Below are 69,674 nucleotides of genomic sequence, written 5' to 3' on the forward strand. Positions count from 1 at the left end.
GGGATTATTTTCGGGGGAGGGTGTATATTTACGCCCATCCCAAAAATCAGGCTTGGCCTTATTTTCGGGACATGTCCTATTTTCGGGGAAACACGCTAGTGAACTTTCCAAATTATTGAATCACAACTCAGTCATGGTAATGCCTACTTTAAAATACACTTAGACTCACTGAATTTCAAGAAATTATTTTAATATTGATTAAAGCTAACACAAATGTTGAGGACACTGCCTGGTGATTAATCAGCCTTTAATTAATAGCTCCAACATTTACATTGTTTGAAATGTAAGGACTGAGAGGACTGAAAGGACTGAGCTCCTAGGTTACTCATTTAGGAACTTCATTTGTGACTACTGAATAATATTACAATAGTAAAATTTGGCATGACAAAGCCATGCAAAAGCCTACATACCTATGAAATATTTAAGTTCAATCTTATATATCACAGGATGATGATCTTAAAACTGTAATTCCATATGCATTTGCTGAAATACCCATCCCCTTGATTTCATAAGCTTTATGGAGAATTAAGTGGGCAGAGGATTATGGTTTGTGCCTGTCTGCAGAATGGAGAACTCTGACTGTCCCATATGATACAATCAAAAATGTACTCTTGATAATCATTCCTTCTCCTGTGTTGGGCATATGGTAGAAGCCCTTCGGGAAAAAGAGTGAGAGACCAGGTGTTCTGTGAAAAGATCTACCTGTTTGTTATGACAAATGCATATCTAAACAGAAGCATAAAGCTTTCAGACACAAATTTGAGACACAAATATATTACAAGACTTTTTAGTGCAATTTAGCTTCAAACAATACATTAATCTTATCTTCCTGGATTTGAATGTTTAGTTTTCCCCATATTGGAAAAAATGATAATATTTTTTAACCCTTATCAACTGCTCAATTTATATGGAATGCCACGAACCTGGAGAGCCATAGGCTAGGGTTCTTTGTCTTTGGAGGTAGAAAGTAAAATAGTTGCAAAATATCATGTAATTCTAAAGTTAATGTAATCTATGCTTTTACATCTAAAAATAAAATAAACGATTGAACTATCACACATTAGAGTGATTCAACACATTCAATACAGCAAATGATTATTAATTCTGAAAGACATTGACATCATACAAGAGAACAGTATGCATATTTCAGTGATCATAGTTCAGGTGTTTCTTTTAGAACTACAGATTTTTGAGTAGATTTCTATTGGGATGAAAATGAAAACAAAAAATCCCAAAAATATACATACACTCCAGGGGTGGGTTCTACTTACCTTTACTATCAGTTCACAACGGGACCACACACGTGCTTCTGAACATGCGCAGAAACTTCCTGACGACGTCCGGGTCTGTGGGCAGAGCCTCCCGCTGGTTTTACTACCAAATTTTTTTTTTTGCCTTTTTTTACTTTTTTTATTTTTTTATTTTTGTCACAACAGTATACACAAACAAATGTCATAGATAAAACAGCATATATATATACATATATATATAAAATTATGCATCAACTATATTAATTGGATATAACGAAGGGAACAATAGGACAGGAACGGTAGGCATATTTGTGCTCTTATGCACGCCCCTTATAGTCCTCTCAGGAATGGGGTGAGGTCAATAGTAGACAGCTTTTGGTTGAAGATTTTGGGATTTTGAGTAGAGACTATGGAGTCAGGTAATGAGTTCCAAGCATTAACAACTCTGTTACAGAAGTCATATTTTCTGCAATCAAGTTTGAAGCGACTGACATTTAGCTTGAATCTATTTTTTGCTCTTGTAATTCTTGTGAATCGGTCCGAACCAGGGGCAACCCACCACTGATACACTCTTGAGTAGAAAATAGATTTTGTTCTGTAGAATGAAAATAATGAGAAATGAAAAGTCTTCTCAAAACTAAAAGGAATAAGAAAGGGGTGTTGGATCACTCCAATATATGTTTTAAATAGCTGCTTATTTCAGGAGCTCCAAGAGATAACATTAGACACAGTAACAATAACACAATGAATGTAGTTTAATTTACCTTGCTACTTGGTATTCCAAGTACTACAAGTATTACAAGAGATCTTTTCTCTGGACCTAAAGGATCTCACTACTATTATGGCTGACATCTATAAATACTGATTTCTATGAATATATCTAATCCCAGAATCTGTGAAAATAGTCATTAACATATGTGCATTAGGAGCCTTGGTGGTGCAGTGGCTAGAATGGCAGTATCACAGACTAATTCTGATGACTGCCAACTGCCAGCAGTTCGGCAGTTCGAGTCTCACTGGCTTAAGGTTGACTCAGCCTTCCACCCTTCCAAGGTGGGTAAAATTAGGACCCAGATTGTTGGGGGCAATATGCTGACTCTGTAAACCTCTTAGAGAAGGCTGTAAAGGACTGTGAAGTGGTATATAAGTCTAAGTGCTATTGCTATTATTTATGTGAAGATTTTAATCCTGCTATACAGTATCAAAATCAGCAGAAGTATTTAAATAAAAACAGAAAAAATGGTGACTTTAGAATAGGAGCCTTTGTACAATTTTTTAAAAATTGGGCAGAAAAAGTGTGTGCCTATTCTAAAAATATGAAGGAAATTTTATTGATTTATTTTAAAGTGCTGTGGGGATGAGAAATGGATCAATAACAGAAATAATGTACCTCAATAACTAATACAATTATCCCTGCCTTCAGAATAACAACCAGGATACTGTCACCAAAGCAGAAATCAAAGAATGAAAAAAGAAAAACAACTCAAAACCATTTTCTGAAAATTGTAAGAATTATAAACTATATGGGTGTACATAACATACAGAATGGGGCGTGCATAAGAGCACAAACGTGCCTACCATTCCTGTCCTATTGTTTTCTTTCATTATATCCAATTAATATAGTTATTGCATACTTATGCTTATATATATATATGCTTATATGTTATATAGTTACTTTCATGCTTATGCTTATATATACTGTTGTGACAAAATAAATAAATAAAATAAATAAAGAATCTTTATCTGAATTAAGTATCCACAATTTTGCCTTAGCATAGATTGCATTTTCTCTGAATAATCTGTATGAGGTAGCAATGGGGTAGAAAGGAAAAGTCAGTCAGTTCCCTGATAGTTATAATTCCTACACTCTTTCTTTCTGACATTCTCCTCTGTTTTTTTCCTGTCTCTCTCTCCTTTAGAGGTTACCACTCATCTCCATATATTTATATTTCTAAAATTTTATTCGAAGTGTGACATAACCGGGCCGGGATAGCTCAGGCTACAGAGAAGCCTGTTATTAGAACACAGAGCCTGCAATTACTGCAGGTTCGAGCCCGGCCCAAGGTTGACTCAGCCTTCCACCCTTTATAAGGTAGGTAAAATGAGGACCCAGATTGTTGGGGGGGCAATAAGTTGACTTTGTAAAAAAATATATATATACAAATAGAATGAGACTATTGCCTTATACATTGTAAGCCGCCCTGAGTTTTCGGAGAAGGGCGGGGTATAAATGTAAACAAAACAAAAAAAACCAAAAAAAACCATCCTAGCCGAATGTGGAAGAACTACTGCACACCTTTTAAGCTACTAGCATATTCAATGCAGTGGTGTCATATAACTTTGCACCGTGTTCCAGACAAAGTTCTGTGTGATTACTCTTCCTTTTTCACACTGCAATTTGGGCCATCCTATATTTTAAAACATTTGAAGAAACTGTAGCTAATGAAAGAAGGACAAAAGTGTCATCAGGCCAATCACACACACTTTAGATTCATTCTGGACCTAACAGGCATCACGGCATTCGCTTGAATCAAGTGTTTTTATAGCTTTGCCCTGGATCATCTGACGCCTGATCAAGGTTTCATATCTTAGGCCCAAACAAACCCTTGGTCTTACCTCAGTCTAAGTATATTAGGAAAAAGAAAAAGTAGGCTATAGATAGAAAATTCTAGTGAGTTTTACTACTGGTGAATTTTGGATATACCTGGCAGTTATAATACAGTGGGTACTATTTGAATTCTAGGAAAAAAAGACTTCTTAAGAGCAGTTTGACAGTTCAACCAATTTTCAAAGAACTGGTGAGCAAATCTTCCCTGGATGTGTTCAAATAGAAGCTGAACATTCCTCTGTTGTGGATGCTTCAATTTTGTCAGAGCTGCAATTTGAATCAGTGAGCTACATGACCCCTTCAAGCTCTATAATTCTATGTAACAAAACCATACTGTTTCATTTCTGGACAGATGCTATAAATAGCTGCTTCCCTGAGGAATGATAGATGCAGTGCAGTGATGCTGTAAGAGAAGTATTTAAATCTACCCTTAAGCTGTGTCATGCTTGCTAGCCACTGAGGAGACTGCTAAACTGTAGAAAGAAAATCAGTGAGGGTTTTTAGCCGATCATTTAGATGAAGGGCTAATTACATAACCTTTTAGCTAAAAGGAATTGCTCTGTTTCCATGGTTCATAAATTACCAGTGTGAAAGGAAAGGATTATTGGTCACAATAGATGTTGGGCTCCTCTTTCTACATTCATTACAGTTTTAGTAAAGAAATAGGCAAGCTGCATTTTCAATTTATGTGAAATCACTTCAGTTTCCCGAATATTTCTGATTGTAATTGCGTTAGGCTCAGAGGTTTGGCTAAAGATTTTTTCTCCTTGATAGTTCTAAATTGAGTGTGGATCCCTAGGAATAATGTTAAATTTTTAATTCTTAGTTAACATATTTTTAAAATACATAGAGCAAGCAGCTTAACAGAAAGAGTACATCAAGGGAAGACTTTGGAGCAGAACTTGGAGATTCCAAGTTAGTAGAATAAGTAGCTGGCTTTTGAATAATTAGAGCAATATACATAGCCATTAGATGTCCTTCTGAAGAACACATCTAAAATTCTCATTATATTTGCAGAATTAGAACTCTGTCTATCATGGAAATATGTTTATATTATATTTATCCTTCATCTCATTTACAGTTTCATGATTTCTGTAGGTTACCTGACCTAGCTGCTATACACTGCAGAAATGAACAATCTTCTTTTATCACAGCCAGATTCCTTCAGAAGTGGATGAGGACCATATGATAACTGGTGATAAACCAAGCAGGGAGTTTATCAAAAAATTATTATATTTTTTCCTTCCTGTTTGCTTTCTGACAACTTCTTCTGCCTTTTTCAAGCATAAGACTTGGGATGAAACAAATTGTACTTGCTATACTCTAAACTAATTTCTTGTACACAGGTTTTATGGAAAGCGTTTCAATTTAAATCAAAGGCGGCTTGAAAATAAACCAAAGGCCACATGCCTCCCTGGGCTGCAAGATATTTAGTTCGTGTTAAAGTGTATCCCATGTACATTTACATATGAACTAGCCTCAAAGAGTCTTATATCCAGTGAAGTATGTAGGTTTTTCATGTTACTCCTGGTTTTTAATGTTCTTTCTTATTTCTTTTAATATAAGGAGCGATTATGTGCCATCAGGTTGTTGTCAACTCCTAGTGACTACATGAATAGATGTTTAAAAAATATAAATAATTAAAACAGTCATTTAGAAAAGTAAAACTAGGCAACTTAATTTGGAGCCCTGTGGTGCTTGACAATGCTTTTCTGAATGTTCACTGCAACAGAAGGATAGAGGTGGATGAAATTACCAATGGAAATTCTTGAATGTAAATTGATGCCTTGCTTGTGAATCCACATGGATACTGTTAGCAGACTTTTCTTCAAGTACAGTTTCTACCAACTTTTCCTGTGGTGCTTTGAGTAAATTTTCTGTAACTGTCAATTTCATATCTTTTAATGGATGATCAAAGAAGTGACAGATCTATAAACCCTGAAGACGAATTAAGCGTAAGTAAGCAAACATAGTGTGCACTGTAATGTTAAGACTGGGTTATATTTGTTTGTCATGTTCTAACTTACCGAAGATCTTTATTGGATTGTATAGCCATTGTAAATGCAGTGGATGTACTGTCTTTAACTGTAAACAATATTTTCATGTCTCTGTGTTTCCAGAACGATGGAACATAATATGATGGGATAATTGTTTAGAAAATCAGAAATGTATAAAGAGATTGAATATTTTTTAAAAAAAAGTAATTCCATCCCTATGCGGTGAAAAAAAAGAAAAAGAAAAAGCCAAGCAGTGTATCTAAATATAGTCAGCTTTAAACTAGTTGGCATAGTAACCGTTATCCTGAAGAACTAGCATGTGGTAAAAAAGGATAGAACAATTTAAATAATTAATTGTGCAGTGATACTTAAATTACTTCACTGATGGGGGATGAATTTTATAATGCTTAACTATCACTAGTGTAAGAAAAATACATACATTGTTCTCATGCACATCTAACAGTAACTATAGATATCATTGTTTCTTGAGATGGTGAGAAAGAAAATGTATGGTTTTGCTCATCGTATAGATAGAATCAAGCATTTTATACATTATGTTGAAGTCTAAAAAACTTAAGGAAAGAAAGGTTTGATCAGAAATAAGTAAAATTCCAGACTGATATAAATAGCTATCTATATTATCATATAACATGGTACAATACAATAATCTAGTTAGATTTTTCTAAAATGAATACTAGTAAGAAGCTAATCAGAAAAATGGTATTAATAACTTTGTTGTTGCTAACTACTTAGAATTGACAATTATCTGTTCAGCAAAAAAAAAAAAAAACATAGCAGAAGTTATATCAATTGCATGAGAAGTGTTAAAAAAGTAAATAGCAGTTCAACCTCCATCCCAATATTGAACGCTATCTATCTATTGTATTGTTCTTGGAACTTGGTGCCCAGATCACATATGATTATTTATGGTTTGTTTGTTTGTTTTTGAGAGAGAGAGATGAATCATGAAATTTGACTTTACACCTTCTTATCAGGCTTGGTGTTATCTAAAATCAAGATGAAATGTCTTCTTTTCAGGAAAGTGAGATCATTCTCTCCTCATCATGCTTTCAAATCTTAACAGAAAAAACACTAAATCCTTTCAATTTTAATGCTTTATTATAAAGCTACATATTTTCCTGTAAAGCTTGTAAAACAACTCAATTCTACCTTTCTTGTTAGTAGCATCTAAAAATACTTGTATTATGGATCATGTTTGTAAAACAATGGAAAAAGTCTTCATTTAATGTAATGAAACAAGGAAACGGTACCCTTATTTAATAGCCTTAAAACTGAAATGGGAGTTTCTCACCTTCTAATTGGTCTTGAATTCTTCAGGCCTTCAACTCAGTCATGATGTTTGGTGAATGGACATGGAATGCAACGGAATACCCCAAGAGTTCCCCAAGAGTTCTCATCTCTTTCTTTCTAATGAAAGCCCTGAACACATCTTCAGGAGAAAAGGCAACTTTGAAATAAAAAAAAACCAGTCTTTACCTTCTTGAAACTCTTTTGTTTTCTATTTTAAGGTATCAAATATATCAGTTCAAAGATCAGATTCTGAAGAAAAGTGGGAAAGACTCACAAAAAAACTCAACAAGACGTCAAAATCCAAAAGGAAAGCTAAAAGGGACAAGTCTGCCTGGAATTTTCAAAACAAAATAATTTTGTTTACAGTAGTTCTCTTCATTATCGGGGTAATAAGTTGGACATTATTGTGGCTTTTTATTGGTAAGTTCTTCCTACATCGCTCATCTAAGCTTTGTATTCCTTGATGTGTGCTAAACTGCTTGAGGAAAGCCTTTACAGGGAGTGGGGTCTCCTTAATGGCAGATCAGATCTGTAGGCTGTATTGGAGTATAGAAAAATTATCCTGAGAAACCAGTTCTGAACTGTTTCTGTGAAAATTATAGTGATGTTTCCATGGAGGAGAAAACAAACTGAATTCAAAGGAGACTTTACTTTTTTACAATGGTAAACTAAAAAGCTAAGGCAGTGGGCACATAAGCTAGGGAACTTCCTTACAAGGGGAATGAAATAAAGCTTTTCCATGTTCTGCTTTAGATGAACAGCAAGTCACAAGTATAGTCTACAAGAGAGATGCTTTCCAGAGAAGTTAGGAAACTGGGTTCTTTATGCATGTGGGACAATTTTGTTGTGAATGTTATTAAGAAGGTCATGATGGACTTAGTGCTTTTCCAGTTCATAGAAATCTTTCACGGTCAACTTTTATTTCCATATGGAAAGCAAAAGAAAAATAGCATATACCGGTATTCATGTTACCCATTCTGTTTTACAGTTGAGGCAGAAAACAAAGATGCTTTGTATTTTGTTGGACTATTTCGTGTTGCCAACATTGAATTTCTTCCAGAATATCGGCAGAAAGAATCTAGGGAGTTCCTTTCAGTAGCAAAGAATGTGCAACAAGTGGTAAGGAAACCCATACACAATGGCATACCTTTTTTATCAGTAAATTTGACAAAATAATTAGCTGGATGCATGCGTTAATCAGTTTTGTGTGTTCCAACGAGACAATGAGTAAAGGCCCAGGCTACAATATGTCTTTCTCAGGTTGCTTTGCTGGAGGTTATATAAATGAGTTTTTCCCCCCAAAGAAGGGGGAAGCCTGTTTGAAATGAATACTTTTGTTGACAGGACAATACCTGCTGCCATTTATCAGTTTTTCTCCAGTCAAGAGAATTTGGAATAGCACAAAGAAAAACGAGAAAGGACTCCTGATCTTCAATAGTGAATGAATTATAGTAGATCCCATGGCACAATCTGTCCTGTTCCTAAAATAGATATATCATTTATTTGTTTTCAATGTAGCCTCCTTTTCTCTTTTTTTAACCTGCCTGTGTTATCCTATATAAAATATGCACCTGAAAGTCATGGCTAATATAACCTACATTTGGACCTGTGCTCATTGCCTGGTATTATTTTCTCATTTGCAATCCCTGGATTTTTTACAATGTACTTAGTATCATGCTTCTTAATTGCCCCGTTTTGGGTATTTCCCAATGTAATTTGGGAATTCCTGTCCATCATGGCAGTCACGGATCTCATCCAGATTACTGAAGGCCTATTTTACAGTAGAGGTCACAGTCCAGATCTGCTTTTTGTTTGCGGGAAAGGGATAACATTTTATTTATTTTTATTTATTTTTCACATCTTTATACTGCCCTTCTCAGGACTCAGCATAGATAAAACATAAATACCAAAAAAAATTAAAATACAATATTCATTAAAAATCTAATTTGATAAGCTTAGTATTTAAAATAAGTGTGTAAAATTATAAAAATAAATTAAACCCCTTAAAAACCCCACTAACAAACCCTCGATTAAAAATTTATTGTTAGGCCAGCCCTGCTTGGTGAAAGAAGAAAGTTTTGAGCTCGCGCTTAAAGGTCCAAAGATCAGGGAGAAGATGTAGCCCCACAGGTAGTTCATTCCACAGGGCTGGAGCCCCCACAGAGAATGCTCTTCCCCTGGGGGCCGCCAGCCGACATTGTTTGGCTGACGGCACCCCAAGGAGGCCCTCCCTGTGAGAGCGCACCGGTCGATGGGAGGCTACTGGCGGCAGCAGGCGGTCCCGTAAATATCCCGGTCCCATGCATGATACGGAGAGTTGAGGATAGTTACTATCAACTCCTTTTATTATTATTTATTTATTTATTTTATTTATTTGATTTTTATACCGCCCTTCTCCCGAAGGACTCAGGGCGGTGTACAGGCAAGATAAAACCAGCAATACAATATACAGGTTAAAATACAATTTAAAAAACTTATTTAAATTAGCCTGAGGATTAAAATTTACCATACACTAAAAAAACCCCGTTTAAAAATTAATAAATTTAACATTAAAATTCCAATTTAAGCCAGCCCCGCGCGGATAAAGAGATGTGTTTTCAGTTCGCGACGGAATGTCCGAAGGTCAGGTATTTGGCGTAAACCCGGGGGAAGCTCGTTCCAGAGTGTGGGAGCCCACACAGAGAAGGCCCTTCCCCTGGGGGCCGCCAGCCGGCATTGTTTGGCGGACGGCACCCTGAAAAGTCCCTCTCTATGGGAGCGTACGGGTTGGTGGGAGGCGTGTGGTAACAGCAGGCGGTCCCGTAAGTACCCAGGTCCTAAGCCATGGAGCGCTTTAAAGGTCATAACCAACACCTTAAAGTGCACTTGGAAGGCCACAGGCAGCCAGTGCAGTCTGCGCAGGAGCGGTGTTACATGGGAGCTACGCGTAGCTCCCTCTATCACCCGCGCAGCTGCATTCTGGACTAACTGCAGCCTCCGAGTGCACTTCAAGGGGAGCCCCATGTAGAGAGCATTACAGTAATCCAAGCGAGAGGTAACGAGCGCATGAGTGACCGTGCATAAGGCATCCCGATCAAGGAAGGGGCGCAACTGCCGAATCAGGCGAACCTGGTGGAAGGCCCTCCTGGAGACGGCCGTCAAATGGTCTTCAAACGACAGCCGATCATCCAGGAGGACACCTAAGTTGCGCACCCTATCCTTTGGGGCCAGTAACTCGCCTCCGACAGCCAGCTGCGGCTGCAGCTGACTGAATCAGGATGCCGGCATCCACAGCCACTCCGTCTTGGAGGGATTAAGCTTGAGCCTGTTTCTCCCCATCCAGACCCGTACGGCTTCCAAACACCGGGACAGCACTTCAACCACTTCATTGGGGTGGCCCGGGGTGGAAAAGTACAGCTGGGTGTCGTCAGCGTACTGCTGGTATCTCACCCCGAAACCACTGATGATCTCACCCAACGGCTTCATGTAGATGTTGAACAGCAGGGGCGAGAGAATCGACCCCTGTGGGACCCCACAAGTGAGGCCCCTCACGGTCGATCTCTGCCCCCTGTCAACACCGTCTGCGACCGGTCGGAGAGATAGGAGGAGAACCACCGATATACGGTGCTTCCCACTCCAAATCCCCCCAACCGGCGCAGCAGGATACCATGGTCGATGGTATCGAACGCCGCTGAGAGATCTAATAGGACCAGGGCAGAGGAATAACCCCTGTCCCTGGCTCTCCAGAGATCATCCACCAATGCGACCAAAGCTGTCTCCGTGCTGTATCCGGGTCGGAAGCCGGACTGGAACGGGTCTAGATAGACATCTTCATCCAGGTATTGCGGTAGCTGTCGCGCCACAGCACTCTCTACAACCTTCGCAACAAAGCGAAGGTTGGAGACTGGACGATAATTACCCAAAATAGCTGGGTCCAGGGAGGGCTTCTTAAGGAGGGGTCTCACCACCGCCTCTTTCAAGGCAGCAGGGAAAACCCCTTCCAACAAAGAAGCATTGATAATCCTCTGGAGCCAGCCTCGTGTCAACGCCTGAGTGGCCAGTACCAGCCAGGAAGGGCACGGGTCCAGTAAACATGTCGTGCTGTGAAGCCTCCCCAACAACCTGTCCACGTCCTCGGGAGCCACAGGGTCAAACTCATCCCAAATGGGCTCAACAAGACGTGCCTCCTCTCCCTCACTTGGATCATCCCAAATTCGGTCCAGACCGTCCCTCAGCTGAGTGATTTTATCATATAGATAACCGCTAAACTCCTCGGCTCGTCCCTGCAAAGGGTCATCCCGCACCTCCTGATGTAGGAGAGAGCGGGTCACCCGAAACAGGGCGGCCGGGCGGTTATCTGCTGACACAATGAGGGTGGAGGCGTAGGAACGCCTCGCTTCCCTCATTGCCACTAGGTAGGTCCTAGAATAGGACCTAACTAGTGTCCGATCAGCTTCGGAGCGACTGGACCTCCAGGTGCTCTCTAGGCGTCTTCTCCGGCGTTTCATCTCCCTCAGCCCCTCGGAGAACCAAGGGGCCGGACGAGATCTACGCCAGGTCAGAGGCCGCAAAGGCGCAACACGGTCCAAGGCCCCGGCCGCGGCCTGTTCCCAGGCCACGACCAGTTCCTCAGTCGTGCCGTGGGCCAGATCCTCAGGGAATGGCCCAAGCTCCGTCAGGAACCTCTCAGGGTCCATCAGGCGCCTGGGATGGAACCACCGTATAGGTTCCGTCTCCCTGCGATGGTGAATGGCGGTTCGGAAGTCTAGGCGAAGGAGAAAATGATCCGACCATGACATTGGTTCTGTTACTAAATCATCTAACACCAGATCATTTAACCACTGTCCAGAGATATAAATCAGATCCAGCGTGCCTCCCCCCGTGTGCGTAGGGCCATCATTTACTCGAATCAGGTCCAAGGCCGTCATGGAAGCCTGGAACTCCCGAGCTGCCGTCGATGACAAGCCAACTGATGGCAGGTTGAAATCCCCCATGACTATAAGTCTGGGGGTCTCGACCGGCACAGCAGCAAGTACCTCCAACAGTTCAGGCAGGGCTGTGGTCACGCAGCAAGGAGCCAGGTACGCGATCACCAAGCCCAATTGATTCCTATAGCCCCACCGCACATAGAGGGATTCACAGCCGGCAATCTGAGGAACAGTGATCTCTCTCGGCTCTAGATCTTCCTTAATAACAACCGCCACCCCCCCACCCCTACCTTGGACCCTCGGCTGATGAAATGCTCGGAAACCTGGAGGGCACATCTCAACAAGGGGGACCCCCCCCTCTGGGCCCAACCAGGTCTCCGTAATGCCCATGAGGTCCGCGGACTCCCCCTGAATAAGATCACAGATCAGGGGAGCCTTATTAACCACAGACCGGGCATTACATAACATCAGCCGAAGATCCAAGCTCTGAGGATCATGGCCACCCGAGGAACGGGTAGGGACTGAGGGGCCGGAGCACGTGATCGCTCTCAGACATCGAACACGTGCTCCCACAACTCGGTACGGCTCCTCCCCCGCCATATCTGCCTCTCCCACTTACCGTACAATGGTCAAATCACTCCCTGTTAGCCCTGGAGTTGTCTGGGGCTACCCTCTCCATTCAAATGAAGGATCTATTTGATCATTCTGTCTCAGGCACTTGATTGCCTTTGTTGGGTTTCATAAACAACTTGGAGTTGTACTTGAAACTCTATAGTATAGTTTAACTGAGGCCTTAGTTGCTGCTTGGAATGAGAAGGCAACAGCAGCCTTGGATTGGATTGGATTGTGGATTGGATTGTGCCTGTGCAGACTCTGCAGCCTATGTATATTGATCCTGGAGGGGGCCTAGTTTTCAAAGGAAGTTTGGGTGATAAAATGGCAAGAGCACTACTGGAGGAAAACAAAGAGAAAATCCAACTAAATACAGGCAAGAACCCTTTACTATTAAGGAATACCCTGTGTCAAGAAGAGTGACAAAACCTAAGTATTTTTCCACTCTGATTTACCTTCACAGATAAGTTTCTTATGGCTCTAGTTAAGGTGACTTGTCTCCTAGGAAAGGAAGAGCCAAGGAAATTGTTATAGGAGTCTCTTTGAGGACTATGTAAGTCCCATGGAATTGACTGAGAAATAGTTCTGTTTTGTTATCTGTGAAGAATCTGAGGTTACTAGAATGCAGTCCTTGGGTTTTGAGTTCTGACATTTATATTTTAGATCAATGTCCCTTCTGGTTAATCAAGGCTCGGAGACAACATATGGTTGGATACATGTGGTGATAAGTGCTTGCTTGAGGGAGGGGATTGTTTTATCACTTTTGAAGAAATGGTGATCTACCCTTTTCTCAAGAAGCTACTGCTGGAGCCAACAGAGTTGGATAATTTCCACCCAGTCTCAAAATTTCTCCTTTGTGGGAAAATTACTGCAAAACTAGTAAAGTTACAACTCTAGAGGACCCCTGGAGGAAGCAAATTATTTGGATACCTTTTCATTGTGTACTAGATCAGGTTGAGAAAATATCAGTTGCACTTGTCAATGATCTTTTATGGTGTCAGGATATTTGTGATATAACCAACCTGGCCCACCTGGATTTCTTTTGATATGATTAATCATTGTATCATTCTGAACCAGGATAGGGGGTTGGGAATGGAAGGAAGGCATGATTGTAAGATGTTCTCCTACTTCCATTGAAAAGAGTTCCAGTTGGTATCAGGAAGATGAAGTTATAGACTCCATGGTATTTCAGAGAGTACTCTACTTTCCCTACTCCTATTTAACATCTACATGAAACCAATGGGCAAGTGTAGGCCATGGAGTATGGCTTTGAAGGACAATTGAAAGAGTCACTAACACAGCAATAATTGTAATTATTATTGCTTATTAAAACATGTAATTTCTGGATACTACTTTAGAATTAAACAGTTTGCTGGACTTCTGTGAACTAGACCAAGGACACTTGTGGTTTTTCTATAAAAAAAGAAAAAATGGGCATGGAAGAAGAAATGGACAGTTGTAAAACACCTACATCTCTCTCTGAATAACTCTTGATAAGCTTTCATTTTTAACTAGTGAAAAATAATGGAAAACATCTTTATTGTAACTTCATTCTTGGGTTAACTTATTATCATTCTTTTTTTTCTAAAGTAGTTTTTTTTAAATTGTAGAGTATCCTGAGTATTTCTGGAAACTCTTAAGTTGCAACTGGCTGAGGATGCTATCTGTCTGAAGAAACTACTCTTGGACTAAAATTTAATTAATAATGGATATCCCACTTTGTTTCCATTAAATCATTAACTTCTATTTTATTTTAGGCTGGTACAACTTCATTTGGTTTTCCAAATACAGATTTAAGTCACATCTAATTAAAAGTTGGCAGAGGAAGGTGGGAACTTTTATAACCAGGCAAACAAAAGCTGTGATAAGTGTTGTTCTTTATTTTCATAAATGAATACAGTAGTTATTATAAAAATCTTTAATCATTCTCAGAAATATTCACTAATTCTTGTTAAGAATCCACAATTTAGACTGTTCTCAGTAAAATTAAATTGACTTCATGTAGAACACTCAAACAAGTCTGTTAATGTTCTCTTTCAGATGAATCTGGTGTATACCAAATCTGCTTTCTCAAAATTTTACAAGCAATCCATTGTCTCTGATGTCAGGTGGGACATAATTTATAGTTTGTTTTTATCATTTAATGATAAATATCTTCTCATCTTGTTGCAAGTCAATTATCTTGTAAGTCAAGCACAACTTTATAAAATGATTGAGTACCAGGCATAAACAACATTTTCCTTCCATGTTGATACATTGTATATTTCAAACCTATTAGCATTTACTTTGAATGATAATAGGAGTTTAAATTTTTAATCTTGTCAGTTTTTTATGTAAGTCAATAAGGTTCTGGGTGGATATCACATATAAAGTCCTAAATAGCTTGGCACTCAAATAGATACAGTAGTAGCCAAAATTGTAGAAACCTTTTGGGAAAAGTGTATTTTTGAAGTTTGATGCCTGATAACAGTTTTTCGGGAGTTTCAACATAATCATATTCCACTGCTGGAATGGCCTGGGAATAGCCCAGACTTAACCCATGGAGCTGACTAAAGAAACTTGTTAGGCAGAAGCAACCCAGCTATAAAACCCAGTTAATAGAAGCAGTCATTCAATCCTGGTTTCACCAGTGGTGGGTTGCCCCCGATTCGGTCTGTTCTTGTGAACCGGTAGTAATGGCGGTGGGAGGCTCCACCCACCTGCCCCAACATCATCACTGACAATCTGTGCATGCGCAGATGCACGCCATGCGCAAACCAAGCAAGTGTGCACATGCGTGCCTGTTGCAAACCGGTAGTAAAGGTAAGTGGAACCCACCCCTGGCTTTCACATTATAATAGCTGCAGAACTAAAAGACTTGGTTCATTCCATGGGAAGACATTGTAAGGCTGTAATTCATGCTAAAGGTTACTCAATTAAGTATTAACTGACATGATAATTTTTGTATATCTCATTTTTTCTACGTATTTTACTTTTCTTCTTTATACTGTAACTGCTATTCTAATAGCAAATCCTTCGTAAAAGTTATTGCATTACATTCTTGATTAAATTATATTTCCATTGATATATAATTTTATGGTACTACTCAAAAAAAAGTTATTAGCTGGTTTTAGAAAATGCACTTTTCCCAAAAGATTTCCACAATTTTGGCCACTACTATATAGTGGGACATTTCTCCTGTCCAGATTTAGCCCGGTACATGCATGCATCCTGAACATATCTAGCCAATTCCCAATTTCTATGAAATGATAAGAGAGCGGCCTCAAAGTTATATTTACAAATGGCAATTCACATAGCATGGAATATCTTGCCCATTGAGGTTTGTTGGGGCCTCATTTCGCTCCACATTCACAAGTTTTTTAAAACTATATTGTCCTGAGGATCATTCAGTCCAGAAGATGGACCAGGGCTGTGTTGGTGGATAATCTTTGTTAATTTAGTCAGTTAGTTTTAGTCCTTATTTTCTTTGTTTGGAAATTGCCCCAAGCCTTTAAAAATAGAACTATAAAAGCAACTGTATAACTCAAATAAATACAATTTGTTTTGTACTGATTTCAGCAATAACAACAATGGGGGACTTCTTGTCCATTTCTGGATTGTGTTTGTGGTACCACAGGCAAAAGGCCAAATATTTTGTGAAGACTGTGTTGCAGCTATTTTAAGAAATTCAATTCACACAAGCATCACCAATCGAACCTCAGTAGGGAGTCTTCAAGGCCTTGCAGTGGATATGGATTCCATTGTGCTCAGTGGTTGGTATTTCTAAATCAAGAATTCATATGTATTATTCATTGTATCTGAAGGCTTCCTTTTTCTGAGTGCACAACATTGTTATTCAAGGATTGATGGGAACACAAATTTGCATGGAAATCATAAATTCAGGAGAATAAAAATTTTAGCCTGCTTCTTAAGTTAAAATGATTATGAACGTTTATGGCTGTTATTCAAAACCGATCTGTTAAGTCTCCTAGATACTTAAACATGCGTAATTGAAGGCTCACTTTTGTTTCAAAAATATAGTAACGCTGAAAAATTCACTGCCAAATATTAGCTGCCAAATTTGAGAGCTTTTGAAGGTTGCAGACATGTAGCTGGTTTTGTATGTGCTGCCCATTTTTGTTCTGATGGAAAGAATTGCCCATTTTCCAGAGATGATAAATGAACAATTTTCGTATGCAAGAACAACTATTCTTCACAGTTATACAAGAATGCCCTTGCTGCAATATATATTCTTTATATTCAGCAACTTTTAAAAAACAATGTGTGTATTTTTCCTGTTTCCTGGGAATTTTAAAAATTACTAAGAAATATTTTCCAACTGTTATCTTAAAACTTATAAATGAGAAAAGAAAGACAAATGTATTTCAGAACAGAAATACAATAATTAATTATAGATTTCTTCAACATCAGTATTTCGAAAGATTTTAAAATAGATATTAAAGTTTCTAAGCAAATTGAAAATCATGTAGTAACTATCATAAATGAGCTTTCTTTGTCAACAATACATCAGTTCTTGAGAGAATAACTTTCTTAGTTGGTTCTGGGAACGGTATGTATGGACTATATCTTGATTTCAAGAAAACATTTTAAAATGTACTGTAACATTCTGATTATCAAACTAGTTAACTAGAAATCCTATCTCAGTGGGCCAGTGGAGAAATATCACAACATTGGTTCTGAGCCCTGTGATCTTTAATAATTAGCAAAACCAGGTTGCTTAATAAAATTAGGTACAGATAGTACCATAAACGTGGAAATAATTATGATTGCCTATAGAAATGGGCTAAAAACAAACAAATAGAATTTAACAAAGATAAATGCAAAGTGCTTCACTTTTGAAGAAGAAAGAAAGCAAAGACATTTTTAGAATGCACCAATACCATGGAGTATCAAGGGTAATGGTGGAATGGGTTAGCCATAGGTGAACGCAATGGGGGTGCCAAAAATGACAAAGAAGCTATTGGAAGTTGAGTTGTTGCTCTCTACATACCAATTAGTTCTTTGACAGTTAGTGGCATAGTGTGGCAACACAAAACGACAAGAGTTGGAATGGACCTTGCAGGTCCAACCCTCTGCTCAGGCAGAAAACATCTATACAATTTCAGAGAAATGATTGCCCAATCTCTTCTTAAAAACCTCCAGTATTGAGGCATCCACAACTTCTGGAAGCAAGTCGTTCCACTGGTTAATTGCTCTATCAGGAAATTTCCCCTTAGTTTTAGGTTGGTTCTCTCCTTGATTGTTTTCCATCCATTGCTTCTTGTCCTGACTTCAGGTGATTTGGAGAATAGTTTGACCCTTTCTTGTTTGTGGCAGCTCCTTCGATATTGGAATACTGCTCTCATGTCACCCCTAGTTCTTTTCATTAAACTAGACATACCCAGTTCCTGCAACTGTTCTTCATATCAGGGGTCTCCAACCTTGGCAACTTTAAGACTTGTGGACTTCAACTCCCAGAATTTCTTAGCCAGCTTTGCTGGCTGAGGAATTCTGGGAGTTGAAGTCCACAAGTCTTAAAGTTGCCAAGGTTGGAGACCTCTGCTTCATATGTTTTAGCCTCCAGAACTGGGATATGAAACAGTAATATGCTTTTGGTTTTAAATATGTTAGAAATGCTTTAGAAACTAAGTCCTACCAAGTTAGAACAATTAATCAGTGGAACAACTTGCCTGCAGAACAGGGATGAAATGCTCCCAGTTCGGACCGGATTGCGCGATCTGGTAGCAATAGGAGCAGGTAGTTCGGAGAACCAGTAGCAAAAATCCCTGCCCCCCCCCATTGCCCACGCCTCGCTGTTCCTCTTCTCTGTCCCTGAAGCGCTCGGTGGTGATATAGATGCAAACGGCCTTAAATGACTGATACAGCACTTCAAAGGGCCGCACTACAGCTGATCGGCGCTGTAGTCAGCTAGTAGACCGGTGCCTCTATTTTTAAAGAAGGTAGACCGGTGCCTGCCAAAAAAAGGCACTTGGTCGACCGGTGCCTCTCAGTAAAAGGCAATTGGTAGAGCGGGGCCTCTATTTTTAAAGAAGGTAGACCGGTACCTCCCAAGTTTTGTATACTTTATTATTTTTATTATTTATTATTATTGAGCATGCCCATACAGTCATCTGACCACCAAGCCACACCCACCAATTAAGCCACGCCCACTGAACCGGTAGGGAAAATTTTTAGATTTCACCCCTGCTACAGAAGTTGTAAATGCTCCAACACTGGAAATTTTTAAGAAAATGTTGGATAACCATTTGTCTGAAATGGTGTAGGGTTTCCTGCCTGGGCAGGGGGTTGGACTAGAAGACCTCCAACTCTGTTATACTACTACTACTACTACTACTACTACTACTACTACTACTACTATTATTATTATTATTATTATTATTATTATTATTATTATTATTATTATTATTATTATTATTATTATTGAAATTAAAGGAATGAAACACTGCTATGAAACTATCACAGAAAATAAGGCCAGGACCTGTTTTCCTTTGGTGCAAAATGCAGAATATGCTTTAGTGAGTATAAAAAACTGGAAATAAAATTCCAAATTAATTTGGAAAGAATAATCCTAATCCTAATATAAATTTGACAGTGAAATCAAACACAGAATTTATGGGCTTCTCTTTACTGAGTGAGTTCAAATGGCATCATACATTCTTATGTAATAGTACAAAATACATTTTCTTGGCTTCTCGGGTTCCAAATCTATAATATTATATACATAAAGTATGTATTGTCTACTGACTATTTATTGCCAACTTTGCTTAAATATAAGCATATTTATTAGGTTTTTTTCCCCAATGTAGTTGGGCTTCGATCGGATTACTCTTCAACAACAGGAACAGGTACAACAACAACAGAATAAGTATTGTTCTCAACCTCATTTTAACTGAAGAGTGTATATTACAATTACAATTGAAGTGATTTATTTACAAAAGCAATATTTTTTTTATGGCTTCTTTATTAACCTTTATATTTCTGTAATGCTTTTAATTGTTCAAAGTACTTTAAAAAGCACAATCCTTATAAAGATGCTGGAGATAAATGAGAATTAGGAAATGGTTCCATTTCCCAAGAGTAATTTTTTTTAAAAAAAAGATGTTTCTGTTTGATTTTTAAAAAAATAGTTTAGTTTATATCAGTGGTTCCCAACCAGTGTGCCGCGGCACTAAGGGGTGCCGTGAGATCTTTTGAGGGTGCCGGGAACTTTTGAGCTACGGAGATTTTAAATATCTATTTCCTTATAAGGGTGCCGGGAACTTTTGAAAGGCTTTCCAAGGGTGCCTCAAACAAGAAAAGGTTGTGCCTCAAACAAGAAAAGGTTGGGAACCACTGGTTTATATGTTAAACCAGGTTATATATAAGGAGACAATCAACAGAAACAGCAGTCTGAACAAGATATCAGTTCTCCACAGTATATCATTAAAGGTGTTCAATAATATAGAATATTTCTGTTTCCACCATTCTTGTTCTCCAAGATGCTTTTTCAACAGGCAGCTTGACTTTCTTGTTTTTCTTTGAAGATGTTTCACTTCTCAGCCAAGAAGCTTCTTCAGCTCTGATTGGATGGTGAGGAATGGAAGAATTTATATTTCTTGCAAACAGCTAGTCATTTGCATTATTTTAGAGCAGGGGTGTCAAACTGGCGGCCCGTGGGCCAGATGCGTCACATGCAGGCCATTCCCACCCCACCTTCGCGAAGGGAAAAAAATGTTGCGATACATCATGTGATGGCAACATGGAGCCCCGATTTGGACACCCACCCGTGTTTTAGAGAGTCATTGAAGCACTCTTTGCACGACTGAGGACACAGATAACCGTCCAAGTGGTCTCAACCAGTGGTGGGTTGTTACCAGTTTGGATCGGTTTGAGAACCGTTGGCAAAAATCTGGCCAAGTTTGGTAACGATGCCCAGCTGGCTACGCCCCCGAACCGGTTTCCTTGGCCAAAGAAGTTGTAAAAAAAAAAGATTTTAAAAGGCTCCTCTGGCGATCCCAGCTGAATTGCCTAATTACCAGAACCTTTAAAAAACATGTTTTCTATAAGCTCTTCAGCCAAAGAGCTTGTAGAAAAAATCCTTTTAAGAGGTTCTGGATTGCGATGAGGCAACTTCAGCTGGGATCATCAGCGGAGCCTTTTAAAATCTTTTTTTCCTCTGGGAATCCCAAATGAATTTTCTGATCATCACAGGCTTTTAAAATCACTTTTTTACAACCTCTTACAACAGTCCCCACCCCTGCCCACCCAATCATCCACTTCCCCACTTACCTAATTACTGCTCCTTTCGGGTTCATAAAGCCATGGCTTCTGCAGTCAGTTGCATCAGCTAGCAACTGAATCTGCCTGCCTGCAATCCATCTCCTCAGTGAGCAACTGAATCTGCCTGCCCCAATTGGGTAAGTAAACTATTACAAAATAGTTAATTGGTTTTTTTTAAAGGAGTTGGGTTTTTAGACAGCAATTAAAAGTTAAGGAAGTTTTAAATTTAGCTGCTTTTATCTAAAACAGGGGTCTCCAACCTTAGTACGTTTAAGGCTTGTGGACTTCAATTCCCAGAGTTCCTCAGCCAGCTTACCTGGAGACCCTGATCTAAAAAATACAAATAAAATAAAATAATAAAATAAAATATTTGTGCAGCTTTCTGAGATTTGGTGTGTTTCTGTAGTGCTTCACTCTAACTACACAAACAGACAAAATTTCACAAAGCTTTATATGGCATTTTGTGTGTGTGTGAGTCAGTTGTATTGTGTTGTGTTTTGTGTGTGTGTAAAGTGTGAAAGTTGGTTTTTGAGCTTTTTGTGGCTTTGTGAAGTTCCTGCTTGTTGCAGGGGCCATTTGGGTGAGGTGCAACTGCTTTTACATTGTGTGTGTCAGTTGTGTTGTGTTGTGGTGTGTGTGTGTGTAAAGTGTGAAAGTTAGTTTTTGAGCTTTTTGTAGCTGTGTGAGGTTCCTGCTTGTTGCAGGGGCCATTTTGGGTGAAGTGCAGCTGCTTTTACATTGTGTGAGAGTCAGTTGTGTTGTGTTGTGTTGGCGTAAAGTGTGAAAGTTGGTTTTTGGTACTTCTTATTGTTTTGTATACTTTGTTTATTATTTTTATTATTTATTGTTATTGGCCATGCCCACCCAGTCACATGACTGCCAAGCCACGCCCACAAAATAAGCCACACCCATAGAACCAGTAGTAAAAAATTTTAGAACCCACCCCTGATCTCAATAAATCTCTAAAAGAATGAAAATGACCAGCTGTCTACAAGGAACATAAATCCTTCCATTCCCCACCATCCAGTCAGAACTGAAGAAGCTTCTTGGTTGAGAAGCCAAATGTCTTCAAAGAAAAACAAGAAAGTCCAGTTGCCTCTTGAAAAAGCACCTTTAGGACAACCATGATCTGGATGACTGAGAATCTGCACAGAAACCCATTCCTGCTATTTAATCTACATGGAACTCACAGCTACAAGACTGCATGAGGCCAGAATACAGTTTATTTATTTAAATCAAGTGTCTTGATTTCCTTTTATGAGCCACGGTGGCGCAGTGGTTAGAGTGCAATAGTGCAGGCTACTTCTGCTGACTGCTGGTTGACCGCAATTTGGCAGTTCAAATCTCACCAGGCTCAAGGTTGACTCAGCCTTCCATCCTTCCGAGGTGGGTAAAATGAGGACCCAGATTGTTGGGGGCAATATGCTTAGAGACGGCTATAAAGCACTGTAAAGCGGTATATAAGTCTAAGTGCTATTGCTATTGCTATTATACTGAGGCAGAATATGCATGACAACTAGATGCTGAGCTTATCAATTGAAAGGTCAGCAGTTCAGTGGCTCGAATCCCTAGTGCCACGTAATGGGGTGAGCTCCCTTTACTTGTCCCAGCTTCTGCCAACCTAGCAGTTTGAAAGCACATAAAAATGCAAGTAGAAAAATAGGGACCACCTTCGGTGGGAAGGTAATAGTGTTCCGTGTGCCTTTGGCATTTAGTCATGCCGGCCACATGACCATGGAAACGTCTTCGGACAGCGCTGGCTCTTCAGCTTTGAAACGGAGATGAGCACTGCCCCCTAGAGTCGGGAATGACTAGCACATATGGGCAAGGGGAACCTTTACTACCACTGAAAAAGAATTCCATTGCTAAGCAAGGCAGTTATTAAGTGAGTCACATTTCATTTTATAACCTTTTTTTTTTACTATGGTTGTTAAGCGAATCACTGCAGTTGTTAAATTAATCATGCACTTAATAAGTGAATCCTGCTTCCTCCATTGACTTTGCTTGTGGAAAACTAAATGGAAAGATTGCAAATAACAAACATGTGACCTCAGAATACTTGTAATACAATATTCTGCCATCTTGATAATGTTGGCTATGTCGCACATTGACACTCATTCATATGAATATATTCTAATTATGTGTACCCCTTTCCTTTTCTTTCCGTTCCATTCTGCTCCTCTCTTCCTCCCCTTCCTCTTCTCAAAATCAAAATTGTAAATATCAAAAATGCTTCAATTATTTTTGCAATCAATCTGATCTTGTGATCAGCCGAACTTTTTTAAAGAAATGAAATTGTTACAAAACTGTTGTTTTTATCAGTGACATAAGAAATGCTATGTAAAATGTAGATCGTGCATAGTGTTTGTAGAGGAGCAATTGGTAAATGAAATGAGCTTGCACTATTTCTGCAGGTGGAAACTGCATCTATGATCTGCATGCAGATGGCTTGCATCGACATTTTCCATTGGACCTTTTGGAAACATCAGGAAGGATGATCTGTTATATTAAACTGATTGCATTGGTTGGCTACTTAATTCGCCTATCTATAGCATCCATTCGGATTGAAGCAGACAACTGTATTAGTGATTCATTAACCATTTATGACTCCCTAATGCCAATAAAGAGTAAGATATTATATCGGTAAGTAAGCTTTTCTAATAAGGATTTTTAAAAATATTGCTAAGATTTAAAAAAAATTCTAAAGATTTTAAATTAAATTTCACAATTTCTTCACTTTCATATGCTGTATTAATAAATAACTGCCTCCATTGCAATTAGGCTAAATGTTTTAAAATTCACAATGTATTGAAACAATAGTTGGCTCCATACAATACACCCAGATAACATACACACACACACAGTGTGTGTGTATGTGTGTGTGTGTGTATAAAAAAATAAACATACAATTTAAACAAACTGCAAGTTATCTAGGTTCATATATCATATCAGATGTAAGCCATGATTAAATAGCTAGGTTTATATAACACAATAAACCCATCAAACAAATCATATTATGGATAAATGACAAATAGAAATCATATATTTATATACTATTTTGAAGCATTCATTTTAAAAAGTTGGCAATCAGAAATATCCCAATATGAATTGTATAAAATATTTTTATGCATTATGTATTATGTTCTTGTTGTATGAGTGAAATTATTTATTTAATATATTTATTAGATTTTTTTACCCTGCCTTTATTACTCTGTAAGTAACTCAAGGCAGGGCACATACTTCCTTTCCTTCCTTGCCTGTAACAACAACCTTGTGAGGTGAATTGGGCTGAGAGAGTGATTTAGAAGCTCTTAAGTCACTGTCAAGTCAAGCATATCTATTATACAATATGTAATATTTTTTCCAACATATGTTGTTCAGAACTATAAGGATTTTATATTTGTTTTTATAAAAAATGTATTTTTTATCAATTAGCTCAATTAATTAACCAATTTATTAACCAACAAAGCAGGAGGTAGAATTCTAGGATAGGCATAAAAGATATCTAGTAATTTCTATAACATCTATATGCTTATAACAAATTGTTTTATTTCAGAATATGTGAACCTTCTAATTCATTGATATCTTTTGTTTCTACAAATAATATGATGTTAGTTATGCTGAAGTCCACACAAGTTAGGCAAATGAAGGAATTTCATGGCTACTTTGAGATGATTCCACAAGAAAGTGCGTATTTTGTCTTCTTTTAAAACAATAAATGTGAAAGTATGGTTAAATTATGTTCTATCTTTGAAAGTAGTGCATTATTCATGACAATTTATTTTATAATCTCTGGTGTATATTTGGTTTCTCTCAACCTTTTTCATGTGTTCGTTTCCTTCTTTTACTTTCAATAAATTTTTCTGCTTAAAACTTCAAGGTCTAACCCAGCTGTACGTTAACACCTATAACTCATCAGTGTTATGCTACATTATACCACTAGATGGAGGAGTTGTCATATATACCCAGCACCAGAGTAATTTATCTATTGACATCACTGAAAGCTGACCCATATCAGTTCAGATCAGATCTGGTTAGCATTTTAAAACAACATTACTAGAAAAAGCATGACTCGATAGAGAATACTGCGAACTGAACATAGAAATACTGAAACAGATCAAGTAAACTAACCGTGTCATAATAGAGAAAGAGTTTGAATGAAGAGTGTCTTGATCTTTAAACACTCTTTATTCAATTGCTTATTGGTAGCTTAATATCAATAAACTAATCCTACCATACTATCTTTAGCAATGGTGATTATCCAACTTAGCACAGGAAGTCAGATAACTTTGAGTATATTTTTTCTATTATACCATATTAGTCAATGACTCCTCCATAAGTCTTTTAATTTCTTTATTTTCCTTATTAACGATCACTTACCTTTTAAAAAAAATCTGTAGTAGGTATTTAGCAGCTTAAGTGATCTTTTTATTGTGCTTACAAAACTATGTCTTTTATATGCTTTTTCATCATTCAGGTAAAGGAAGTTCTTAGTTTTCAAGAGCATTTGTTTAAGATACCACATTGTATTCGGTCTCTCTTTATCCTTTTGGAACAACTAAGTGTTGTTTGTTGCTATGTTAATTCTCCTACTAGACTTTTTCCTGCTTTTATTATTTCCATCTTTGTCATGCTGAAATCTATGTGAAACAGTAGAGAATGTCTCTTCCTTTTTTGGCTGATTCTTGGTTTTCCAACTGTATATAAACAGGACCAACCACCCTTTTTTTTATTATTAGAATGTGGAAATACTGTATTGGCATTAGGAAGTTCCGGATTTGAAGGGCAAATCATAAGTCCCTATTATCCCAGCTATTACCCTCCAAAATGTATTTGCATGTGGACTTTTCAGGTAATTTTTAAATACCATCTTTAGAGGGCTTTCCCAACTACACTTCCTCATGTTTGGTGTCTGTTGGAAACAGGTCTCTCTGTCTTTTTAGCGAGATGAAATTGCAAGAGTCTGATCTCTTTGATCTCTGCACAAAGCTTTAATGTCTCTCCCACTCTGGGATTTTTTGGGGTCAAATAGCTGTAATGGGAGATGAAAGGTTTCCTTGTGAATGGTGGAAAGCTGCACCTGTTTTTTAATTCTGCCAGCCTAACTTCTCTCTTTAAGCGCTCAGAACTGGCAGATTAAATTAAGGCAACAAGTTTCTGCCTTAGTCTATTCTTAGGTTTAAAGTGTGTGTGCATATCGTGTTGGCTGAAAATCCGCCTGAACTTTTCAGCTATTCCTTCAATATATGGAATGACAAAGTTGCTTCATTTGTTGCTCTCTTCTTTGTCTGTTTTGGAGGGGCTCCTGTTGGCCCTTTTACTGATGAAGGCCCAGTGGGTATAGCCACAAGTTCTGAGGACTTTCTTAATGTTTTTTAGTTCATTTTCTTTTCTCTCTTTGCTGGTAGGTAAACATTCAGCCCACTCAGTGATGGGATTCAAATAATTTAACAACCGGTTCTCTGCCCTAATGATTTCTTCCAATAACCAGTTTGCCAAACTACTCAGAAAGTTAACAACCGGTTCTCCCGAAGTGGTGCGAACTGGCTGAATCCCACCACTGAGGCCACTCAAGGACACTGCTGTGCAGGGGTGGGCTTCAAAAATTTTAGCAAGGGGTTCTCTGCCCGGTTGCTGGGTGGGTGTGGCCATGGTGGGTGTGGCCTAGTCAGCCTCCTGTACCATGGTGGGAGAGGCATTTTTGCCCTCCCCAGGCTCTGGAGGCTTTCTTTGAGCCTCTGGGAGGGCGAAAATGGCCTCCCTAGGCTCCAGAGGCCCTCTGGAGGCTGGAAACAGGCCCTTTCTAGCTTTCCTGAACTTCCGGTAGACCTGTTTTTTGCCCTTCTCGAGCCTCTGTACTTATCTGTATCCAAAACAGGCCGCGTGGGGACTCCTGGGAGGGGCAGGGCGAGGCCAGCCAGGAATGGGATTTGGGGGTTCGCCGAACTGCACAGAATCTTAGCTAGAGGTTCTCCCAAACCCCTGCAAACTCCCAGGAACCCACCCCTGCTGTATGGATGAGACTCTGAAGAGAAATATCACCCAGCAGTCATACAAAAAAAGATTGTCGATTTCCTGCAACATCTACTGAAGGACAATGCCATTGACAAGCCACAATACTTGCAACATTGCAACACTGTCATTACGTATGTTGCAGGAATCTCTGAAAAGTTCAGGAGGATTTTCAACCAACACAACATACACACGCACTTTAAACCCCAAAATAAAATTCTCAGACACAAACTGTGCAATGTGGTTTATGCAGTACAATGCAGTGAGATATGTGCAGATCTCTACATTGGTGAAATAAAACAACCATTTCACAAACACAATATAAGAGAACGAACCCATTGGGCCTCTGGTGGCTCAGACTGCTAAGACAGTCTGTTATTAACTGCAGCTGCTTGCAATTACTGCAGGTTCAAGTCCCACCAGGCCCAAGGTTGACTCAGCCTTCTATCCTTTATAAGGTAGGTAAAATGAGGACCCAGATTGTTGGGGGCAATAAGTTGACTTTGTATATAATATACAAATGGATGAAGACTATTGCTTGACATAGTGTAAGCCGCCCTGAGTCTTCGGGGAAGGGCGAGATATAAATGCAAATTAAAAAAAAATTAGGACAAGATTTAGCACCTACATTTGAAAGACAATGGTCAATCTTCTGAAGATAGCAAAGTCCATATTCTGGACAGAGAGGACCACTGGTTTAAAAGAGCGATAAAAGAAGCCATTTACATTAAAATTGAACAGCCTTCTTTCAAGAGAGGGGAACCACCTATCTTTTGTTAATGACACAGTCCTTTCAGCAGTTCCAAGGAGATGCTCATTTGTACTCTGACTCTGGTGACCCTGAGGACACAGATAAACCCACTAAGGGGCTTCAATGACTCTCATAGAACTAATGACCCACTTTCAAAGTTTTAACACCCAGATGATTGCAAGGAATATAAATCCTTCCCCAGCATTCAGTGAGAACTGAGACTGTTCCTTGGGTGAGAAGTAAAATGACTTCAAGGGAAAAAAAGTCCAGTTGCCTTTGAAAAAGCAGGGACAACCAGAGTCTGTGGTGAGACCCCTCCTCAAGAAGCCCTCCCTGGATCCAGCTGTTTTATCGAACTATTGTCCGGTCTCCAACCTTCGTTTTGTGGCGAAGGTTGTTGAGAGTGTGGTAGCGCATCAGCTTCCTGAGTACCTGGATGAAACTGTCTATCTGGACCCGTTCCAGTCCGGCTTCCGGCCTAGGTACAGCACTGAAACGGCTTTGGTCGCATTGGTGGATGATCTCTGGAGGGCCTGGGACAGAGGCTGTTCTTCTGTCCTGGTCCTATTAGATCTTTCAGCGGCTTTTGATACCATCGACCATGGTATCTTGCTGTGGCGGCTGGAGGGGCTGGGAGTGGGAGGTACTGTTTTTCGGTGGTTCTCCTCCTTCCTCTCTGACCAGTTGCAGACGGTGTTGGCAGGGGGGCAGAGATCGACCGCGAGGTGCCTCTTATGTGGGGTGCCCCAGGGGTCGGTTCTCTTGCCTCTCCTGTTCAATATCTATATGAAGCCGCTGGGTGAGATCATCCGTGGTTTTGGGGTGCGGTGTCATCTGTACGCTGATGATACGCAGTTGTACATTTCCACCCCTAACCATCCCAGTGAAGTCGTTGAGGTGATGTCTCGTTGTCTGGAGGCCGTGCGGGTCTGGATGGGGAAAAACAGGCTCCGACTCAACCCCGCCAAGACTGAGTGGCTGTGGATGCCGGCGTCCTGGTATAATCAGCTGAGACCATCGCTGTCTGTGGGGAACGAGTCATTGGCCCCCACAGAGAAGGTCCGCAATCTGGGCGTCCTTTTGGATGCACGACTGTCGTTAGAAGAGCATTTGACGGCCGTCACCAGGAGAGCTTTTTATCAGGTCCGCCTGATATGCCAGTTGCGTCCCTTCTTACACCGGGATTCCTTGTGCACAGTCACTCACGCCCTCGTCACTTCCCGTCTGGACTACTGCAATGCTCTCTACATGGGGCCTCCCTTGAAGAGCACCCGAAGACTTCAATTAGTTCAGAATGCGGCTGTGCGGGTGATAGAGGGAGCGACTCGTTGCTCCCATATAACACCTCTCCTGCGCAGGCTGCACTGGCTTCCGGTGGTCTTTTGGGTGCAATTCAAGGTGTTAGTTACCACCTTTAAAGCACTCCATGGCATAGGTTACTTACAGGACTGCCTGCTGCTACCGGCGATCTCCCATTGACCAGTGCGCTCCCATAGGGAGGTTCTCCTTGGGGTGCCGTCGGCCAGTCAATGTCGGCTGGCGACACCCAGGGGGAGGGCCTTCTCTGTGGGGGCACCAACCCTCTGGAACACGCTACCACCAGATATCTGTCAACTCCCTGATCTTTGGACCTTTCGACGCGAGCTGAAAACATTTCTGTTTCACCGTGCAGGACTGGCCTAGTGGGGTTTTAATAAGGGGTTTTATTGGTTTTAAGTTCTTCAACCAACTCTAAATTTTCCTTTGTATTAATTGATTTTACTTTGACTGTAAACTGCCCTGAGTCCTTTGGGAGAAGGGCGGTATAGAAATCGAAACAACAACAACAACAACAACAACAACAACAACAACAACAACAATAATAACTACTATAACCTGAATGACTGAGAATCTCCATAGACATTGAGTGGCTCAAAGTCAACCAGTTGGCTTCATGCCAAAGGATAAACTAGAACTCATTATTTCCTGGATTCTATCCTGATGCCTCAATACTACACCACACTGGCTTTCTAAATTCTTTCACAGACATGTGGAAATAATATTGAACAATAAAAGTCTGGCAAAATATAAATGGAGATAGAACATTATTTCCCATTGGGACCTTTTGTTCCAAACATTTTACAGCTTACTTCTCACTCCCTATTAACTTTCCATTGCAGCCAATGCTAATACATATGTAAAATGATGTTATATATCTTCTAGTTTATCCCCATTTTATTTTTGTGACATATGAAATAAATTCTGATAAAAAGTATTAGAGGCAGGGGTGAAATTCAGCAGGTTCTGACAGGTTTTGGAGTGGAAATTTTGAGCAGTTCGGATAATCGGCAAATACCACCTCTGGCTGGCCCCAGAGTGGGATGGGAATGGAGATTTTGCAATACCCTTCCCCAGCCATGCCCACCAAGCCACACCACTCCCACCAAGCCACGCCCACAGAACCAGTAGTAAAAAAAAATTGAATGTCACCGCTGATTACAGGCCACTATTTCTACAAAGTAAAGTTGCCAGAAAATTGATTCCCTTTTGCAAAACAAACACCTTTCTTTCTCATTCTTTCTTAAAACCAGGCACCTCAGAACTTTGGTATTGCACTGATATTTCACAATTATATGATTAGTGAAAAAAGCATTAAAGGCTGTGAACATGGATGGTGGAAAATTAATGAGCTAATGTAAGTGTCCTCATATACTGTAAGTAGTTTAGTGGTGCAGGAATAAAAAGCAATGAAAAACTTTTCCTATGAAATAATATACATGAGCTTTTAATGTTACAGTTATAGTTTGGCAGATAGGGAAGGGTCAGTATAGTTATCCTTGTGTGATAATTTAGAAAGTTTTTTATTTTAATTAATGCAATGTACATTAGCATATTTTATCAATAATTCATAGACTTCAGGAGGCCTAAAGAATATAACTAAAGATGTGTGCATTTGTGTAGAGAAATTTAAATTAGTCTTATGAACCCTTAAAAGCATGTTCTACTGTACAACAAAGGAAACTATTGTATATTAAAACCAATAATTATTCTGATTTAATTATTTATCAAGCAAAGTATTGTTTGTCCCAATAGATAAGCTAAGTAAGAAATGTATAAAACACAAAAACACTTTGGGAAAGAATCCTAGGTGAAAGATAAGAATTTGATTCTTATTGTTTTTCTCATCCATACATTAAGACAGGAGGAAAATGACAGAAAGTGAGTGCAAACTTGGAGTGAAATAGAATCAAAAACTGTCTTCAGTTAGGGAAATACAGAAGAAAGTACTTAATGGTGATTGCAAAGGAGAATCATGGAAACCTTTAAGGAATAAAATAGAGCACTGCATAGAACAATCTACTGCTAGGCGAAGCTTTTTGTCATATAGACTTAGAAATGTGGTAATGCAAAATTATATTGTAACTATATTTTACTGTTCACCTCTTCACAAGAGATCATCTGCATAAGTTTATATAACCCATTTTGCAGGTATTGTGGCTACTACATTGATCATCAAACAATATTCCGTGTGGCAAACTTGGTGGTTAACATGGAATTTCAGTGCAGCTCCAAGCTTTCTGAACAGCCGTTTCTTGTGGAATATGGAAGTTACAATATCAGCCAGCGTAAGACTGACTGCAAAAATTATTCGAAACCCTTACTGGCATGCAGATGCTATATACAGCTATAAAGATAATATATTTTCTTAAATTCTATTCAATAGGCAGCATTTATAATTAAGGAAACTTGATATGATAGAGACAAAAGATGTGTAACTCTATACATGGCAGCAAATTATCATTTCAAAAATTAATCTACTAAAATTGGGATGATTTGATGATCAGCTGGAAGGTTTTGATTCATTCATGTTAGTTCCAATGGATGTATTGCAATTATAGCTGCACTCTAGATATTTTAGAAATATAGCACAGCACAAGAACTAAAACTGTAACATATAGTGGGTATAAAATCAAATTGCATGTTAATAATAAAAATATAGACAATTACTTTCATTTGAGATTATTATTAACTTGTATTTGTCTTTAATATCTTTTCATTGATATGTGGACAGATGAGCTGAGTAATGCTACTAGATGTTCTGAGTAATTGGGAAAGGAAATCCCACTGTTGCTCATTTTCATATGAAGGACCACAGTGAGGAAGAAGCATCTCTCAGTCTAAAATAGAGGATGACACATAGAAAAAAAATGATTTTCATGTCAGTCATGATCTTTTGCAGTACCCAAGTGACCCCACTTGAAAATGGCCGCCGTAATAATACAGAATTGGTTTTATGATTCTTTGAATCTCTATTGGTGTACCCATAGAAAGATATGTAGTTTATTACTGAGTTTAGATTACAGGGTAGAAATGGAGATCAGAAAGCTACAAAAAGAAGAAAACTGGAAACAGATATTACTCAGAGAGATATACTTGACCTACAAACATTTCTTGAATACATTGGGCTTCCCCATACCAAAATTCAAGTTCCATATAGCTTTTCTTAGAGTATATGTCATGAGGAAAGGTGAATTAGAAAAGAATCCTGAAAATAAGTTTCAGCTTCTACTACTACATTCTATTATCTCATTTTTACAGCAACTTCAAAGTAATATTACTACAACTTTATCAAAAGGAATATTTAGTAGGACAGTTGCCCCTTTGAAATTAACAACAGTAGTGCTAGAGTACTATTTAATCATGTTTATATTTGGGCTTATTTTCTTAAAGCTTCTGCTTGCTTTCTCATAACTTGAACTTTAATATGAGAACAGGAAGTTTATAGAAAGCCTGGAATCACAGTGTTTTCCCACCTTTTGCCTTTTAGCTTGTCCACTTGGGTCTTTTGAATGCCACAGTGGGTTATGTATCCAACAAATTCAGCTTTGTGATGGAATTGATGACTGCTTTGATGAAAGTGACGAACTGTTTTGTGGTTAAGTATCTGCAGTATGCAACAACTAAAATATAGTAATAATTCTAGTTGGCTGCTTTTTTTGGTATTGCTTATGCAAGTGATTTGTTGCTTATCTTCCTTTGTTTTTTTTAGACATACCCCCCAAAAATTGTAGTAGCAACTTCTTAACACAGCACCATTCTTTTATCTGCGATGGAATAAATAACTGTAAAGATGGTCAGGATGAATTACATTGCACAGAAAGTGAGTTTCATCCTACAAACAATTACCGTGTTTCCTCCCCAAAAAGACCCTGTGTTATATTTTTTTGAACCCTGAAATAAACGCTTAGCCTTATTTTCGGGGAGGTCTTATTATTTTGGGGCATGTGGAGCAAGACGGGGCTCCTTTTGCCATGTTACCTGATTGCCAGCTCTGTCTCCCTAACCCTAACCAGAGAAAATGGTGGGGACAGGCCATTTTTGGGGAAGGGTTATTTTCAGGGGGCAGCTTATTTTAGCGTATGCGCTCAAAAGTGATTGGGCTTATTATCAGGGGATATCTTATTTTCAGGAAAACAGGGTAAATATATCTCATTCTGCATCCTGTAGCAGATTAGAAATTAGATTTGTAGCCAAAGGTATCTATAATTGGGGGCAAGCAAAATGGCAGGCACAACTATAGACTGAAGACCCATTTTCTATGTTTATAGATATTGTATATATGTACAAATGATACACCTCTTTAGAAGACCTTGGTTCAAATCTTGTCTTTGGCTATTCCAAAGGTTCATTTTGGCAGGTTCATTTTGCTTAATCTTTACCATATCAATCTTATCCTGGTATACAAAAGTAATAGAGATTGCCTACCACTTTCTAAGAACTAAAGATGAGTTGTGCAAATGTTGGGAAAACCAGCAGGAAATATAAGAGCAGTAAAGTTGGAAGATTAAAAAAACATTCTAAAGAAAGGAAATGGAAATTATTCCTCTACTGATGCCAAGAAAACTATGTGGGCACTGCAGCATTTGGGGTTGTAGAAGGGGCATCTGTAATGGCAATCACTAGCTCCAAAATGAGGAATTCAGGGAATTGAAGTCCACACATTTCAAATTGCTGAGGTTGAGACATGCTTGCTCTGGAATATTCTTTCACAGATGGTGAAATGGTTTGTTTAGTTCATTTATATTTACATGTATACATTTATACCAAGAATGAGGGGTGTTTACAAAAAAAAAATCTTGAATGACTGTTCTGACTTCTAGACAACTGAGATTGTTTGAACATTACAGTTATTGCTTTTTAGGCATTCCCTGTACCAGCAATACTTTTAAATGCAACAATGGTATTTGCTTCAGGAAACAAAATGCGAGGTGTGATGGAACCTTGGACTGCCTTGATCGAAGTGACGAAAACAATTGTAGTAAGTATATTTGAAGGACATATATTATATTGATATAATATATATTCATTGCCCTTTTGATCTAGTTCTCATTGTTTTTCTAAAATAGAATCATCTATTACAATGTCCTTCCTGTCGAAGACTACTTCAGCTTCAGTTGCAACAATACATGAGCACACAATAGATTTAAGCTTAATATTAACTGCTCCAATCTTGATTGCAGAAAATATGACTTCAGTAACAGAGTTGCTAATGCTTGGTCTCTTCCCAAAATCCCCAAATCTTCAACCAAAAACTGTCTACTATTGACTTCACCCCATTCCTAAGAGGTCTGTAAGGGGCATGCATAAGAGCACAAGCGTGCCTACCGTTCCTGTCCTATTGTTTCCTTTCGTTATATCCAATTAATATAGATATTGCATACTCATATTTATATATATGCTTATATATTATATAGTTATTTCATGCTTACACTTATATATACTGTGTGACAAAATAAATAAAATAAATAAACAAACAAACACAATTTTTAAATATTGATTTCTAATAATCAGATTGGTAGGTTTGACTATTAAACAAAGTTTGGAATTGACTACTTTCCTTTTCAATTATTATTTCATTAAGATAAAACAGTTTTTAGCTTTCAACCTCCAAAGAATATTTAATAACTAAATAATGTATTTTGCAGGTCTGTATAGACAGTAATAGCACTAGGACAAAGATCATCTGGCCCATAATTAAAATTAATCAGATATGAAGATAATTTTCCTTTAGAAAATGGTTGCCTGTTCACGTAGTAATTTTCTATGCTTTCAAAGTATTCTAGGTGCATAAATTTACTTCCAGCTATATATACTAGAGCAGTGATTCTCAACATGAGCCATATGATCCCAAGGGAAGCATACAACATTTCAAAGAGACCACAGTTAGAGTGGGGTGTCCAACCTGGGCAACTTTAAGGCTTGTGGACTTCAACTCTCAGAATTGTCCAGCCAGATGAATTGAAATATACAAATCTTAAAAGTTGTCAATGCTGGATACCCCTGGTTTATATTAATTAACAGTACAGACAATAAAGTGACTTTTTTCCAGCTAATAATCAGCTAAAAGCAACAATGAGGGACATCACAATGATAAATGAGGTAGCGACAATCAGAAGGCAGCGACAAGCAAAAAAAGGCTGAGAATTCCTACATGAGAGTACCCAAATGAAACATAGCACATGTCTTTTGCTATTATAATATATTATAATGCGTTAATTAGCTAGGTAGCTGTCTTCTACAAGATCAAACCATTTTCTAAAGTGTGTAAATACTTTGCTAGGCAGTGGCTTTCTATAGAATTCCACCCCTCCCACCCCTGTCCAAATTACTAGTTTTTTAATACATGTTTTCTGGCTATGCTACATAGCTGAAATGTGGCTGGATAATGCTTAGAGTAGAAACCAATGAACAGTCCATGCATCAGGGTTTACAAGCTGAGGTTCCAGAACTACTTGCTAGCGTAAGATTTTGGAGCCCTTTTGAAACATGCAATTTTTAGTGAGACAAAGGAGGAATTATTAAACACATAGAGAGTAACAAATAATGTCAATTTAATTTTAACTGATTATAATTTGTAGGGGCTAGGACTTTTTGTCCTGGTACAAGGTACTTTCTTGTCCTTTTCCCATGCATCATAAACACTGGCAAAGATCAGCTCCTGCCATTAGCCTGAAAAATTGGATACTCTTCTGGATATAATGTGTGGCATTTCCCAAAACAAATAAGATAGCAATTAATTCAGTTTAAATAAGTAAATAAAACCAGTTGCTAGTGCGTTTTTGCTAGGCAAAAACCATGCTAAATTGTTACGTTCTTTCAAAAGGCTGTGGCAGTACTAGATACGGCAACACTCACAACCGGATTGTGGGGGGCTCTGAGACCCACGAAGGAGAATGGCCCTGGCAAGCCAGCTTGCATTTTGCTGGAGTTGCTTATTGTGGAGCCTCTGTGATATCAAAGGAGTGGCTTCTCTCTGCCGCCCATTGTTTTCAGGGGAACAGGTAAGTAGATAAAATTATTATAATTTAAAGATCTTTCTTTAATATCCTGTCACACGTGATCTCTTGTAGAGCACAATGGGTATATATGTTTTTCCCTTAATCTGCAACAATCAGTCATGCGATGCAATCATGACATTAAAGGTAAAAGTAAAGGTTCCCCTCGCACATATGTGCTAGTCATTCCCAACTCTAGGGGACAGTAATCATCTCCGTTTCAAAGCTGAAGAGCCAGCGCTGTCCAAAGACATCTCCATGGTCATGTGACCGGCATGACTAAATGCCAAAGGCGCACGGAACGCTGTTAACTTTCCACCAAAGGTGTTCCCTATTTTTCTACTTGCATTTTTTACGTGCTTTTGAACTGCTAAGTTGGCAGAAGCTGGGACAAGTAAAAGGAGCTCACCCTGTTATGCGACACTGGAATTTGTACCACTGAACTGCCGACCTTTTGATCGACAAGCTCAGCTTCTTAGCCACTGAACCACCGCATCCCTTCAAGACATTAAAAAGGTAAAGGTTTCCCTCGCACATATGTGCTAGTCGTTCCCGACTCTAGGGGGTGGTGCTCATCTCTGTTTCAAAGCCGAAGAGCCAGCGCTGCCCAAAGACATTTCCGTGGTCATGTGGCTGGCATACTAAACACCAAAGGCGCACAGAACGCTATTACCTTCCCACCAGAGGTGGTCTCTATTTTTCTACTTGCATTTTTTACGTGCTTTTGAACTGCTAGGTTGGCAGAAGCTGGGACAAGTAAAGGGAGCTCACCCCATTACGTGGCATTAGGGATTCGAGCCACTGAACTGCCGACCATTTGATAGACAAGCTCAGCATCTTAGCAACTGAGCCACCATGTCCCTGTTTCGTGACATTACCAACATTCAATTATAAAACTAGTTTAATAAGCAGTGCATAAGATTGTCCTGTTCTTAGCATTTTAATATCTCCCTTTCCCAGGGCTGTCTCTCTCCTGGATGCAAAAATCCAGATAACCACTTGATAAGAGCAAATATAGAAAATGTTAACTACTTGTTGCCATCTAGTGGTTGTACAGATTTTTGAAGCCTGAATGTAGGAGTCTTAACTCTTCCACGTTAGCCTGTAAGTTCTCTGTGGCTGATGGGTTATTCAGCTTCCTTAGTGCAAATAGAAAGGTTCCCCCCCCCACCACCAATATGCCAACTTCACTGTCACAAGGAAATGGCAGAGACTTTAAAAAAGACAAGGGCATCAAGAACTATAACTGAATGCAGTCATGCATATTAACCCTAAAAGCTTTTCAGAAGCCAATGCATAGTCTGCAAGTTTGTGTAGCTAATAAATCAATATATGATCCCTTTTTTCCACAATGTGAAAAATACAAGGGAGTGCAGTAACACTGTACACATGTATATACATTCAAGTGTATTCTTGCATACACTCAAATCCATGCACAGACAGATAACTTGATATAGACCACTATATCAATTTTTCCCCACATATCAACATTTGTCAAAGGCCTTTGATATTTTCATATTTTCTTGCTCATTTACTAAAGCAAATATCTTTTTTTTTTGTTCCTGCACGGCTAAGAACTACAGAGTCTTGTCTATATAGGAGTCAGGCTGTGTACTGAAAGGACTCCATTATCCCAGGCCTTACTACAGAGGTTTTCAAACTTGGCTGCTTTAAGACTTGTGGTCTTCAACTTCCAGAATTCTCCAGCCAGCAAAGCTGGTTGGAGAATTCTGGGAGTTGAAGACCACAAGTCTTAAAGCGGCCAAGTTTGAAGACCTCTGCCTTAGTAAAAAAAGGACTTTCTAAAGAATCAGCAGGGTAAGTCCACTGTTATTTGGGAAGAAAACTAGTATCTTGGGGGCAAACCAAATGCTTCCCCGAAGATTCCAAGTGGACGTTGCAACTTTTGATTACTTCTCTAATTGTTTAGTTACTTAGAAACAGGGAAGAGCTCTTCAAGTTGTCCAAGTTCCAATTTCTCTGTTTCTTTTGTCTTAGAAAGTCTTCTCCCCTCCCCCTTTGTTTTCTTGTTCCTACTTCCTCTCCCCTCAGTTGCACTTTTTTCGGAAGTAGATAGATATGGATTGAAAGCTCCCCAAAAATTGTACTGTACTCTTAGTATTTCAATTAACTTGTATATCAGTTTTGGTACAATAGTAGTCATTTAAAGTGGAATAGATCTCTATCTCTCTACCACCTGCTTGTCTTGATCAAACAATTCATTTCATTTAAATTATTTCTCTTGCCGGGTTGCTTCTGCAACTCTGGATGGCTAAGAATAACTAAAAACATAACTATAAGATAAAAATAATCACAATACTGTAATGTTAATACAGTGCAGCTGAGATTCTCAAGAAGTTTACATTCTTCAACTACACAGTGGTACAATTGGCTCACTTGATGTGCTAGTTCAATGCCTGAGGGAATAACTGTATTTTTCAATGTTTTCAGAACACTGACAAGGTTGAGGCCCTGCAGATCTCGGGGATGTAGGACAAGCACAGATATTGAAGCTAATTTCATTCTCTTACCTTTTAGCTGTTACACAGCCCATTTTTACAGTAAATATGGATTTAGAACTTTTCTGGGATAATGTTAGTCTACAGTAATGCTAAACTATATTCCAAAGAATAAAGCACAAAAATTGAAAACACTTGTGCAAAACCACATTTAGCCACTTGCCTCAGCTCTAGTTAAAGAGAGAGAGACAGGTGATTTCCCCCTCTATAGACCCTTAAGTGAAGAAAAAGGAAATAAGTCCTGTTCCTAACCTACTCAGAATATCATACGGACATAATAATGCTATTTTTCATTTGCTAGCATTGTGTCTATGATAAAGAGATCACTAATGGGGAACAGCACTAATATGTAGCTATATTTCTGATAGTTCAAGCACTTAGTGATAACCCTTCATCTTGATCGCATGTCATAGATATTTGAATGTTCAGTCATATATCTTTGAATGTTCTGTTTTCATTTAGGTTATCAGATCCTAGAATTTGGACAGTTTACTTGGGAATGCACACACAAGGAAAAGCCAAATTTGTGTCCACTTTGAAGAGAATCATTGTCCATGAATATTATAACAGTCAAAATTATGATTATGACATTGCTCTGCTACAATTAAGCACCCCATGGCTTGAGACAATGAGATGGTCAGTTGGGCCAATATGCATACCACCCACCATGCACAATGTGCACACTGGAGAAAAATGCTGGGTAACAGGCTGGGGACAGAAGCAGGAAACAAGTAAGCCCACTGCATTGTATCATTCATTCATTTGCTGCCAATAAAAAAGGAATTATGTAAAAATAAGTAGTCAGCAACATTGGAAAGAAGTGGTGCTTTCATGCTTAGAATGATGGTAGCAGGGTCAGAGCATTATATGGCGCCCTTTTTTTCTGTATTACAAGAATACATAGAAGAACAAAAGGAAGAAGGCTTGATGCTGGTTTTGCCATTCTAACCCTCTCCTCCTTCCCTTTGGAAACCCTTGAAAGCGCTTAAAATATGTTATAAATAAAACTGTTTAAATTTTTAAAAATATTTATTATTAAAAAGAGGGAATCTAGATGAAATTTAAACACATGAGCTAAAACAATTATTTCTGGGTTTTTTTAAATGGCCAAAACAGCAAATACCAAAATCAGTATTCAGTTTCATTGTATCCAAGTTAAGGGTGTAAATTCTATTCATTTTATTGCCCACTTTATAGAATGGCAATTGGTTTATTGTATAATTTGCAACAGCACTGTTTTAAGATTATATCCTGATATCTTGATATCAAGATATCCATATCCTGATATGTATTTATCTATTTATATTTAATATTTCTGAACCACCAGAAACCATATTTCTTCCTCAAATGTATTTGTATGGCTTATGTCAGTGGTGGTATGCTGCCAGTTCTAACCAATTCGGGCTCCATCCATCCACCCATTTTTTATGCTCTGCGCATGTGCAGAGGCGCGCTCACATTTGCGAACTGATAGCAAAGGTAAGGGAATAACACCACTGGCTTATGTGCCTGAACATGTATATGATAAATCATTAGATCAAAGTAAACATTTCTTGATTTCTCAGTTTACCTAATCATAAAAGCTTTTGTACGCAAGTTTCCCATTTTATACAGTAAATTTCTCAAGAAACTATTTTTAACAGATTTCTCTGGTAAGTTCTCTATTCTCCAGTGCAGCATTTTTAATCTAAACTTTCATCTCTGAATCTATGCAATTTCCAGAAAAAATATTCTTGTTCAAATGCATTTCTTATTTAAAAAAAAAAAATTGAGGAAGGCAAGCAGATTTAAAACCAATGTGCTAGCAAACTCTGTTCAGTATTATCTGCTGTAAAAGCATCCAATTTTCTCATAATTAATATATACAGATCTCATCTAATATCAGTGAGTCCAAGAATTTGTTCTCTTCATGGAAATTCAACCGTAAAAATTTAATAAATACCATTTTAAAGATTCTTTGTAAATTGGCATAGTAAGGGAAAAAACATAAAACATTTACAATAATCTAATTTCTTAAACTTTCTGACCAAATAATTTTTTTCAAGAAATACTGATGATGCTAAGTTGGGAATATTTTTGTAGTCTAAGGACTGGCAACAGGTTAATCACAGGTGAACATGTTCATGTGTATGTATACCGGTACAAATACACACATGCACATGCATACACCACTCAGCAATTCTTAAATATGATCAGCAGTAACCAAAATTAAAACTTATTTTTAAAGATTGTTTTTAATGGCCAAAATCTTACAGGATGATCTAATCTCAGCCTTCTCAGTATTCTTAAGACGTCTTTATTTAAAATTCCTGGCAAGTCTGCGAAACTTGTAAATTTTAGAATTATTCTATAATATCAAAAAGCATAGTTCACTGGAAATTTTACCAAATTTGGTAAACTTGTACAATTCCAAACAATGGAATCTGGATACCTGGAATACTGAACAGTAGTGTTGGAACTTCTGGTACATTTGCCAGCTTTTTTACGTATGACATGGATATAGTTTACTTTTTCACAAACCACAACAACTTGGGCCAACCAAATGTTTCAATTTAAGCAGTATCTGAAATCTGCAAAGCAGAAAGCTATTTTGAAAATCATACAATAGATTCATCATCATTAGTCATATGAATAGTCTAGACTGCCTTATAATTGTATAACCTGGTCTTCTAATTCATCTTCAACTACGCTATCTACCATACTCTCTTTTACAATAGGGGGTTATTGCGTGCATTAATGAAATAATGTAACAATTTTAGAATGCTCTAAAGCAGTGCTATTCAAACTGTGGTCTGGAGACCTCCAGGAGTCTTGAGACATTTCAAGGGATCTACAAAGTTAAAATAAATAAATATTTTTAAATGTCTCAATTTTTATTTCTAACACATTTAACTATCAATAGATATAACACACATAAACCAAAGTTCTTTGAGCGTCCTCAATCATTTTTAAGAAGGTAAAGAGAACCTGAACCCAAAGTGATTGAGAATTACTAGTCTAAAGTATGTCATGCTATTAATTTCTTGGAACATAGTTTTTTGGACTTCAAAAGATGTTATTTCTTGCTTTATTATGCTTTTCCTTGATCCAGATGATGACACACCAGCAATTTTACAGAAAGCAGAGGTGGAAATTGTGGATCAAACAGTTTGTCATTCAACATATGGGCTTATCACAAATCGCATGCTGTGTGCTGGAATAATGTCTGGAAAAAGGGACAGCTGCAAAGTAAGGATTTTACTTTCTTGCCATGCATACTTGCTACCCCTCCCAAATAATCATAGACTTGGGAACCACTTCGAATTCATGGTTATAGGTTAGACTGAGAAGCTGGAAAAAAAAATCCAGAAAAAGGCTGGGGAAAAATCACTTATTTACTGTTTTCAAGAAAATGACATGTCATTTCCATAAAATAAAATAACTCATGAAATATCAATTTAAAAAATAAGAACATTTCATCTGGGTTTTTTCCCCCCGCTTGTTTTTCTCTTCTCTTCTCTTCTCTTCTCTTCTCTTCTCTTCTCTTCTCTTCTCTTCTCTTCTCTTCTCTTCTCCTCTCCTCTCCTCTCCTCTCCTCTCCTCTCCTCCCCCTCTCTTTGTGGGTGGGTTGTGTCATAATGAACATTTACTCAGAATGAACGAACCCAGCCAAGATGAACTTAATGACTCTAATAAAAATCATTATTATGTTATTATTATTATGAATAATTAAATTATTCAAGTAATATCTAGATCATATTTCCTACTGAGTAATTTTCATATAGGATGAGGAAATGGTTCCAAAATCTGTGATATTGTTTCACATTATAGATAAACCGAATTGCCATAGAAATAAAATTCAAGTATAGAAAATTAGTAGTTGATAGAAAAATTATAGATTAATTTATAATTCAATCATTTAATGACATTTGAATTTTTTTCTTGTCAATTAAACCCTTTAAACCCTGTATCAACAATCTTATCACTAAAATCGTGCATACTGTCTAGAGAAACATTGCTCTCTAAACAATGTTAACTTTTTAAAATAATCTCTTTTTAGGGAGACTCTGGAGGACCTCTATCATGTCGAAATAAAGGTGATGGAAAATGGTTTTTGATGGGAATTGTTAGTTGGGGCTATGGTTGTGGAAGACCCAATTTCCCGGGAGTATACACAAGAGTGTCAAAGTTTGCTACATGGATTCAAAAATATATGCCTTCAGTTTTTAGCTAGTAGTGATTATATTCCAGAGACTATGAAACATCTTTATTAAAATGATATTTAATAAATTATTATGTTTTAATTGCATTGTGAATTTAATCTTCATGACTACAAAACCATGTGTCTTTGTGAAATACATATTATATCATTCATCTTAAAACATATATGTTGTTAACATACTGCAATATTCAGAGGCAGAATTGGTACAATCTTAGCTTCCTCCCTCCCTCCTTCCTCCTTGCCTTTCCAGCATGCTCTAGATTGAGCTGTCTTTGAGGAAAGTTCAGAGTACAACTAATACAAAATATGATGGTTACATTATTAGCTTGATGAACGTATCTTTTCTTTTATGTACACTAAGAGCATATGCACCAAGACAAATTCCTTGTGTGTCCAATCACACTTGGCCAATAAAAATTCTATTCTATTCTATTCTATTAGTCAGGACAACCAATTATTCAATCAGTAGAACTTAGAATATTGTATGGTTGCTGCATCAGATACAGTTCAGTTCCAGGCCCCATTCAAAATGTCTGTCACCACCTACAAAGTTATATATAATGTGATACAGTACTATGATATAGCAGACACTGCCTTGCCAATCACGATCTACCTTTTATATATCATGAAGTAGACAAGATATGGGCATTTCATTTTACCCAATTACAGTTTTTGGACAGTCTTCAAAGGTTATGTCATATAGAGCACATTGAAAAAGCAACCTAGAACTAGGAATTTGATTTCCAGTTTTTTATACTCACTAAAGCCATATTCTGTACCAAAGGTTTTTTGTACCAAAGGAAATCAGGTCCTGGCCTTATTTTCTGTGATAGTTTCATAGCACTGTTTCATTCCCAATTCCTTTAATTTCTAAAGTGTTTCTAACATACTTAAAACCAAAAGGATATTACCTAAAACTAGGTGAAAATTTCCTGATAGTTAGAACAATTAATCAGTGGAACAATTTGCTTCCAGAAGTTGTGAATGCTCCAACACTGGAAGTTTTTAAGTAGAGATCGGACAATCATTTGTCTGCAATGGTATAGGGTCTTCTGCCTGAGCAGAGAGTTGGACTAGAAGACATCCAAGATTTCATCCAAATCTGTTCTGTTCTGATTCTAGTGTCTCACCAGACAGAACCATTTTGTAAGCAAGAAACATTTGACAGACAGCTTCAAGACTGAGAAAATGGTAGTCATAGGTCTGTTAACTTGAAAAAGCAGGCGTGAACAGCCCAGAATTTGAAGCTGAAGATGAGCATGCATATACATTTCATTAGATGTGCTACTTGCAGAATTATTTCTATAGTTTCCTAGAAGAAGTCTGTTTTAAAGAGATAATGCCAAGGTTTCCCAATTAAACTGGTTTTATTGTTGGACCTTTGTGGATAAGACCACCTGAACATTTGTGATGAAAAAAAAAACATATTATGTTGATGGGATTAGAAGCACCTATGGGTACAAATAAAATATTCTAATGATACACCAATACACAGGTAAATTTACTTAGGATAGGAAAAATAACCTAGTATTTGGCATTAGGAACTGATATACATGTATCAATAATATTTTGTTGTTCACCTTTTGTGCATAAAACTAAGTTTCTCATTTCATTTATTAGATAAAGTAGTTATTAAGTGATCTAAATTAGGTAAAATGGGAAACATTGGTAATGACATCAGGTACTATTGATTAATTGATTAATTGATGATGTTATTACTGAAATAATTACAATAATGTGGACTGGGAATGTGAATGAAATAGTGTAATATTTTTATTTCTTTTGTCTTATAGATTCGGGGAATAATTTAAGGGACTCAATATTGATTGGAAACTTTATCCACAATTACTTTTTCCTTCCACATATTATTCTGTTTATATTCAAATTGCTTTTTGGTTCCTTTTCAATAAAAATTGTAAGATTTATCACTAGTTCCCACTTTTGAATGACAAATTTGATTTATATGGAACTCAATGATTTCAAGGTCTGCGTTGAATCTACTTTGGGGAGATTCAGTGACAAATTGTTGAAAAGAATACCACCTACCACAAATTCAAAGCATATTTTGGAATGCCTATGTCAAGTCTTGGTGGGGGGGGGGCAGATACAAAGCTAAAAAAAAATACTAGGATCAAGAATGCATTTTGATGCAGATTTTAAAAGTAAATGCACAATTGAAACCAGAGGTCTTTCTTTTGGATTTAATGGGTAAACCAATTAAACAATGTTACGGAACATTGTTTTTATATGTGACAACGGCAGCAAGGTTGAAGGACATATAAATACTTACAATAGAAGAATGGATGAAGCTGAAGGAATTGGCAGAAATGATGAAATGGGCAGCTTTGATGAAAGAAAAAACTTAGATCAATTTTATTTTCACTTGGAAACCATTTTTGGACTTCTTGCAAGAAACTGAAAGAAATGAAAAATCATTTTTGAGATATAATGATTGGAATTATATTATATAGCTTGATGTATTATTTACTTGTACCAAAGAAAGTGAGAAGTAACTCTCCTTCCTTCCTTCCTTTCTTCCTTCCTTCCTTCCTTCCTTCCTCTACTTTTACTTTTTACTTTTTGAGTTTTTTCAATTCTTATTTTCGGTTTCTTTATCTTTTAACTGTAATTTTTTTGAAAATAAAAAAATTAATAAAAATCATTTTCAAAAATAAATACAACTGCTACCGTTACAGTTACAGATCTAATGAAACCATTAATTCTCGATTCATATAGTTGAATGACATGTATATTTAATTGATTGCCCCTTCTCTTTCCTCCTCCATGTGTTACATGAAGAATCTGACACAGATCAATGCAGTACATTCAGATCGGTTGATCTTAAATACTCAGAATTATTGAGTCTGTCATTATAACTGTCTGGTTTGGTTCTGCAACCCAACAAGACAGACACAGACTTCAGAGGATAATTAGAACTGCAGAAAAAACAATTACTACCAACCTCCTTCCATTGAGGACCTGTATACTGCATGAATCAAAAATCAAAAAGAAGGAATCAAAAAGAGGAAAAATATTTACAGATCCATCACATCCTGGACATAAATTGTTTCAACTCCTATCCTCAAAATGACTCTATAGAGCACTGCACACCAAGACAACCAGATACCAGAACAGTTTTTTCCGGAACGGCATCACTCTGCTAAACAAATAATTTCCTCAACACTGTCAAACTATTCACATTAGGCTGCATTACTATTGCTATTGATCTTCTCATCGTTCCTGTCACCCATCTCTTTCCACTTATGACTGCATGACTGTAACTTTGCTGCCTGTATCCTTGCAATTTATATTGATATTGATTGGTTCCTAGTATTAATTGATTGCTTATTGTACCGTATGACTGTCACTGGGTGTTGTGCCTTGTGATTCTTGACGAGTGTATCTGGTCTTTTTATATATGCTGAGAGCATATTTATTTATTTATTTATTTATTTTATTAAATTTTTATACCGCCCTTCTCCCGAAGGACTCAGGGCGGTGTACAGCCAAAGTAAAAACAAAGATATATACAGTTTAAAACAACAATTAAAAAGAGCAAATTTTAAAGGCCGATTATTAAAATTTAAAATTAAAAAGTTAAAAAATATTAAAAACCCAATTAAAATACATCACTAATTATGCCAGTCCCGCTTTAATGAATAAATATGTTTTGAGCTCACGACGGAAGGTCCGAAGATCGGGCACTTGACGCAGACCGGGGGGAAGTTCATTCCAGAGCGTCACTGCCCCCACAGAGAAGGCCCTACTCCTGGGGGCCGCCAGCCGACACTGTTTGGCGGACGGCACCCTGAGGAGACCCTCTCTGTGCGAGCGTACGGGTCGGTGGGAGGCAAAAGGTAACAGCAGGCGGTCTCGTAAGTACCCGGGTCCTAAGCCATGGAGCGCTTTAAAGATAGTTACCAAAATCTTGAAGCGCACCCGAAAGACCACAGGAAGCCAGTGCAAGCTACGGAGCAGCGATGTCACGTGGGAGCCACGAGCGGCTCCCGTTACTACTCGCGCAGCCGCATTCTGGACTAACTGCAGCCTCCGGGTGCACCTCAAGGGCAGCCCCATGTAGAGAGCATTGCAATAATCCAGCCTAGACGTAACCAGAGCGTGAGTGACCGTGCATAAGGCATCCCGATCAAGGAAGGGACGCAACTGGCGAACCAGGCGAACCTGGTAAAAGGCCCTCCTGGCGACGGCCGCCAGGTGTTCATCAAAAGACAGCCGTCCGTCCAGGAGGACACCCAAGTTGCGAACCGCCTCCTTTGGGGCCACTAACTCGCCCCCAACAGTCAGCTGCGGATGCAGCTGACTGTACCGGGATGCCCGCATCCACACCCCCTCCGCCTTGGGGGGGTTGCGCTTGTGTCTGGTTCTCCCCATCCAGACCCGTACAGCTTCCAGGCACCGGGACAGCACTTGACCGCTTCGTTGGGGTGGTCCGGGTGGAAAAGTACAGCTGAGTATCATCAGCGTACAGATGATAACTCACCCCGAAACCACTGATGACCTCACCCAGCGGCTTCATATAGATGTTGAACAGGGTGGGCGAGAGAATCGACCCCTGAGGCACCCCACAAGTGAGGCGCCTCGAGGACGACCTCTGCCCCCCTGTCAACACCGTCTGCGACCGGTCAGAGAGATAGGAGGAGAACCACCGATAAACGGTGCCCCCCACTCCCAATCCCTCCAACCGGCGCAGCAGGATACCATGGTCGATGGTATCGAAAGCCGCTGAGAGATCTAATAGGACCAAGGCAGAGGAGCAACCCCTGTCCCTGGCCCTCCAAAGGTCATCCACCAACGCGACCAAAGCCGTCTCCGTGCTATAACCGGGTCGGAAGCCGGACTGGAACGGGTCCAGATAGACAGTTTCCTCCAGGTGCCGGGGGAGCTACCATGCAACCACACTCTCAACAACCTTCGCCACAAAGCGAAGGTTGGAGACTGGACGATAATTACTCAAAATAGCTGGGTCCAAAGACCAAAGACAAATTCCTTGTGTGTCCCATCACCCTTGGGCAATAAAGAATTCTATTCTATTCTGTTCTGTTCTGTTCTGTTCTGTTCTGTTCTGTTCTGTTCTATTCTATTCTATTCAAAGGGGTTGAGTGGATCACATAGTTATGTTTCAGTAATAATAGTAATAAAGAGCAGAGATTCTTCATATGCTGTTGCCACTGGCCTTCTGTTCAACACTTAGTAATATTCATGCCTCTGTTATATTCATCTAGATCAGTGGTGAAATCCAATTTTTTTTACTACCGGTTCTCTGGGCGTGGCTTGGTGGGCATGGCGGGTGTGGCTTGGTGGGCATGGCAGGGAAGGATACTGCAAAATCTCCATTCTCACCCCACTCCAGGGAAAGGATACTGCAAAACCCCATTCCCACCCCACTCCAAGGGAAGGATACTGCAAAATCTCCATTCCCATCCCACTCTGGGGCCAGCCAGAGGTGATATTTGCCGATTCTCCGAACTACTCAAAATTTCCCCTACTGGTTCTCCGAACTGCTCAAAATTTCCGCTACCGGTTCTCCAGAACCTGTCAGAACCTGCTGGATTTCACCCCTGATCTAGATCTCTGCCTGCTGCTATTGCAAGTCGCATTGCTAATAATAATTAACCCCAGCCTTACAGTACATTTGTAGGTGCTTTCCTTCTATTCTTGAATGATCATGGTTTACCTTGTATCTGCCATCCATGTCCCCATAATTTTCTAATCCAGATGTGATTTTTATAAAGTCAACTGGAATGCAATTTGCCTTCATTTGCGAATGCAGTTTCCTTTATAGTCACCCATAATCTTATTCTATTCTAAATGAAAAGCAGTGGTTGTAGTTAGTAGCACCAAGTGTGACCCCTTATGCTGTGAATTTGTTCATATAAACAGTTATGTCAAGCACTGGACAGTGAGCCATCACAAGAAAAATACATTGACTAGAGCATCTTTCATTTTTATTCAAGCATCTCAGGAACAAGTCAGTGGATCATATTTGCAGAATTCCTTATTTTTTTTAAACAAATACATGATATCCAGAATTTTTTAGATGTTCTTCCTATCTTTTAGGTAAGACTATATATGTTTATGCTCAGATAATAAATATTTTACATAATAGCAATAGCATTTAGACTTACTGTATATACCACTTAATAGTGCTTTAGAGTTATCTCTAAGCAGTTTACAGAGCCAGCATATTGTCCCCAACAATCTGGGTCCTCATTTTACCTCAGAAGGATTTGCTTTATTACAGCCAGTCTGGTCTAGTGGTTAAGGCACTAAGCACTAGAAAGCAGGAGACCATAAGGTCAAATTCTGCTTTAACTATGAAAAACAGACTTTGGGCCAGTCACTTTCAGGCCAACCCACTACACAAGGTTGTTATTGTGGAAAAATAAGAGGAGGAAGGTGTGCTGAAAATGTTTGCTGCCTTGAATTGTTTATAAAAATAGTAAGGTGGAAAATAAATAAACAAACAAACAAATTAATATTATGGAAATATATACCACTAAAAGGATTTTCTGCACAAACAATTGCTATTTTAAGCATTAAAATAGTTAAAAAGTGTTATGATAAGAAAAAAAATCAAGAGATTTAGTTTGAAAAAAAATTAAACATTATTTACAGTATTTACAAAAGAGCTATTGATACATATGCCGTCTTACATATGGATAGAGTAGTGTTGTCTGAATAGCTGAGGGTTTCTCTCACACAAGCATTTTTATGTGTCTCCTGATTGTATCTAGCCAACTGGAAAAGAAAGAGTTACACTATTGTAGACCTAGTGTATTTTTTTTCCCACCACCTAACCTCTCTGTGGAAATTCAGACAGATTCAGGCACAGAGCAAAGAAAAATCAAGGTGTACAGCTATTATTTTTTGCTCATCTTTAACTATTCCAAGTTCCTTCAGGATTCAGATATAAAGAACAGGACAAACTAACAAAATATTAAAATGAAAATTAACTCTTCCAGACTCTCCTCTATTATATACAGCATACCAACCCCCAGTGGCTCACACTTTCATGCTGGATTGGTAAGATACTGCAATTATTCTTCCTACCATTCATATTTGCATTTTTAAAGCTCATAATTGTACAAAATTAAGCTATGTATTTGTATTTTTCCAGCAATATAACAATAAATATAAAATAAAATAAGAAAAAGACAGCATACCTTGCTTTATTTGAATGGCTTTTCTTTCTTTTGTCCTTTCAGCAAAATATTCCTCCTCCTCAGATCCAGGATTCAGAAAATATTATTTACCTAAAACTTCTGGGCAAAAACTTGACTTTGCAGTTCTGGAAAAAATGCCTTTTAAAAATATTGCCCTCAGCTGCCTTGGTTATCATTGTAATTTTTTTGGTTATGTACTATATTTTATGTAAGTGCATGCTTTTCAATGAAAAACTGAATTGATTTTCAATAATGCATAACATTCTGACCCTTACAACAATGTCAGAATATTTGTTTTTGCAAGCATCAGAAAAATATTATTAACATTTCTCTTATTAGAGAAATCCAGCAGAATCATTACCACTTTCCTTTAATAGTTCCATCAAAACTCCCTATTTTTACATTATTGGGGAGCTAATAGAGTCGCAAGCAGAACAAACTAAGTCATTAAATATTGAAAATTTGTTATGAATTTCCCACAACTTTTTATAATCTCTCCAATTTAAACAAAATTAAATATATTTAGAAAGCCCGCTTTAACACAGTGCATGTAAGAAAATACCTTTATAACAATACTTAGTTGCTGCAAAATATTATCCATATTTTAATCTCAAGTACATTCACTGACAATTTTCCTCATTCTCTTTTCAACATTTTGATTGTTTATCAATATGGGATCCTATGCTTTCAGCTCCAGCTTTCTCTTACTTCTACATTGGTGGAAGTGTGGAAATTCCTAATCTGACTTATACAAATGACCTCATAAATCCCAAATCTCATGCATTTATATTGCAAGCTGAAGCACTACAGAACTATGTAAGTTTGGTTATGGAAAATATAAAAGAATTTTGTTTTGTTTTGCAGTTCATTTAATAGCTTTATTTTTACTGTATTTATCATTTTTAAAAAACTTTTTAAAAGCAAATATTAATATATGTGATAAATCTAAAGCATAAGAATACAAGTCTGTTAGAAATTGAAGGCTATTATTTATGAAACTTTCAGTGTAGTATTAAATATAGACGGAAGACTCCTCCAGACTGCAAATTTTGGGCAAAAAGTGGGCCTACTTTTTGGTTCTACTTTTATTAGTGAGCAAGGATGTCACTTTGATGTGTCTGAAATGGCAACATATTTCTAACTGTTACAAGGCTGGTATTATACAATATAAGCTTTTAAAAAAAAATTCTTACAACATGACACCATTTCCACAACACTCTTTTATATGCTATCATGGAATAATTCTGGTGAAATGGACTGTAATCTATGTAATTTTAGATAGATTTAATATATGTTTTTGTAAGTACTGTTACTGGTTAATGCAGACAATATTCTACAAAGAAACTTCACTCTAACGACAAAACTCTCTGCATATATTATTAAAATAAACCACAATTGTAGCTCCTTCTTTGTATCAAAACTTTTATTCATATTGTAAACGTGTTTGTGGAGTTTTGTATTATGTTTTTATTTTTACAATAAAAATAGACACAAAAAAGACACAAACACACACTCATTTTAATTTCTCCTTCAGTATAATAATACTGTCTTTCTTGCTCTTTCTCCCAATTTCATTTTATTTCTGAGATCAATATACTTTTCTGCCCCTTTGTTAATAGAAAAAGGTTTGAAAGGACAAAGCACTTTCTGTTAGTTTGTATTTCCCAGATGAATTGGTTGTGAGTCTCAATGCTGTTTTGTACATGGATAACATAGAATCCCTTTGAAAGAATCAGTAGCTGAAATTTATACTGATTATTTTATTTAGTCATGTCTACTTGGTAAAGAAACAGCTTTATGTCACCTTATAAAAGATATCACTTTAATAGAAATTTATGTTGAATCATCTATGATTTTGTGTCTAATCGACTAAATTTGGGGATGGGAGACTGGAAATAAACAATAAAACTGATACAATTATGCAGGATTTAATAATTTTCCCCCTTGTTCTTTATATTTAGCTTTCTAATTGTTTAACTGTCAGTTTGCAGAAATATACGGGTCTTCTGCTATAGGCAATTATTACTTGAAATCTGTTATTGCTGCATTCAGGTAAGTCATGCTTAAATTATGTAACTTTATAAATAATATAAATATAATATTTTATAAATAAAATATTGTCGGCCATGTCTGCTTATTTTCTACTCATGTTCTCAGAGAAGTAATCATGTTCAATAGAGTAGATACTATCAGAAAAGGATTTAATTCTGATTAGACTTTGCTAAAATTTATAACTAGTAGGTTATTTTTAAATATACAAACTTTTAAGATTAAGTAAAGGAACTGATACATTGATAAAAATGATAAATATTAAAATAGTGCAAAGAATCCAGACTAAATTATGAAGTTTTGGGGGCACAAGCATTGTTGTACAGATTTGCAGCTCTGAATCTCCTCTCGACATCTCCTTGCTTATTTTACCAAGTATGATTAGCTTAATGGCTGGTTGCTTAGTGACTATTTGAAGTTATGAAGAACCTGCCAATGTACTTACAACCCATTTTAGAATTATGACAATGGCAACACCCTGCAGTCAATTAACTGCAATTTAAGATATTTTTTGCTGGTTTCTGATCTTTGGGGTGGTTTGCGGAAAAGTTTGCCCATGTGAATAGACTTATTTTATGACCACTGCATTCACTGTATGATTGCAGTGTTTGCTTAATGACCACCGCAATAAAAGGTTATAAAATCGGGTTGGTCATATGGGTACCTTGACTTATAATCGTCATGCTATATGATGAAAATTCCATATTCCATTATGGTAATGAGAATTATCTGTATGCTTATATTAACTGTACTTATTATGATTATGTCTGCTTGCTGATATACTCCTCTGTGGGGCCATTTAGCAACCAACTGCAGTCCTCTGACCTCTACCAAAGGGTACAGATGTATGTTAAAATAAAATCTAATTGTATATTCAAAACAAAGTTTATTTTGTTATCTTTTTCCAGTGATGGAAAAAGTGGTGCTCGAGCATATTATTGGAGCACATTTTGGGCCCCCACAAATATTGTTCTTCCTATCAAAAACCTATCCTCAACATATCAGAAGCAAATCTGTCTTAAAAAAATACCTGCAATAGCTAATAACACTGCTGGAACATTTCCATTAGAAGAAGACTTCGATATAATTACTATGGAGCTTTTTGGTAAGGTGATATTTTATATATTTTTTATTTTTAATAAATTGAGAAATGTACAGGCCTGTGTGTATATAATTATTTATGACAGCATTTATCCTTTTGGGTTTCAGAACCTGATTCTATGGCTTATGACACAATGCTGAAATCAGGTAAGAGCTATTCTACGCTGACCCATTGTGCAGCCTTGAGACTTGAAAAAAGAAGAAAAGTAGTTTTTACTCTTGTCTTGAACTGAATTTGAAAGCTAGGGAACTACTTAGTCCAAAAATCATTGCAAAGGATAGGAGCTGCTTAACAATATTTTCATTTGAAAGTGCTTGAATAAGACACATTGTCTGATTTAAGTTTAGTTTAAATGGATAGTACCATCCATCTCCAAACAATCTGGATGGCTCAGTTTAAAATGCAATGTGAAAAACCAGAAACAAAATAAAGAAGAGCAAAAATAAAAGCTAAATCGAAATCAAGAACAAAATTGCAGTTTGCTCTGATAATGAGCTTCATGACACATTTCCTGGATCTTCAAAGATGACACTAATAGAAGGAATCCAGACTAAGTTAATTTTACCAGCTGGGCAAATACACTCTCCCTTCTACTTTAAGGTAGATCACACTAGGAATTAGTCATGCATGCTAACCCTGCTTTTATTATAAGATTACAGTAACTGAATCTTGCAATTCTGAATGTGCTTCCCCCTCTTTCCCTTTACCTTCATGAAAACTATGGAGATTCTTGTCTGTTTATTTGGATTAATCCTAATCTGGACTCAGATTTCTTTTTATTTGACTGAGGATCTTCCTCTTTTTTTCTCAGGATTATTCCTTCTGTCCATAACATCCTGTTTAACATCTACATGAAACTGTTGTGGGAGGTTATCTATTAGTTTCGGATCTTGCATTATCACTATGCAGCAGATATCCAACTGTACATATTGACCACACATTGATTGAATGATGTTTTCAACATATTGTCCATTATCTGAAAGCTGTACAACCTGGATGGTGAAGAACAGACTTAAGCTCCCCTCTGACAAAATCAAGTGGCTCTGAATAAAAGGCGCCTGGGCATGGGAATATTCCATTTTTAAACTTGAATGGGATTGCACATCTCTATTCAAGCATGCAACCTGTGGATCATCTTGGATTCACAGTTCTAGACCAGGTGGCAGCTATACAGTAGTTAAGAGGACCTTTGCACAGTCTCCTCTGGTCCATCAGTTGCACTCTCCATATCTCCATGCACCCCAAAAACCCTTAATGATATAGGACCAGGTTATTTGAGGAGCCACATATTTTACATGATTTCTGCCTATTGTCATTATTGATCCATTTTTAGTTTTGTTAATCAACCAATGGCATCTTTTGAGATTCAAGAAGTGTGTTTTCTATTTCATAGCACCTCCCCTCCCCTAGAAATTTAGTTCCCGATCCTGAAGATATTCCTGGCCTCTTTTCTCCTAAATCTTGCGGTAGGGCCTGTGGTTTGTCTAAATATATATTACCTTTTTTCTTCTTGTTTTAAATCTTTTTAAAGCTTAAGCTTTAAGTATCCTTCTGGAATCATGCAGCTTTGAAATTAATGATAGACAAACATATAGAAATCTATGGCATGCATAGCGAAGATGGGTTTTTGATTGGCTCTTTAAGTATTGGAGAAAGGGAATGTGAGGTTCAGTATTGCTTGCTCATTACTTCAGAACTGTGAAACTTGAACTGTGAAAAATGTTTGATAGCATTTCTGCTCCTTCTGCTGAAAGGAAAACTTGTCTTTTAGTCCAGTTGTTATCTGATGGTGCCTCTGAAAAATGAGGTCAGCAACTGTGGATTGGTTCCCAAAGCCCATCCCGTTATCTTCATATATGCTATCTGAACAAAACAAAGAGAGCAGAGTTCTCTGCTTCAACACTCCCAGCAATGATAAGAACCAGAATCTCCTTCTCACTTGAGAATTGCTGCCATGCCTTGAAGCATGTTGCTAAAAGATTATAGCATGATAGTAGCAAATCTCTTCTGAGCTGTTTTGTTCATCTAGGATTCTGTAATTAATTAGATGATATGTGAGAACAGGTATTGCTTAATACTACCAGCTGCATACATCATGACCTTGATACTTGAATGACTAAAAAAACTAGATTGATTGTTCTAACAAGTTTTACTGATAGGATACAGTTTTGAGTTAATTTAATGAAATTCCATTTATCAGAGGTAGCCTTAGAGAAGTCAATCTTGGTTCTTCATGCATAAAGATGGTAGGAGTGACCTTATCCCATTTTTTAAAGAGCAAAGGATATTAAAATTTAAAGGATCATCTATCAATAACAAATGATTTACTAATGGCAGTAAATTTAAATTTTAAATTAAAAAATTTTAACCACCCAAGCACAGCTACAATAGTTATTGTCCAAAGAATTTACTTCCCAACAAGATTGCTATTTTGAATTTGTAGTACAAAAAAGATTGATTCAAGCAGTTTCCACTTAACTGGATACGTTTCACTTAGAGGCATAATTGGCTGATAAGCTCAGAATGAGTTTGCATTGTCCAGGGTTGTGAAAGATGCTGGATTCCTTCTAGAATTTCAGGTCTCCCAGTCATAAATCAGATATGTGAAAAAAGATCTCTTTTCACAGCCTTTATGTCTCAGTCCCAAAGGGACAACTCAATCCCAAAGGGACAACTTTATAGGATGAAAAAATAGTACTGTCTGATGAGATAGACAAGATTTCCTTTTTAAATGTAAATGCCTGTTCTCTGGGATCTGCAGCATAGGGTTAGGATTAATTTCTCTTTCATTCTTCCTGGTTTTCAACCACTGATTTGTTTTGGTTTTGTCTACCAGCAGCCTTTGACCTTTACGCAAAGCCTGGTAATAATAGGACGTTAACTCTGTGGAATCCCAAGAAATCTTTTTATCAATGGAGGCTACGTGTTCCATCTGAATGTGTTGTGAGATTGGTAGTTGTAACATCATATGATGTGGTTCCTGGGAGTTGTGCAACGCACAGGCTATCTGCATACGATTTTCTTCTTCCATTGCAGAACAAGATCATTACCAGGTAGGGAATACATTAAAGAAGGTTTTTTGAATAGGCACAATGAAAAGACAAATCCTATGCTTGTGTAATGTGCAGATCGGTGATAGAAGGACAGAGAGTCAGACTCTGACAGCGCTAATTAAGGAATTTTGGAGGGCATTCATAGGTAGCAAAAAAAAATTTCCCTAATTTCTAAAATAAGCACTCAACTTGCTGTTACACAAACATACATACAATCTTTGATTTTTTGGTGGAAGAAAATTGATGAATTAATAAGAATTTAGTCAGGTAACTGGAAATTGTAGGAATTGACATTCAATATATATATAGAAGGCTTCTGATTATGATGAACAGCTGTATATCCTATAGGTATATTATTGTACAAAATCTTTTTTTGATTCCAGCAAATATATAAAGAATTCCGAATTTGTATTTTAGGTGGTGTGGAATGTCAGGAGCCTGGAAACCTCCAGTTATACGTTTAACTTCATCCGGTAATGTAATGCTGGTCACTTTTTCACTGGATCGACGACAAAAGAGTAATATATTGAAAGCATATTTCCAGGCTGTTCCTAAAATTGGTATGTAGTTATCAGAACTTCTATTAATTCTCTGATGTTTATAAACTATTATTGATGTTCCATTCAAAATTGTGAACTACTATATGTGAAAATCATTTTTTGCTTGGTTGATTTAGGACATCTTGAATATGACATTTTAGTACATTGCCACTACCCCAGTTGATGAGATATGAAGAGGACTATGATGTCTATAATAGATTGCATGACATTAAACTTTGGTGAAAAGTATGACATATTGAGCGAAATATGCCAAACTGATTGATAATGTCCTTAACATTGGCATAGAATTCAGCACATGGCACAGATACAACTAAGGATTTTAATTTAGTCTACAATTTTTCTATCTTACTAAAAAGAGTTTTATTAAGATTTCAAGGGACTAATACTGTGATGTTTCAGTAGTCAGTATTTATGGGCCTATCTGTTGATGGCCATGACACATAGTAGATTGCAACTTGGAGTGTAATAGGAATAAATTATATAGAACATGCACTAATTAATAAAATTAAATGAATGAAAAAGAAATGTAGATCTGTGCAACAAAAGGAATGTAATGTAATAGAGTTCATGATTATACGTAGGGAACTGTAAGTGTAGGTTTAATTATGAATTAAAGGACATAAAGTGTTTGCCAGAAAATAAAAATTGGTACTCTATATAGGTATTGCAATAGGCATGAAAGCAGGAATCCATAAATGAATAATAGTTGCATGTTACATTCTATTGAATGGTGATAATTGAACAACCAGAGATAAGTTTTGGGAAATATTGGATAACATTTTGAATTAATATGATCCAGGGGAAAAATATTTTAGTAGTTGGTAATATTGGGTGAGAATAAGATGAAAAAAGAACATTAAAAGTCAATGGGATCATTTGAAGACTCAAAAATGAATGGAAAAAATATCTGGTGAGTATCTGCTTTTAAAAAAAAGCTTTATGTGTATCATTTATGTAATTTAATAAAATGCCTATTCATGCATACACAAGGTAAAGGAATGGATATAAATCTAAAATCATGAGTTTATATGAATTAATTGTTTATCATCAAAAACTGAGGAAAAACAGTGAGGGCTACATAGGTTTTGATCGACAGGGTATGTAGAACACACCTTTTTTTGTCAGCATCAAGAGTATATCACAGGACAAAAGGGAACATGAAAGAAAAAGGAAGGAAATGAAGATAATCTGAAATATGGGAATTACAGGAAAAGAGTACAAATCTTTCTGAAAAAAGTATTGCATGATAGATTAATACATAACAAAATGAATGGGAAAATGAATGAAGTGAAAAATGACCTGGAAGGTATCTGGAATAGCATGAAAAGGATTGTATGGCATGATGTCACTGGAATGTCTAGAACTGGGCAGTATGGAAAAAAGATGAAGGAGGATACAATAGTGGATGATAAAGTGAAAGAAGATGTGGATGATAGAAATATATATAAGAAATAACCGCTTTAAAAATGAAAATAATAGAAAAGTGTGTAGGCAAAAAGCAAAAAGGCTAGGACGTTGAGCTTGTCAATCGAAAGGTCGGCAGCTCAGTGGTTCGAATCCCTAGTGCTGCCGTGTAACGGAGTGAGCTCCCGTTACTTGTCCCAGCTTCTGCCAACCTAGCAGTTTCGAAAGCACGTAAAAATGCAAGTAGAAAAAATAGGGACCACCTTGGTGGGAAGGTAACAGAGTTCCGTGCGCCTTTGGCATTGAGTCATGCCGGCCACATGACCATGGAGATGTCTTCGGACAGCGCTGGCTCTTCGGCTTTGAGATGAGCAACGACTAGCACGTATGTGCGAGGGGAACCTTTACCTTTACCTTTAGGCAAAAAGCAAATTGTTTTTATTTAAAAGAGAAAGAAAAAATGTGAAGCAATTTTGATAGTGTAACAAAATAGTGTGATTAAAATAAAATTAATGAAATTTGGTGAAGGGGAGGGTTTGAAACTAAACCTAAGGTGAGGGAATTCTAGAATGAATGTTCTTTTTAACTCTTTTAATTTTTTTTGTCTTACAGCTTCTTATATCTTTTTTCTGCCTTGCATACTATTACAGATAAAAGGAACTGTAATGTTGAAAGATGGATCTCATCTACACACTTGGAGAAATATGAATAAACTGTTGTATTATTTTTTCCTCCCTTAGTTTGTGGTGGCTGGTATGTTTCCTGGAATGGGAGTGTAATTTCACCTTATTATCCTAGTTACTATCCACCAAACATTGACTGCCACTGGGTTATCAGGGTATGTACTGTTATAGTCAGCAAGCCAGCAAGGGCCAGCAAGGGCCATGGGTGGGCACTAAGGAAGTGGAGGCAGGGTATTGGGGGCCAGAGTTATGAGAGAGTACTGTGGATTATCATACAATACAGTGTGTGTGTATGTGAGGGAGGTGTTATGGAGTATGAGATCCCTGGGATCCCTGGGATCTCATACTCTGTAGTAGGCCTCCTTGTGAGATAAAGCAGTGGGAGTGACTTACAGGGGTAACTTCTGATATTTCCTGCTGGCTTCCCCATTGACTTTGCTTGTGGGAATCAGGCAGGGAAGGTTGCATATGGCAATCACATGACTGTTGGGTAATGATGTAAAGGTTGCAATCTTATGGATCAGTTGTAAGTCTTCCTTGTTTGAACAGTTGCTGAACAATTGGTCATAACTCAAGGACTACCTGTAGCTGATTAGAAGGCAAGCCCATATGAGGAAGTAAGAATTGGTTGCTATATTTTGGTATTGCAATAGGCATGAAAGCTCATCCCAAGAAATAAAGACAAAAATAGATGGGTATGCACATCATGCTAATTAAACAATAACCAACCATATTATGGCTTAGTGTTATACAGTATATGAACCATCTCTTTGCATAGACCTATGTTCAGTTTATTGCACTGTGACGCAAATTGCACAGTATCTGACATGGACTGATGCATAGCTCAAATGACTACTACTCTGTGGTATCTGTATTCTTGCTAACCAGCAAGGGAATCTACTTTAAAATGGTAAATGCTTTTTACAACAAATATTGAGAAAGAATCTCGTGAATGATAACTCTGAAACTGTACACTTTCTGGAGGCATGAGTGAATGGATGAATTGAGATTACATAACTATGGGTATGTTACTTGGAACCCTGACACTATGTTGACCCAAAAAAGCATCAGGTTTCAGTCTTTTATCCAGTAACCAGACAGTAAGTGCCACTGATGTCAGTGGGATTCTTAGTAAATTAGCATAGCATTTGTTTCTCTGCAGTATAGAAATGATAGATAATGATAGATAAACCTTATAACAAATGTAGTTTTCAATTTTTTGTTTTTAATATTCTTTTCTTTTTGAAAAAAAAACATCTTAGGCTCCACTCCCTGGATATAGATTGATGTTAAAAATTATTGTAATACAAATTCAGGAACAATCTCCTGGATCCAAGAAATGTGATAAAGATTGGCTGGCAATCGATGGAGTAAGGTGAGCTACAGCCCTATTGCAAAGCCTTCATTTAATACATTGCTTTTATACTCTTCATTAAGCATTTAAAAATAAAACAGAGAAATAATTGACCACATTTCAAATTATCTTATTGTGTGGAACCCATAGAATAATAAAGGAGATAAACAAACCTAAAAACAAAATAAAAGAAGAAAAATTACTTTTCTGAATTAAGTTACATTTACACTTTTATTAATTCTTTGTTGTTAATAAATTGTTAAAATTAAATTAGATTGTTAAATTGTTAAATTGTTAAAATTTTTAAAATTAGAAATTGTTAAATTGTTAAAATTAGAAATTCAGTTGTCTGTTTTACTTAATTAAATAAAATTATCAGGTAGTGGAAGGATGTATTCAGTACCGCAAGAATGTTCTTCCTCCTACTGCACTGAAAAGCTGCTCAATGGGTAACTCTGCATGGAACAAATTGTGTTGCTTAACTAGGAAAAAAAAACTTTGCTGAGCAACTTGTATTCATTTAGTGCTTTTCTTTCTACATATCTCAACATAGATAAGATTTAAAAGATAAAAGATATAAGACAAAAAGATATAAGATAGAACAGGACAGTATAGGAAAAGAAAGATAAAGTAAGGTAGAGTAAAATAAAGATCAGATAAGATACGATACACACTTTGACAGGCATCTAAATGCCAAAATATAGGCCTAATGTGTGTGTGTATGTGTGGGTGTGTTTTCACAGTAATAGGCACACACACACACACACACACTGATGGATAGGCTATTGTTTAGGATAGTCCCAAGACACAAATCCCTTCCATGCCACTATGAAAAGTGGCCAGAAGAATTTGGGCAGTCCCTGTAATGTCAACACAATAGTCCCCACCAAAGCAATACACATTGAGCAAGGTGTGGTATCCTGAACCGGGAGATGTCAAATGGCAAGTCATAATAAATGAAGAGTAAATATAATAATTTAACTTGTTAAAAATGATACATCTTCAATTTTACTTAAAATATATTCCTTTCAGATATTGCAAAGCTATTGCAGAAGAAAACAGAGTCAAGGAATATGGCTATTCCATTTCAATTAGCTTCCATTCTGATGAACTGGTCACACACAGAGGTTTCTATATAGAATTTAGAGCTTTCAGCCATACAGATCGTAAGTGTTACTTGCCTGTGATTAACAAAAGGGTGCAACTTTGTGAAATTGTTTAAAGGCTCCTTAAGTTTAATTTGTGCATTATTATTAACTTATATTAATTAGTATTAGCTTATATTTAATAAGCTTAAAGACTGATTATACAGATCGTCCTTGATTTACAACCATAATTGAGCCCAAAATTTTGGTTGCTAAGTGAGACATTTGTTAAATGAGTTTTGCCCCATGTTATGACCTTTCTTGCCACAGTTGTTAATTGAATCACTGCAGTTGTTAAATTAATACTGTGTTGTTAAGCGAATCTGGCTTCCCCATTGAAAGTTGCAAAAGGCGATCATATGATCCCGGGACACTGCATTCGTTATAAATATCAGTCAGTTGACAATGTGACCATGGGGATGCTGCAATGGTCATAAGTGTGAAAAATGGTCATAAGTCACTTTCTTCAGTGCCGTTGTAACTTTGAATGGTCACTAAATGAACTGTTGTAAATCGAGAACTACCTGTATTGCAACTCATATTATTACTTCTCTTATGAAAACTGGTTCTATGCATTCTGTACTATGCATAAAAGATAAAGAAGAACTTTGAAAAGACGGTGGGAAGCTTCCTTCCATATTCAAAACTTCCTTTCTTATTTGAAAAATGTAGGCCTTTCAAAAGAGGGGAAAATAAAAACATGTCACAGATTGATTAAAAATATATTCTGCACAAGCATCATATGATGATTAGATTGATCTGTAATACAATGTTCTTCACAACTGCAATAGTTTTAAACATTATGTTCTTTTAGCTTGTCCAAGGCAGTTTAAATGTTCTGACCGATCATGCGTTCCTTTAAATAGTAAATGTGATGGGTGGAATGACTGCACAGATGGAAGTGATGAAATGGATTGTGGTAAGTTGTTTATAAGCTAAATTTAACATTTTAAATATTGCTTGGTATTTGCTGGATTAGATAATCATTAGATACCTATGTAAATCTCTAATTAATACAAATAAAAAAATGTTAATCTTTGGTTTTGTCAAATATTGCCCAGTTATGGAGCTCTACCTAGCTACCCTTGATAACAGAAGCTAATTAAAGTTATTTCTGGGCAGCATTTGGATAAAAGATATCAGGAAGTACAGAGGTGTTGGCTAAACTGGAATGTTCAAACAACGAACAAACTCCCTAATAAAGCGATGGGAAAACACTTTCATACTGTTATCAACAAAACAACCTGAAATTCATAAGAGGCCAAACTCAGCTTGGAAACTTTACCATTATCTTTCTTGACAAATGTTAGCAATTGTTTATATAATTGAGCTTTGCTTTGTATAAAATGTTTGAAGAAAAGAAGCAAAATTAGTGCTACATAAAATAAAAATTCTTAACTACATATTTTATGAAGGTGATACCTTTATTAGGCCTCTATGTTTGCATTTTGTCACAATAAAATAATTTCCTTTGTTACTTCTATTATAGAAACGACTCTGATTCTTAACAAATATATATTTTCTTTTATGTACACAGAGAGCGTATGCACAAGACAAATTCTTTGTGTGTCCAATTGCACTTGGCCAATAAAGAATTCTATTCTATTCTATTCTATTCTATTCTATTCTATTCTATTCTATTCTATTCTATTCTATTCTATTCTATTCTATTCTATTCTGATGCTTAAAAGGCTTATCAAATTATACAGAACATCTAGGCACCCTTTTGCTCTGTATGGGCTGATTTCCCCTGATTCTTTTTCCCTACAACATTCAGGGAATTGAATTCCATGATTGGGCAAATCAGACTACCCAACCCTAGCAGAATTCTAAGGATGATTTGAAAGGCCATTATCTTAAGTTATGATAATACAGGTAGTCCTCAACTTACAGCAGTTCATTTCGTGACTGTTCAAAGTTACAACAGGATCTGCAAAAGTGATTTACGACCGTTTTTCATACTTATGACCGTTGCAGCATCCGCATGATCATGTGATCAAAAATTCAGATGCTTGGCAACTGATTCATATTTATAACAGTTGCAGTGTCCTGGGATCACATGATTACCTTCTGCAACCTTCTGAAAAGCCAAGTCAATGGGGAAGCCAGATTCACTTAACAACCGTGTTACTAACTTAACAACTTCGGTGATTCTCTAAACAACTGTGGCAAGAAAAGTCGTAAAATAGGGCAAAACTCACTTAACAAATGCTTCACTTAACAACTGAAATGTGCTCAACTGTGGTCATAAGTTGAGGACTATCTGTAATAAGTTCACACATCACATAAAAGCCAAAAGTGGACCTAATGTTTATTTATTTTATTTACTTATTTATTTTTCGTATTTTTATACCGCCCTATCTCCCTAGGGACTCAGGGCGGTTCACAGCCAGATAAAAATGTACATATAAATACAAATAAAACATCCATTAAAAAACTTATTACAAATGGCCGAATAATTAAAAATGATAATAAAAAAAATAATAAAATCCCCATTAAAACCAATTCAAATTTAAAATTTAGTCCAGTCCTGCGCAAATAAATAGATGTGTCTTAAGCTCGCGGCGAAAGGTTCGAAGGTCGGGAAGTTGGCGAAGTCCTGGGGGAAGCTCGTTCCAGAGGGTGGGGGCCGCCACAGAGAAGGCCCTTCCCCTGGGTGTCGCCAGCCGGCACTGTCTGGCCGACGGCACCCTGACAAGTCCCTCTCTGTGAGAGCGCACGGGTCGGTGAGAGGTATTCGATAGCAGCAGACGGTCCCGTAAGTATCCCGGCCCTATGCCATGGAGCGCTTAATGTTGAACATAACACATAAAATCCCTTCCAAAGAACCATGCTTGGTTGTTTTTTTTAATAATTGCCTTTCTGTTTTATTATGAATTATAAATGCATTAAATCTGAACTCAGGTCATGTCTAATTGTAGATTTACTTTTTTATGCCAATTTTTTCTGGGGTCCAGCATAAACAATATAGATAGCCTTGCCAAATGACACAACTGGGATTGCCAACTCTGTCACTAAGTGACATGGTTGTTTAGCAACATATCACGTAATCACAACTTGTGATTTTACTGATGGCTGTTCCATTGACTCTGCTTGTTGGAAGCTGTCATGAAACATGGAAATGACTATCACTTGATTCCAAGATGATGCAACAGTCATAAATGCGAACTGGTTGCCAAACATTTGAATCTTGATCACTTGATTGTAGGGATGCTGTGATGGTCATAAGTCTGAGGATTGGTCATAAAGCTTCTTTTTTTTGCATCACTCTAACTTTGAATGGTCACTAAAAAGGGCAGTACCTGTAATCAAAACAAACCTAGAATTTGTCTGAATGAGCTATGTTTATTACTCAGCTTCTTCCTACAGTGTCTTTAATCACAAACTTTGATACAACAAATCTCAAATAGCATTATATGAAAATATAAATAATCTATATGAAACCTAACCTATACATATAAATATCCTATATGAAAAAAGTGGACTATCTTCAAAAGATTCACTTAAATCTTCCTGAACATTATTTGTTATCCATTAGAATATGTAGTGGTTATATATGGTGATAATTTCAGAAACATTCAAAACATGACTCACTTTTCTTTAATTTTCTTATACTTGACACAGGTAGTCCTCGACTTACAACAGTTCATCTAATGACCTTTCAAAGTTACAACCATTTTTCATACTTACAACTGACCATGACTCACATTTATGATAGTTGCAATGTCCCGAGTCATGTGATTGGCTTTTAAGACTTTCTGGCAAGCAAAGTCAATGGGGAAGTCAGATTCACTTAACAAATATATTACTAACTCAACAACTGTAGTGATTCACTTAGCAACTGTAGGAAGAAAAGTCATAAAATAAGAAACATTTACTTAACAACTATCTCACTCAGCAACATAAATTTTGGGCTCAATTGTGGTTGTAAGTCATGGACTACCTGTACTTTGCTGCTTTAATCCAGAATGAAAAGTCTGAACTAGGCATGTCCAACCACGGTCCATAGGCCACATGAGGCCTGGGACAACTAGTAAGGATAATAAAAAATGCTATTATTTTTCTTTCTTCTACTACGCATGCGCGGGAATGGCAGCGTCCTGACAGTCATGCAGGTGGTGGGGCGGCGTTTTTCCCAGCCGCGATGCCTTGGATGCAGTTTTTGAGCTATCTGTGCTCACCGCTTTGTAGAACATCTTCCCGGCAGCCGAAGGAGATCTTTTGGGGTCTTCCTAGATCCTCGGCTGCCGGGAACGAGGCTGGTGATGTGGGCGAGCGGTGTCGAGCGGCGGACGGTTGCCGGTGGCCATTTTGGTGGGCGCGGAGTATGGCGCCCGCTGGAAAGGGCCGGATTGCGTTTTTGCGGCCCGGCGGCCTGGCAGCCGCTCAGGATATTGGCGGCCGCTCAGGACACTGGCGGGCGACGTTGGCCAGCGGCGGTATCGCATAGCGGCATTGACATCAGCCGCTTAGATACCTCTGGCGGCATTGATACTATCGGTGGCATTGATACCGTTTTTGCGGCCCGGCAATCGCTCAGGACATTGGCGGCCGCTCAGGACATTGGCGGGCGACGTTGGCCAGCGGCGGTATCGTATAGCGGCATTGACATCAGCCGCTTAGATACCTTTAGCGGCATTGATACCATCGGCGGCAACGGCAGATGGCGGATGGCGCCAGCCATTTTGGAGGGGCGCGGAGTGGCGCTCGTTAGAAATGGACGGGTTGGATCGTGGTTTACTGTGGCCGGCCGCACTTGTCATCAGCGGCTGGAAGTTTGCCGCTCTGTCTTCTAGCGGCACTGTTCAGCGGTATGGTCACCTACGTCTCCATCCATCTGTCGGCAGTTATGGCTGCATTTGTCATCAGTTGCTGGCGGCTAGACTGTCTCCCATATCATTACCAGCGGCACTGATACCAGCGGTGTTGGACACGGGTAGCTTATGCAGGTGGAATTTTGACTTTTAGCTGACTTTTATGTATACCATCATTTGACATCTGCGGCTGAAAACTTTTTTTCCTGCTCCTGGTATTTTTGGCATCAATTTTGGACGGCCCGGACCGGATCATGGGCGACATTGGTGGGCAAAAACTTTTGCTGCACCCATTAGGGGTGGCATTAAATGGCAGAATCCATCAGCCGAATTCCATCTTGACTATTGCCCCCACCGGCCTAAGGCCTTGGTATTGTGACTGACCTGACTTGTCCGTAGGCCGCGATACCATCAAACGGCTAGGGAATTACCTTTTCCCACTGTTATTTATTTTTTGCATGAAATATTCGTCGGCCGACCTTCTCCGACTGCGAGGTTCCCCCGCCTCGCAGGAATGGCCCTCTGTGTTATCGAGGGCCTGCCTTAACGAGGGGTCTTGGGACCCGGAGAGGTGGCATGCGAGGAAGAAGAATCTTTGGGGTTTTGTAGATAGGTTTTTTAATAAGGGTTTTTTAAAGGGGGGGACGGAAGCGACGGGGTGGAACCCGTCGGGGAGGGTAAGTCCAGTCCCGGGAGTTGTCCATGGCGTTTTATCCGGTCCGAGGGAGGGGGGTGAGGGATTCGTACCAGGCGTAGATGTTGGTTCCATCTGTACGGTAAGTGGGAGGGGCAGATATGGCGGAAGCAAGGGGCCGTATCATTTTTCGGGAGCACGGACTCGCTGTTTAAAAGCGATAATGTGCTCCGGTCCCTCAGTTCTTACCCGTTCCCCGGAAGGTCAAGATCCTCAGAGCCCGGGCATGCGGCTGATGTTGTGCAATGCCCGGTCCGTGGTTAACAAGGCCCCCCTGATTTGTGATCATATTCGGGGGGAGTCCGCGGACTTCATGGGCATTACGGAGACCTGGCTGGGCGCAGAAGGGGGTGTGCCCCTGGTTGAACTGTGCCCGCCGGGTTTCCGAGCATTTCATCAGCCGAGGGCCCAGGGTAGGGGTGGCGGGGTGGCGGTTGTGATGAGAGAGAGTCTTGAGCCGAGAGAGTCCACTGTGCCTCAGATAGTCGGTTGTGAATCCTTTCTTGTGAAGTGGGGCCATAAGAATCAGATGGGTCTGTTGATCGCATACCTGGCTCCTTGCTACGTGACTACAGCCCTGCCTGAGCTGCTTGAGGTGCTTGCCGGGGTGGCGATTGAGATCCCCAGACTTTTGGTCATGGGGGACTTCAATCTGCCATCGGCCGGCTTGTCATCGATGGTGGTTCAGGAGTTCAGGCTTCCATGACGGCCTTGGACCTGATCCAAGTAACTGATGGACCTACACACACGGGGCGGTCCACACTGGACTTGATTTATATCTCTGGACAGTGGTTTAATGATCTGGTATTAGGGGATTTAGTGACAACACCGGTGTCATGGACAGATCATTTTCTCCTCTGCCTAGACTTTCAGACCGCCGCTCACCACCGCAGGGAGACGGAACCAATGCGTTGGTTCCGTCCCAGGCGCCTGATGGACCCCGAGAGGTTCCTGACGGAGCTTGGGCCATTTCCTGATGATCTTGCCCACGGCACGACTGAAAAACTAGTTGCGGCCTGGGAACAGGCTGCGGCTGGGGCTTTGGACCGTGTCGTGCCTTTGCGGCCTCTGACCCGGCGTAGATCTCAATTGGCTCCTTGGTTCTCTGAGGAGCTGAGAGAGATGAAACGCCGGAGAAGACGCCTAGAGAGTACCTGGAGGTCCAGCCGTTCCGAGGCTGATCGGACACTAGTTAGGTCTTTTTCGAAGGCCTACCTAGTGGCAATGAGGGTTGCGAAACGTTCCTATGTTTCCACCCTCATTGCGTCGGCAGATAACCGCCCGGCTGCCCTGTTTCGGGTGACCCGTTCCCTTTTACACCAGGGGGGACGGGATGACCCCTTGCAGGGACGTGCTGAGGAGTTTAGTGGTTATCTATACGATAAAATCGCTCAGCTTCGGGATAGTTTGGACCAAGATTGTGATGATCCGGATGGGATGACTGAGACACGTCTTGTTGATGTTGTTTGGGATGAGTTTGATTCTGTGGCTCCGAGGGCGTGGACAGGCTGCTGGGAGGTTACATGCCACTACATGTTTACTGGACCCGTGTCCCTCCTGGCTGGTGCTGGCCACTCAGGAGGTGACACGAGGCTGGCTCCGGGGAATTATAAATGCTTCTTTGTTGGAAGGGGTTTTCCCCGCTGCCTTGAAAGAGGCGGTGGTGAGACCCCTCCTCAAGAAGCCTTCCCTGGACCCAGCTATTTTGGGTAACTACCGTCCAGTGTCCAACCTTCGCTTTGTGGCGAAGGTTGTAGAGAGTGTGGTGGCATGGCAGCTTCCCCAGTACCTGGATGAAGCCGTCTATCTAGACCCGTTCCAGTCCGGCTACTGGTCCGGGTACAGCACGGAGACAGCTTTGGTCGCGTTGGTGGATGACCTCTGGAGGGCCAGGGATAGGGGTTGTTCCTCTGCCCTGGTCCTGTTGGATCTTTCATCGGCTTTTGATACCATCGACCATGGTATCCTGCTGCGCCGGTTGGAGAGTTTGGGAGTGGGAGGCACCGTTTATCGGTGGTTCTCCTCCTATCTCTCCGACCGGTCGCAGACGGTGTTGACAGGGGGGCAGAGATCGACTGCGAGGCGCCTTACTTGTGGGGTGCCTTAGGGGTCGATTCTCTCGCCTCTCCTGTTCAACATCTACATGAAGCCGTTGTGTGAGGTCATCAGTGGCTTCGGGGTGAGTTATCAGCTGTACTTTTCCACCCCGGGCCACCCCAACGAAGCTGTTGAACTGCTGTCTCGTTGCCTGGAGGCCGTACGGGTCTGGATGGGGAGAAACAGACTCAGACTCAATCCATCCAAGACGGAGTGGCTGTGGATGCCAGCACCCTGGTACAGTCTGTTGGCGAGTCACTGGCCCCAACAGAGAGGGTACGTAACTTGGGCGTTCTCCTGGATGGACGGCTGTCGTTTGAAGATCATTTGGCGGCCGTCTCCAGGAGAGCCTTCTACCAGGTCCGCCTGGTCCGCCAGTTGCGTCCCTTTCTGGACCGGGATGCCTTATGCACGGTCACTCATGCTCTCGTCACTTCCCGCCTGGATTATTGCAATGCTCTCTACATGGGGCTACCCCTGAAGTGCACTCGGAGACTCCAGTTAGTCCAGAATGCAGCTGTGCGGGTGATCAAGGGAGCTCCTCGTTGCTCCCGGGTAACACCGCTCCTGCGCAGTCTGCACTGGCTACCTGTGGTCTTTCGGGTGCGCTTCAAGGTTTTGGTTACCACCTTCAAAGCGCTCCATGGCTTAGGGCCCGGGTACTTATGGGACCACCTGCTGTTACCTTATGCTTCCCATCGACCCGTACGCTCTCACAGAGAGGGTCTCCTAAGGTGCCGTCCGCCAAGCAATGCCAGCTGGCAGCCCCCAGGGGGAGGGCCTTCTCTGTTGG

At 38.6% G+C, this 69,674-nt stretch overlaps 2 protein-coding genes across 2 annotated transcripts in view; both read left to right on the top strand.

Moving 5' to 3' along the window:
• The first annotated feature begins 5,762 nt into the window (after positions 1-5,762).
• Positions 5,763-42,754, top strand: TMPRSS7 (transmembrane serine protease 7). Its single transcript, XM_058185206.1, has 18 exons — positions 5,763-5,813; positions 7,385-7,586; positions 8,155-8,285; positions 14,726-14,793; positions 16,244-16,437; positions 19,492-19,530; positions 23,359-23,587; positions 24,501-24,631; positions 25,684-25,796; positions 30,278-30,381; positions 31,176-31,312; positions 32,515-32,622; positions 32,737-32,847; positions 33,889-34,005; positions 35,851-36,028; positions 39,004-39,272; positions 41,633-41,769; positions 42,581-42,754. The coding sequence occupies exons 1-18, from the start codon at positions 5,763-5,765 to the stop codon at positions 42,752-42,754; spliced, it is 2,493 nt and encodes an 830-aa protein (XP_058041189.1).
• Positions 42,755-50,607: 7,853 nt separating this feature from the next.
• LOC131199433 (transmembrane protease serine 7-like) overlaps positions 50,608-69,674 on the top strand; it is a 26,457-nt gene continuing 7,390 nt past the window's right edge. The window contains exons 1-10 of the mRNA XM_058185207.1: positions 50,608-50,742; positions 51,911-51,978; positions 52,884-53,080; positions 53,185-53,223; positions 55,914-56,130; positions 56,548-56,690; positions 58,835-58,932; positions 60,040-60,152; positions 61,164-61,297; positions 62,091-62,195. Of these exons, the coding sequence (XP_058041190.1) occupies positions 50,608-50,742; positions 51,911-51,978; positions 52,884-53,080; positions 53,185-53,223; positions 55,914-56,130; positions 56,548-56,690; positions 58,835-58,932; positions 60,040-60,152; positions 61,164-61,297; positions 62,091-62,195 (1,249 nt within the window). The remainder of the gene's footprint in view (positions 50,743-51,910; positions 51,979-52,883; positions 53,081-53,184; positions 53,224-55,913; positions 56,131-56,547; positions 56,691-58,834; positions 58,933-60,039; positions 60,153-61,163; positions 61,298-62,090; positions 62,196-69,674) is intronic.

Source organism: Ahaetulla prasina, chromosome 5 (assembly GCF_028640845.1).
Source record: "Ahaetulla prasina isolate Xishuangbanna chromosome 5, ASM2864084v1, whole genome shotgun sequence".
Classification (NCBI taxonomy): domain Eukaryota; kingdom Metazoa; phylum Chordata; class Lepidosauria; order Squamata; family Colubridae; genus Ahaetulla; species Ahaetulla prasina.

Excerpts from the sequence above, each read along its gene's own strand:
- TMPRSS7 (XM_058185206.1), top strand. The coding sequence starts at position 5,763 with ATGGATGATCAAAGAAGTGACAGATCTATAAACCCTGAAGACGAATTA. Across the intron at positions 16,438-19,491 it reads GGATTCCATTGTGCTCAGTG|TTGGGCTTCGATCGGATTAC; the intron begins GTTGGTATTTCT and ends TCCCCAATGTAG. Across the intron at positions 39,273-41,632 it reads GGGACAGAAGCAGGAAACAA|ATGATGACACACCAGCAATT; the intron begins GTAAGCCCACTG and ends TCCTTGATCCAG.